The sequence below is a fragment of the Diplotaxodon limnothrissa genome, linkage group LG23 (assembly GCF_057381915.1).
Source record: "Diplotaxodon limnothrissa isolate DT_005_m linkage group LG23, D_limnothrissa_male_GT1.1, whole genome shotgun sequence".
NCBI classification, from domain to species: Eukaryota; Metazoa; Chordata; class Actinopteri; order Cichliformes; family Cichlidae; genus Diplotaxodon; species Diplotaxodon limnothrissa.
In genome coordinates, this window is record NC_140617.1 from 31,195,221 (window position 1) to 31,265,806 (window position 70,586).

General features: G+C 42.6%; 5 protein-coding genes across 5 annotated transcripts; 4 read left to right on the top strand and 1 right to left on the bottom strand.

The window, feature by feature from the left end:
* The first annotated feature begins 23,010 nt into the window (after positions 1-23,010).
* Positions 23,011-28,083, top strand: LOC146608507 (uncharacterized). The gene is made up of 5 exons (XM_085348379.1): positions 23,011-23,067; positions 23,259-23,545; positions 27,000-27,266; positions 27,348-27,500; positions 27,675-28,083. The coding sequence occupies exons 2-5, from the start codon at positions 23,272-23,274 to the stop codon at positions 27,851-27,853; spliced, it is 873 nt and encodes a 290-aa protein (XP_085204505.1). The 5' UTR covers positions 23,011-23,067; positions 23,259-23,271; the 3' UTR covers positions 27,854-28,083.
* Positions 28,084-31,209: 3,126 nt separating this feature from the next.
* gart (phosphoribosylglycinamide formyltransferase) lies at positions 31,210-42,567 on the top strand. The gene is made up of 23 exons (XM_085349050.1): positions 31,210-31,265; positions 31,432-31,525; positions 32,973-33,122; positions 33,715-33,810; positions 33,889-34,063; positions 34,701-34,812; positions 37,118-37,186; positions 37,326-37,451; positions 37,549-37,636; positions 37,716-37,801; positions 37,889-38,057; positions 38,411-38,642; positions 38,920-39,014; positions 39,355-39,464; positions 39,558-39,756; positions 39,850-40,101; positions 40,183-40,335; positions 40,501-40,704; positions 40,790-40,948; positions 41,355-41,485; positions 41,699-41,840; positions 41,928-42,043; positions 42,146-42,567. Exons 3-23 carry the CDS (start codon positions 32,978-32,980, stop codon positions 42,338-42,340), a joined length of 3,054 nt encoding a protein of 1,017 aa, XP_085205176.1. The 5' UTR covers positions 31,210-31,265; positions 31,432-31,525; positions 32,973-32,977; the 3' UTR covers positions 42,341-42,567.
* A 99-nt stretch (positions 42,568-42,666) lies between these two features.
* hemk2 (HemK methyltransferase 2, ETF1 glutamine and histone H4 lysine) lies at positions 42,667-44,184 on the bottom strand. The gene is made up of 6 exons (XM_085348073.1): positions 43,929-44,184; positions 43,759-43,845; positions 43,569-43,659; positions 43,415-43,498; positions 43,190-43,331; positions 42,667-43,105 (listed from the first exon to the last, which is right to left on the bottom strand). Exons 1-6 carry the CDS (start codon positions 44,063-44,065, stop codon positions 42,990-42,992), a joined length of 657 nt encoding a protein of 218 aa, XP_085204199.1. The 5' UTR covers positions 44,066-44,184; the 3' UTR covers positions 42,667-42,989.
* A 21,736-nt stretch (positions 44,185-65,920) lies between these two features.
* Positions 65,921-66,982, top strand: LOC146608510 (trace amine-associated receptor 13c-like). Its single transcript, XM_085347990.1, has one exon. It carries the CDS (start codon positions 65,921-65,923, stop codon positions 66,980-66,982), a length of 1,062 nt encoding a protein of 353 aa, XP_085204116.1.
* Positions 66,983-69,390: 2,408 nt separating this feature from the next.
* LOC146608511 (trace amine-associated receptor 13c-like) lies at positions 69,391-70,368 on the top strand. The gene has a single exon (XM_085347931.1). It carries the CDS (start codon positions 69,391-69,393, stop codon positions 70,366-70,368), a length of 978 nt encoding a protein of 325 aa, XP_085204057.1.
* The last annotated feature ends 218 nt before the right edge of the window (positions 70,369-70,586 follow it).

Below are 70,586 nucleotides of genomic sequence, written 5' to 3' on the forward strand. Positions count from 1 at the left end.
TCAAAAATATAATGCTGTCCTTTGAGACTTTAACATAAGACTGTGAGTGTAATGGATCTAAAACTGTTTAAATCTCTAGTCTACAGCCTGGTAACATGGAAACTTTAAAAACAGCAGCAGAACGTTTCAGTAGTGTAGTCTAATGTGTTCTTTTCATTTAATAATAATCCATATTATGTATAACAGCTACATTCACCCTGGAGAGAAACTAGTGAGGGAGACCATCAGAACCAAGCTGGGTTTCTGGGTCCAGAGGGTTGGAGAAACTTCTTCCTTTTCTTTCATCACAGCTGTCCTGTGCCAGAAGTTCTGCTGACCCACTGAAAGAGGCTTCATTTAAGAAACACCAGGAACACTGAAGCTCATCGCATTGATCAAGCAGGACTCATGATCTTCGCCAGCAGCTCCCTCACAGGGAAATCTTCAGAGCTCCTCTGTAGGCCCGCCCCAGGAGATGGATAAACCCAGCATTTCATGAACACTGTGATGAGACCTTTGGTTTGTGTAATGTTATAAATACTTGGATACTCCCCAGAGGCTCCGGACTTTTACATAAAGATATTATATTCAGTCCTGTAGAAAGTTATATATTTAAAAATATGTGATCCTCTCTGGTTACTGTCACAGGGTGGAAAGGGACAAGTTATCTAAGTTTTTTTACTATGCATGTTTTGCTGCGTTTTACCTTTTTAATATTTTAATATTGTACATTGGGTTATTTTTATGAGTTTTACTGCATGTTTTAATGGTATTTATTTGGTGACTTGTCCTGGAAAGACTCCGCCCCTACCTGATAATAAACTGATCACACCTGCGAGAGATCCCAGAGAGGCCAATAAGAGGGCCTGGCAGACCGAAGGAAGGAGTTCGATCGAGAGGCTTGAGAGACGGCCAGGAGTAAGTGGTGCCAGGCGGCGGCGCCTGCAAGCCGAAGGGGCTGGTGGAGCTGGGCGTTAGGAGACATGACCAGCGACTGGGGACGCGCCACCACCAGCGACTAGGGACGCGCAGCGGGCAGTCAGACGGCAATAACGACAAGAGCCAGCTTGTGCACTGCGGGAGAGCAGAAGCAGTGAGACAGCTGGTGCCGATTGCAGTTTTAAAGAAGCGGCGGGCGGAGTTGAGAGCTCTGCCCACCCGGGGTAAGTCTTTGACTTATCCCTTTTTTTATAAAGTAAAACTGTCGAAAAGAATAGTGACTGCCGCTCCCTCCCTTCCTTCAGTGCACCGGGACGTGGAATGCGGGGAGGAAGGCGAGGACTCCGCTGGGTTTCCCTCTTTTACTACTACGCTGGATTTCTTAGTTTTTTGTGACTTTTATGCCGTGGTGGATCCCACTGGACTTTTAATGTTGTGTTTTATTGATTTTTATTGTGTTATCCCTTGGCCAAGGTTGTTTTAATTCATTTTACATTTTTAACTATTTAAATATAATAAATTATATTTTTAATCTTACAGTTTAAATTGTGTGCTTTCCCTTGGCGGCTCCACTGCTCTGCCCGTTTTGAGGAAGGTTTCCTTCCTTTTAAAAACACAAAACATCTTGGAAATAAAATCAGCCTTTCCGCTCCGTTACATTACTCTGGTATGAATAACTCTGCATCACTTTATGGTAAATAACACACTATGTGTAAAAAAAACTGTGAAAAAATTCCAGATGACAAGTTTGTAGTTCAACATACAAGTGACGACCTTTGACCTTCATCAGGTTTTATTTAATTGTGTTAGAGAAAATCTCATATGCTCTTCATGCAGCTGAGTACATCAAGTGTTTAAAACAGAAGCTGTGCAGGTCTGAGATACAAACTGAGGTCCTGTTAATGCTGATATATAGTGACACAGTTACATGAGTGATTAATCCTTTTGTTTTTTTGTCTTTAACTTTATCAATAAAACAGCTGCAGCTTTCACTACAGCACGTGTGGTACTTTAACCTTTGCACTGTTTTCATCAGTTCATTTTACAGTTAACATGTGAACATGTTGGATGATCTGTCTGCTGTCACTCAATGGAGCTGAGGTCTGAATCTGAGGGCAGCTCCTGTAATCACAAAGACAACAGAACCATCAAACTCAGATATAAATTTTATCCCTCAATATTGAAATAAAGCTGATTCTTCTGTCCTCACACACTCAGGATCTGAAGTTCTTCTCTTACATTTTTTTCAGTATTACAGTACACTACAGTACTTTAAACCATAGTTCCGGATTAATGAGGAGTTACTGAAGTACAAGCTTTTAAAAAAATGTTACTGTCTTTACAGATGTGGCAAGAGACTGAAAACATGCTGTTGTTTGCACATATTTAATAATCAGCTCTGCACAGGAGCTGAAGCAGGGTGCAGCCTGCTGCTTTTACAGTATAATACTTGTAATAAAAGTACAGTAACAGTAATTAGTGACTGAGCAGCCCGGAGCGTTTCTCTTGATTTCTTTAGTAAATTCATTCCCCTGCACGGATTAGCTAAACGAACCCTGACAGCCGAGTGCTCATTTTAGCTAGCTAGGTCTCAGGAGCTAGCTAAGGACGGTAGTTACGGATTAGCTTACAAACACGTTTAACTTACCGAAAAAGTGCAGCGGGGCCTCGGGTCCTTCTGTCGGGTAGTCCAGTTTACTGAAGAACACCTCAGGCTAAAACACTCGGTCGTGTTTTCGTAACGTAAACGCTGGCCCTCCTCTCAGAGCCTACGCTCTATCTGCTATTTCCGGACAGAGATACGCAAGTTTCTCCGCGACTGCAGCTGCCAGTCAAAGCTGTTATAATGACGTTTCACCCCAATTTAACATCACCGCGGTAGGAATTAGAATCAAACTTATGGGAAAGGAGACCTCTCGGACATCAATCAGCATGATGAGAACTATTGATAACAAAAGAAAGAATCTTTGGAAAAAAATTATCTAAGGAGCCAGGAGGAGAATTTATTTTAGTCAGACCCAAGTCCCATCCGCCAACATGGAGGAGGCGGGGTTTATGACCTATACTGCAGCCAGACACCAGGGGGCGATAGAGACGTTTTGGCTTCATTTTTGGGGAGCTGTCGCGTCGTCCATGTTTTCTACAGTCAATGGTTTTCACGAACGTCGCACTTGCTTACGTCACTGTTATGAGACATTCTCGCAAAAACATCACGGTTTTAGTAACACAGTAACGCAGCATTCCTACGGGAAAGTAACGGTAATCTAATTACCGTTTTTGCAATAGTAATCCCTTACTTTACTCGTTACTTGAAAAAAGTAATCAGATTACAGTAACGCGTGTTGTTGGTATATGTCGGGCTGTGAGCTGAAAACCTACAGCCGGCTGTGTGCGTAAAGCAGCCGTGTGTGAAAAGTGGTCAATAAAGAGATGCTGAAAAGCATGTTCATGGAAACATCGTCGGGTCTGCCGTGGTATGTTTACAATGGGACTGCTGCTCCTGAACCTCTGCGCACAGCGTCTGCAAATCGGGGCTGTACGAAGTCACTTTCATCTTTACGCAGGACTGTAAGCTGTCATCTGTGAGACGTGAGCGGTGTTTGTTTTTAACATAGTTCATGGTGGAGAACAGCTGCTGACATAATGTGGATCCGAAGATCCATAAATGGCCTACCTGGGGTTGAAAGTCTCGATAAATGCACGGCATTTAGGCGGGTATACCGGCTTCCGTAAGTGTGATGCTTATTTTGAGCAATGAAAAATAGTAGAATATAATTTTATTTTTACATTTCATCCATCCATCCATCCATTCACTTCCGCTTATCCTTTTCAGGGTCGCGGGGGGCGCTGGAGCCTATCCCAGCTGTCATAGGGCGAGAGGCGGGGTACACCCTTATAGCCAGTCTGTCGCAAGGCTATAATTTTATTTTTATATTTCAATATTACAATAATCTTCCAATTTAGAACTACAAGTTAAAAAAGAACTAACATAAATAAAATACACTTCAGCTAAATACTTCTAATTTATTTTCCCAAACCACGCGGAGCCGCACTATAAGGACTAAAGAGCCGCAGGTTGCCGACCCCTGTGCTAGGGTCTTGACTCCACTGCAATTTGACCTCAACTTTGTTACATGGTGCCATTTGTGAGATATAATGGGGTGCTAATGGTTTGCTAAGGACAGTTAGCTCTAGTCTGTTAGCCCTAACCCTAACTACACACGTACCCCAGACAGTGGATGCTATATCAGTATAACAGGATCGACTACTGGGCCATTGAGTCTCCACTCTCCAGGTATCCATATTCACAACGGAGTACAACTGAAGCCTAGGGATCTCAGTATAACCACCACATTTGTCCCTTCACACACCACCAGTGACATCATTATACACCCATTTCTGCTCCAGGTATCTGCTGCAATATTTTCTTGAACGATAGGTATCACCACTCCTGGTATCTCCTGGTACAGGAGGAGAAGAAGTCAAAATCTGGAGTAAAGAAAGAGTTTTTTCTTTTTAAACTGTTGCAAAAGCTTCCTCGGTTTAATCTGTGATAATCTGTGTTTAATTTCTGAGCATCTGTATTGATATATCATTTAAATGGTGAAGTGTCCAGCAGAAACAGTAGCTTGCGACTGCAGAGTTTATGTTAATTTAACGTCAGCTTTGTAATTTGCAAGTCATAATGGGGTCCTAAGTTGCTACCATCACTCTTGACTCCAGTACTCTACAGAAAAAGGACGGTTAGCTCTACGTATTATCATTAGCATAAAAGGACACCTTGTATTTATCTCAAATTGAGAGAATCTGATGTCCTGATATGTCTTGTACATCTGGCTTTTACCTGCTCATTTCCAGCACTGGCTTAAAGGAAGACCACACAACAAGCGAATTGCAGTAATGTTGTGCCAAGAGTCCAGAGAAAGTCGACACTCACTGAACCCAACGATGGGCAAAATAACTGGTGGCTTGTGAAGTGAGCGGGTACCAAGATAAGCTTTTTTTACCTTGAAGGCAAGCAACTTTAGAAACTACCAGTGAGAGTGAAGGATGGTGTTGATCGGTGATACGTGATTGGTCAGGTTAGAGAATTGCCCAGACAACTGGAGCAGGGAACGACTGCTAGCGCCAAACAATGTGAGATAAGCTAATCACTTCCTGTGTGAAAACTCCTTAAATGTTGGAATTGGATAGGAATTCAGAGCAGCATTTTTGGGGGGAAACAACCAGAGGAGTCCCCTCCTGCTGGCCATCAAAAAGCACTTTTCAGGACACAGACAGACAGTTGGATATGTTAGGCTTAGCAAACTTTGCTAAAGATATCCCACTGTAGCAAAACTGTCAGAGTTGCACATACAAAAAAATGTTTTTTCATATTTTGTCATTAACAGTAATTATAATTAGAGTGGTATAATTCAGTCTGCAAAGAATTACTCTACTTCGAATTTGCACCTGTCAGTATAGACACATGGTGAAATGTCCTGAACTATAGCGTGTCATTAAAAATAGTGGGCTTTTTTAGCCGTACCACACAACGTTCGCCCTACTCGCCAGACAGAACTCCCTGCAATTTCATCCTCTTACACAAAATACAATTCAGAATGAAAGGATGGTGTTCTGACGTAGTAAAGGAGGATCCAGTCCACACCGTAGAGGCACAAATGGTCATAACAGAACTCCCAGTGAGGAATCTAAAAGTAGCTGCAGTGCTGAAATTGGTGCCCCGTGGGAGGGCTTTGAAGTTTCTGATTTTTACGAGCAAACTTGTGAAACTTAATGATCGTATCACCTTGCCTTGGATTCCTGTCATCATCGAGCACAAAATGAAGCCTGCAAATATTAAAAAAAGAAGCTCACATCTCCTGTACCCCATGTATTTTTAAAGACATTTTAACCAAAGATGTGAGCTGCACATGCATGCTATGCATGGTGATTAATCATATCTTTTATCCTAGCTACCTTAGGTGCAGGTGCTAATTATTTAGAAACTCCCTGATGCAATATCTATATCTAGATAGAGGCCAATAAAAGTCAGTCTATTAATTAGATTTTTATTTAAATGTCTTCCCTGTGTGGTATGATGACAGATCTACAAGTAGAGAGAGAGGTTTAAAAATGACCGTCGGTGGCTATTCCAACAGATTCTACCCTACCTGGTGCTGCACCACTGTAATGAGACACCCAGCGAGAAAGGGAGGCAGCTGGGAGAAAGAGAGCGTAGAGCAATCTTCCACTGAGCCAAAGATCTCAGCAGCACCCTGAGAGGCTTTGCTTCTTCTGATGCTTATTAATCCCGAGAATGAAACGAGGTTAACAGCTCTGAGTGGTTCAGAAACAGCCATCAGCGGTGCGGCGTGATTTTGATTCGCCAATACTGGAGACTCTTGAGTTTTTACAGTTTCTGAGAGACTTGAAAGGCAAGATGGCGATGATTTTAGAGGAAAATGTGCAATTTCTTTTAAATTGACTGACAGAAGCAGATTGCATTAAAAAAAAATACAAGTTCTTGGTGGGCAAAATCGCCGCAGTGCAAAAAGTCTCATTGAAAAGAAACAAAACGATCAAGAGAGGATTTTCTTTCTTCTTCCACAGGTGTGTTTGGAACCTGATTGTGCTAATTTAGTTCTTTTTTTGTGCTTTGCATGTCTTCTTTGGTGTATTTTCAGCTGTTAAAATGTCATTTTTCTTTCTTTTTAACTTGAGCTTTAAAGTTCATGTACCACCTTGGATAAAACAAAGCACTCCCAGTTTTGAAGTGTATTTCTACATCTGCACAATCATTAGAGAAAAGCTGGGTTTTTTTTAAAGCCACATCAAAGAGAAGTCTTCCAAAATAATAAAAGATTTTGCTCATCATCTGCTCTCATCGTCTTGGCAATGAGAGAGGTTTTGTGGTATGCTCTGCTTGGCAATGATGAAGACTGATGGTGTTTTGTTTTCTCAGCAGAGTAAACATCAAACTGTACGAAAAACAAGGGCACAGATAATTAAACTTAAAATGAATCCCAATTCCTGTTTTAGGAAGTGAAGTAATTAGTGCAAAGGTTCAAAATGCATGTCTGCATTAAAATAAAGTTGATGTATTTAGAATATTGAATCAGTATTATGTGCGGTTTGCTGAATGTGTCATCACTTCTTATCCTCCTCTCTTTAATTGTGCCCGTTAATCCAATCTACTTGTCATGGTCAACTCTGGGTTTATGTGTAAAAAAATTATATTCAGGGTGTCAGAGTATGTTTCATGCTTTATTTTTATGCTCCAGTACGTCTTTGGTTATTTGTTTTGTTTCTTAATGCATGACATTAAGGGGAATTTCGCTCATCCAGGCGTGTCACTAACACGGCACACATTTACTGCTTCGGTAATTTGCATTTCATCCCTCTTAGATTTCTATCTGCATGACGGAAATGAAGGCCCATAATTTTATGGCTCATACATATCACTTTCTGGCCTAATCAGATTGTACAGTATGAAACATATTGAGATGTATTTTTCTGTTTTGGTTTGGTGGAGGCAGAGCTGTAGTGATTCTGCAATCAAAGCATTGTTCACTCGAGCATGTGTTCTTGGGGTCCTTCCAAACTGGCTGTTTAGTTTCAGTCATACAAGCCACAAGACCGGTATTCCCTGCTGGCGAGAGGATTGTTGAACCAATAAACCCACTTGACGGACAATGCAAATATAAAATGAAGATGGGTTTCCTTCAGAGTAAAAGAGTAAAACTTTGAGGGTAAAAACGATCTGATTTGTAATGTAGTTGCAAACTGCAAGCAATTTTGGCAATCTGCTAGTTTTCAGGTTTTCAGGTAGAAGGTTTTCAGTGCAGTTCTGTATACCTCCTTGCAACCGCCCACCAACTAGTCAAATAACTTACTGACTAGCACCACCAGTTTGTTGACAGAGACTTTAGCAATCAGTTTAATGCAGCATAATGCAAAGACTGATCAGCCCGTCAGATAATGAACCTTTTTCCTAAGCAGGGTTGCCAACCAGTCTGAAAGTGAGCTGAGGCCTGTTTGAGACCTTAAATCTGTTTTATTCAGGATATTTGGCTTTATTTATGACATGGACTTGAAATGAAAAAAGAGATATAAACACCGAGTCTGAAAAGTGCTTTATAATAACCAGGAATAATTCTAAGAGGTGACTCTAGTGGCTGTTAAATAACCCAATAAACACTTTCCTAATTAACTTGGAGACTCAATTCACTATTTTGTAGTCTTAGTTTATTGGATGTGTAACTTACAGTTGTGTAAAATATTCTTCAGTGTGGCCTACCTTGACATTGACAAGTCACTATAGTATGAGTACTATAGGCACCCAGCAAACATGCCCACTTGGGGCTCCATGTGGGGCCACAGTCAGCAAGCCCACCCACTGGGCACGAGTACTGAAGTCAAATGTAAGTTGCACAGTGCATGGCCCAACTGGTGGCACTGGACACCAGTTGGTGGCATACAGAGATTTGACGGGTCTTTACACCAGAAGCCCCAAGCTTAAACCAGGGCCTTTAAATTGCTAGGCAAATGTATACATGGCACTTTGAAACAATTAGCTAAAAAAAATCAAGTTATTCTGTTGCAGTAACTTGAATATCATCTGATAAATTTGACCTCTGTAGTTCTTTTGACGTATTACAAGATCCAGTAAGACTTTGATTTTACTCTGGGATGGAATCAATCGCCTGCTTCATACTTCTGACGGTCTATTAAAACATGTTCATATATAATATTATGTATAACAAGGTGTTTCCTTATTGTACATATTGTGCCAGGAAGAATGCCATTAGACTGTGTGTGTGTGGGGGGGGGGGGGGGGGGGGGGTGTCAGCAGGCCAAACATTTCTCCCACAGGGACTCCAAGTGGGTGCACCCACACAGGCAGTTGTGCCCTTTGGGGCCCCTGTATGAGTTTTCTATGGGGAAGCCCACAGAAAACCCTGCCCGATCACTTACCCATTCTTCTCATTTTTAAATTGCTGCCATTTCTTTCTGTAAACATTCAGCTCATCACTTTCCCAGGAAATCTTTCCAAGTAATGACTTGAGAGCACTTAGAAGAGCTAATTGAATTAGCTTCATCGTGCAATCAGCAGTGAAGTGTAGAAAAACAGAAATTTGTTAAAATAATGATGCAACGGATTATTACTTGAAGACTGGCCCTCTTTAGGGAGAACTGCTTCCAGAAAGGTAATGAAATCACTGGAACTGCAGATGAAGTTATCAGACATTAATTATAGATCCTGCCGTCTTCATGGACGTAGGAGGTGGTTCAGCAGCCCAAGATGGGCTTGTTTCATCCTGGAAAATGTTCAAGGACCTCTTAGAAGTCTTTTATAGGCTGCAAGTGGCCCCCAAGCGGGACTTTGAGTACCACTGATCTACAGTACCATGTGTCAGCGAGACCATCTGAGCACATAATTAACTCGAGGAGTTGGCCCTGCTCGCTTGCCCGTGATGGCAAGACTACAAAACTTTTCTTCAGTGCATGTTTGCATAGCGATAAGGAAGATTTTATTGAAGGTGTGATGCAGCCTTGCCCACAGAATACACAGGTAGTTTCTGCTCACACCAGAATCACACATAACAAATGCAGAGCAGCGGATTACTGGAGCTGAAGGCAATATTGCATACGCTCTCCTCCCACCCACCCTACGTCCGAATCCAGGAACACGTAAGTGAAATGGGGGTCACTGCACTTCTCTCTACTCACACAAAGTTCCCTTCTGTAAGCGTGCATAAGTGGGCGTGTGTGTGTGGGATGGAGATGAATGAAAATGCGAGGCGGGAAAATCTCTTTGCTGTCTATTTATATTTTCTTTTCAAAATCTTGGAGCAGCTTTCTCTTCCACTTTCAAGGTTGGTACAGCCTGGAAACACGGCGCCTGTTGCATTTGTGCTCATTCAGCTGCTCTATACTATTTTTTATGGACAACAACAACAGCTAACCATCATGGCAAACAACCACTAACTGCAGTGTGCACACTGTCCCCCTGTAGCATTTGATGGAAGGCGCAGGGCCCAGGCTGCTTTTTTGAGAAACACCGCAACAGGCAGATGGTGATATTTGTTACGTGAATGATGCTTGGGGGCGGGGGGTGATATAGTGGCCAAGAAATATGAGCGCTCAGGTTTCTGCCCCATTGGCTGAGAGGAACATTTCCCCACAGACTCACAATTAGTTTGCTGGCCTCTTCCACCAGTTAGGTGTGATTCTCCCCCTGCAGCTGTTTGTCACCACCGCGTAAAGTATTGCCTTCCAGTTGCTAGCTGCTGCACCGAAATGCATCACACGCCAAGTTTGTCAGTTGGGGAAAATATGAGCACACTCGCTGCCCGTGCACACACGGCTCCTGAGCGTTGCGACACCTTAAGCCGGCCTCGCCTGCCCACGCAAGACAAAGGCAGCTTCTTCCACAACGAGTCGTCAAATTTGCATAGAAATTGAATCTAGATCGGTAGATGGGGCCCTCACAAATGCTCCTCCTCCCTCATCCACCCTGCTTTCTGTGTCAAACACAAATAAACTCATATACAGAGTCTGCTCCTTTAAGGTCCAATCACTTCAGAACAATGAGCCCTCCTCGAGGAAGTCAGAGGCGAGGACATGATGAGAAAAATGAGGACATGAGGACGACTCGACGTGTTTACCAAAAAAAAAGGTGAGTGGCAACAAGAGAGGATTTGCAATGCAGAAGTCTTCTGTATGGCATTTTAATATTCCCTTTAATATATCTGTCATTTACATGCCTTTGGAGCTCCAGCAATCTCCAGTTGTTTTATATTCATTTATTGATTATATAACTGGTTGTTTACAGTTTACGAGCCCTTAACAACACATATTCTTTCTGCATTGTGGAGACCGAACAGAGGAGCACATCAGCAAGTCAATATTGTTTGTCATTGCTGTTCAAAATGGCTACTAGTGACATGGAAATTCATATTGACTGCTTTCAACCAAGCTTAAAGTTTGTTTAAGCCACGCTGTAAAAAACAGTTGTTTAATGTTGTATAGGAGCGTGCGGTTTTCTATGGAACATTAGATAAAGGGCTGTGTGCTCAGCCTGGCCATATTCACTCTGACACAGTCATGAAGTTTGCGGATGATACCACAGTGGTGTCTCTCGTATCGGATAATGATGAGAGAGGATGTACCAACACTTGACAAAGTGGTGCTTAGACAACAAGCTCGTCCTGAACACCTGCAATCCACAATGACCTCTTTGGTCATGCTGGAGGTCCAGAAAGACAGAACACGCTCCTCTCCTCATACACGGGGAGGCAATAGAGGGTGTGGACCGAGCTAAGATCCTGTCGTACTTCCAGATACATACGGAGAAAGAGTTAATGCCTAAAATAATTTAATATAAAAAAAGAAGTGGAATTTATTCAAACATCTCTTTTTTTAATATATGATAACAAATGCTGCTGTACTAAATGAAATCTGTCTTTGGGCTGTGAAACCACTTTAAGAAGCATACATTTTAAAGCAGATAGTGAAAAAAATGTATTTTTCTGTCATTTAATTGTTTGTTTATTTATTAATTGTTGCATTACTTTTTTACTTTGGTGACATGTGGGGGGGAGCTCTTTATGGTAAAAATGGCCTGTATTTGTATAGCGCTTTATCAGTAGAAGAAGCTGCAAAACCTGTAAAAATACACTTGCAAGCACAAAATGTATGCTCTGCTTCACATTTGCACAGATTGGAGCCTTTGGCAGCCCAATTCTGGCCCCTGGGCTTTATGTTTGACACTGCTGCTCTACTGCATTTTGCTGTCATTTATGGTCACGCTAGTTCCTTTGTCTTTTCTCCCCACTGCTGCCTCCATCTTTGTGTAAGTAGGCGTGGAGCACAGTAGGGATAACAGAAGAGAGCATTGTGTGACAACTTAGCTTGTAATTCATCTAAAAAAAGGTGGACCAAACCCAAAACATCTGTGTAGCAGAAGACCCCATTACCCCTGTGGTGGAGACTGAGCCGGACAGCAAGCAAACAAACACAAAACTGTGTGCTCCAGTGGTGCTTGACCAGTGTTACCAGAGTGCACTCAACTTGGATAACAACTCAAGTGTTTTCAACTGAGCATACAGTAGATGAGGCGGCATTAATTGCGACGTTTCTTTAGGTGTGTGTGTGTGTGTGTGTGTGTGTGTGTGTGTGTGTGTTTTCTCAGGCCCCAGCGCACCAAGTTGATTAGAAAACACACAGTTGGTGCACCAATTAATCCACCTGGCACGGCTCTCTGAACTACTCTGCCCCACCTGACTTCCTGCAGCTGAGCTAAAACCACACCTGCTACCTAATCTAGAAGTCTGATAGCAGGGAAGCTAGTCCTGGGCCCTGTATTATGAAATGTATTAAAATACGCAGTGTATCCTTCTGTTATCTGGCTTAACACTGGCAATCAGGATAAGTGGTCACACAAAGCTGATTATTAGCACACTAAGCTAACCCGGGGTTTCCCCTGCACGTTTGCAAGGGGTGATTGGGGTGGTGCTGGCAGCATCGGACCGATCACAGTTATGAATAAGTGTACTGTCAGCAGAGCAGATGATTTCACAAAAGAAGAAAAATGGGGAAAAAATGAAGAGGTTAACCACATTATAGACTGAATGTAACACAGATGCTGCAGACGAAGCAGTGGTGTGAGTGTGTCTGAGAAGAAAAGGCAGTGTACTGCATGAACGTGTGAGCACTGTACATGCGTTGGTCAGTAAGATTAAATATTAATAAAGTCTGAGCTATTTGGAGCCAGGAAGGAAAGACAGCAAAACAAAAACAAACAAAAAATGCAGACTGTAAGTTAATGGACTTATGAATATCACAACTCTATGATTAAGACACGGGAGAATCTGATAGTGTTTCTATTCTTTCAGCCCCAGCCCTGGTGGTGTTTAAGGGTCTGAGTAATGAAGGCTGAGTCTATGTGCAAATTTGGTTACAAAGTACAAACGGGTACTCTATTTTACGAATGTATATTAATACTTTACAACTATTTTATTGCTGGTTAAGTTATATTGAAGCATCTATATTTCTCAGTGATGCTAATCAGGGGGGAAAGGTTTTAAATGACACACTCCTGCAAAAAATAAAGGAATTTAGAACACATATCAGATCTCAATGGAGGAAAAAGTCATGCTGGAGAGCTATACTCATATGGGCTGTATAATGTGTAAGGAACAAATGGATCACCTACACAGGACTGAATGTAAAGATACCGCAAAAATCTAAGTGAAAAATCATCACTGACCCACCATGAAACCAGTCATGCTGAATGATACAGGCAGAATAACATTTTCCACAGCTTCTCACAGGACACCAGTGGCAGACCTGCTTATTCTGTTATTCTATGGCAAATGCCAATTGGGCTCCACGGTGCCAGCCAGTGAGCAGTGGGCCCACTAGAGGACATCGGGCCCTCTGGCCACCCTCATGAAGTTTGTTTCTGGTTGCTTGGTCAGAGACATTCAGACCAGTGTCCTGCTGGAGATAATTTTTTAGCTCTCCTGTGGCTCTCCTCATCCTTTTGCCCAAAAGAAGCTGATATCGGTCCTACTGATGGAGTAAGGACTTTCTATGGCCTTGTTCCGTGGCAGCACCATAGAAGCGCCATCCTACAGCATTCCCATTGTGTCAATATACAGTTTGGGTCAATGAAAGGAAAAACATACTATGGGCTAGATCGGTCAGTAAGCTAACCAGCTCAGTATGCAGCCTTTCATTTCCCTCACATCAATATTCCTGTCCTTGTTTTGTATTCCAGTACTTTCAGATAAAGTTCATGGAGGACTGAGTAGTTGCTTAGTGTGTGTGTGTGTGTGTGTGTGTGTGGGGGGGGGGGGGGGGGGGGGGGGGTGTTTCAACTTTTGAAACTACTACATTCGTCACACAGAACTGACAAGATTCTCCCAGCTAATGCAGGAAAAAAAGCACGACACAAAGTGTTTCATCCTCCTGTAAGCCTGTCTGAAGCCACCCTGAACATTTAATACTTCTTCCTCTGTAGTGAAAAGGGTGTTTTGGAGGGAAGCTGACAAATGTCAGAGGTTGATAGCTAAACGGTGGGCCGAGTAGCGGGGGGTCTGGAGAAACAAAGCAAGAGAAAATGGCATTCTGTTGTGGAGACACTCAGCTATAGTGACAGCTACCACAGTGCGCATCATACGCTAATGGCAGGCTGCCTTGATGCAGGTGTCTGAACCTAAAGAGCACCTTTCAGTCACATCGGCGTGTGAGAGATCGGTCCGTTAAGAGTTGGGGGGGGGAGCAGATGGAAAGTTTTCCTCTCGCCTCGTGAATGTCGTGTGTGTGATTAGGAATGTCAGCACGGCTATTTTAGGCTGACATCTTCAGAAAAGAACTCATCAGCCTTTTGCGCCGTGATGTACGAGCGAGGAGCAGAAATTGTCCCGGTGTCAGGGAAACCTGACAAATGTCTCGCAGAGAGGAAAATCAGCCGGCTCGAGAAACTTTATGGAACATTATCTGCCAAGGACAGTTTGTTTTTGCAGTAAGGTGATGATGTACAGCTTTTGCACATCAAGCTTAGGCGTGCGTTCCTCTGGTCGTCAGGCTAAGCTGAATCTGATCCTGGTTAGATGTGATAATGGGCTGTAAAGCCCTTTCTTTCTTTTTTCTCTCTTTTTTTTTTGCAACACTATGCACAAATGCCCAAACAACAACTTTTAGGCGCATCAGACAGTCATAAATAATGACTCCACGTTGTTTTCCTGCATGTACCGCATGTGAAACATGACGCAGTGATGAAACATGTCACATCTTCTCCTTTGTGAATTGTTTCCCACAAGTACCCCTCGAAGGCCTAATTGAAAGTGGCACACGGTTTGATTTGTATTCATGAACGAGCCGTGCAGCTGTTGCCGCTCTCTTGTCAAGCTGTTGCCGTTGCTGTTCATGCAAACTTCACATCGGCTGTTTGGACGGACAACAGGAAGTGCCTTCCGTTTCCTCGGGAAACACTTTACATTGCTGTTTAATTGCTAAACTGTGTCGACATCATTCAGGAAGTATCGAGAGTATTCTCTACAACCGGTTGAGTTAATTGTGCATGGGTGTATGTAATTTAACTGTTCTAAATATGTGAAAGTATGACTTAGCCTGAGCGATTAAATTTCACTAAGGAGGGGCTGACACGCAGCATGGCGACTGCAGTTGCTCCGAGTGGCTGAACACGCTGTAATAGGCTCCTAAATAAAAGAACAGTAATAAAAAAAAGGAAACCTTTTATTTGCCACTGAAAGAACAACCTGTGCTATACAGTATCCACTCCAGAGCACAGGCTTTTGAATAAACCATTAAAAAAAAAATCACAGGTTTGTGACAGCTGAGCTTGGCAGTTATAGGACCGTGTGTGTCTCCGATTCAGCTGTTTCCCTCTATCGTTTTAATTAGTGGTAGACTGTGATTTTGCTCTTATGTGACTTGGACTCTGAATACAATCCCGTAGAGCTGCCACTTAAGTGTTTCCTGGAGTGCAAAATCCACATTATGCGTTTGACAAAAGACAAGGAATGCTGTCTTTGTGGAGACTAAATGCCCTGTCTCATTATTTATGCACTTGCCTTATTGAAATCCGGAGAACTTTTACTGCAGGAGACGAGGGGGACATGCCGGAGAGGGCAGGCACTCGCCTGCCATAATGGCCTATATAAAGGTAAGTTAACAGCGGGAGATGTTTTACAGCCAGTTGAAGTGAAGAATATAAGGAGCAAATCTCATAGACCTCATGGCTTTGTGCGAACCCTTAAAATTTTACAGCCTATGAGTAGAAGTGCCATGGATGTAGCCCATAGTACGAAGCAGGGTTGATGTGAATTCTCTCCAAAAAATGGATGGCTTCCAGCGCTTTGAGCAAATTCATCCCGTGCTCCTCTGCAAACGAGCCGCCATGTTAACACTATTGACATTAGCGATGTAGGCATACTGGGCTGTGGAGAGGACAGCTGAGTGTGTGCCGTCGTCCCCGCGGCAGTATTCAGCGTTTGTCTCCGTGACCCAGAACTACCTACTGACAAAAGTGCCACCTCATTTCAATGCTAATGTGCCGTTATGGGTATTTTCAAAGCGTTGCTGCTGTTTATTATGATTCAGCTTACCTCAGAGGCGCTGGTTAATCCTGTAGATCCCTGCAGAGCTGCTCTGTACCAAGGGGTCATAGAGATAGTGTTTAAATAGACTCTGTTTAACGTATTATTCCAAGGGGACGACCACAGGTCTGTAAACAGCTGACAGTTTTGCAGTTTCTTCCATTTTTCCTGCACATTTAGTGTTCACAAAAGAGGCAAAGATTACAGAACTGAATGTTTCTTTATTTCTGGTGTAGCACAAAGCATCTCTGAGCTCTGCACCTCGTTTGCAGTCATAACCTGGAGGCTCACACTGAGCTGTCGCCGACATTGGCTCTTTGTGGATTTGAATCAGCAAAATCAAATGTGGTCACTGTGTAATAGAGGAGAAAACAATTTCAAGTGCTCTCCAGCTGTTCACTTTAATAGACAGCTACTAGAAAATGTATGTAGCTGTTTACATACCAACAACTGTCTTGAGAATCAGAAAGAGATGCAACATTGAAATGGTAGCAACTGATTCTCAGCAGTGACTTTTACAGTGTCAGCCACCAGGAGGAGAGTTATAGACCCTGTGACATCTAAGCACGCTAGTCAAGTACCCCAACCCAATTCTATGTTCCATTTAATTCAGTTTTATTTTGTTTACATAGCAACAATTAACAACAACAATTGACTCAAGGTGCTTTATGCCCGACAATATTGGAGAAAAGGATATATTTCTAATATGCAAGGACTTGGTGAATGTGGGAAAAATGGACTACTACATAGAGAGAGAAGGTAAAATTCAATGATATGCAGTAGTGGCAAGACTAGGACGAAGTGTTCAGTGCATCATGAAAAGTTCCCCACACCCTAAGGGAGGGTTCAGGGTCACCTGATCCACGGAAAGTTTTGTATCTAATCCTAAAGGTAGAGAGGGTGTCTTTCTTCTGAATCCAAACTGGGAGAGGTTTCCACAGAAAAGAGGCCTGAAAGCCAAACCCTCTGCCTCCCATTCTACTTTTAAAAACTCGAGGAACCACACAAGCCTGCGATTAGAGAGCAAAGTGGTCTATTACGATGATATGAAATAGGGTCCTTGAAAATATTGGAGGGCATAAACCGGTCCGTGGCGCAAAAAAGGTTGGAGACCGCTGATTAAGAGGACCCGAGGGAAGCTCGGAAAGCTAAGCAGAAGTTATTTGGAGAGGAGAGTGACTGCCGTTGGTTGAAAAGAGAGGTAAAAAAAAACTTCAGTGGTGTTGCACACTATTTTATATTATTTTTTAAAGTCATTGTTAACCCTTTAAAGCCGGTCAGAGCAGCACGCTCCGTTTTGTGTAACTATTTTTAAATCCCTGTAGAACACGAACCCTGTAAGCTAACGCAATAAACCAGAGGAGTTGTACTCACATCTCATGCCATCAGCTTGTCCTCGGTCACAGTTTCCTTCCACACAAAGCTTTGCAAAAATTGCATAAAAAGCGCTTGCAGGAACAAAAACATAATATTCCAGAAACAGCTTTGCCGGTCCGATCAGCTGTTCATAACACTTCCCACAGTGAAACAGAGGTCAGTGCGAACTATCGCATGTCCGCCATTTCCTGGCCGAAACCGGAAGTGACGTCATTTTCGCGGAAATTGTAGTTTTTTACTTGTAGCCTTAAAAGCCTATACTGGTCATGTTTGACCTTTCTGAATAGTTTCTGGGATGCTTGGAACTCAAATTGCACTGCTGGAAATAGTTTATTTTGATGCACCTGCGGTTTTCTTTGCAAATTTGCATCATAGGATTGTTTTTTTTGTTTTTCCTGCAGTATATAAAAATTGGTGTATCTCCAAAATAAAACTATGAAGACACTCAAAATAAATTTCCTGTTGTTGTAAACTATTTTTTGCAACTTTTTTGTATTCACAGTTTTGCGGGATAAACCTCTTAAATTTCTCCAAGTAGAAATATATGTAAAAAAAAACCAAAAACGATTTTCAATTTTTTGTAGTTTATTGCACTTTTTTGCAATTAATGTAATTACTATGGACTTAGTGCATACATATTATTAAAATATGGGCTATAAAAGTTGTATAGCAACTTGAAATGCTCCCACAAATGGCACTACAACATGTAAAAAAATAATATAAGCTCTGGCGGACTTGGTTCTATAGTAGGTCTTAAAGGGTTAAATAAATATCGTCAAATAATCGAGATCTCAATTTCAGTGAAAATAATCGTGATTATCATTTTTGCCATAATCGAGCAGCCCTAATATGAAATCTTCAAGCTGTGATGCAGTCTGATTAATTAAGACTTTGTATGTGAGGAGAAGGGTTTTAAATTCAGCTTTAGTTTTAACAGGATGAACTGTAGAATTCAACACAGTTGTACCATCCAAACTCAGACAGCTGGGCATCAGCACTCTGCAACTGGACTACACCCAACACACTCCAGCCTGTTAGAGTAGACAGCCGCATCGTCTCTACTCTGACGCTAACCACAGTGTCCCACAAGGCTGCATACTCAATCCACTCGTCTACTCACTGCTAATCTATCACTGCATTCCTGTGTGTGTATAAAACACCACTGTGAAGTTTGCAAATGACATTGCAACGGTGGGGTTGATCAGTGTGAACAACAAGGAGGCTTACAGGAAGGAGGTGGAACATCTGGCTCACTGGTGTGGAGTTAACAATCTTACCCTTAACACCATGAAGAACAAGGAGCTTATTGTGGACTTATGATGATACAGTGACACATCACACGCTCCACTTAACATCTAAGGGAGTGAGGTGGCAGTGTGTCTCTTTGAGCTTCTGGGAGTCCACATCGGCGATGACCTCACTTGGCACACCAATACAATTAGCCTGATAAAGAAAACCCTCAAATGTCTCCTGAACTTTTACAGATGCACCTCTGAGAGCATCCTGATTAGCTGCATTGTACTGTGGTTTAACAGCAGCTCTACAGTGAGTTGAGAAAACTGCCCAAAACATCATTGGGACTCAGCTCCCCTCCTTTGCTAACATAGTCTGGAATCACAGTCTGAAGACTGCTCACAACATCATAAAGACTCCTCACATCCAAACCACAAACTGTTCACTCTGCGTCGCTCTGGAAGGAGTGCAGGATCCTCTGCTCCCAAACCAGCAGACTGAAGAGCACTTTCTTCCACACTGCTGTCAGCCTGCTAAACTCTGATCACTGATAGCAACGCATGTATATATTGTTTGCACTTTGAACTGGATGCCAAACTTCCTTTCATTGTTTGAGTAATATACTTTTAAAATGACAGCAAATAAAATACAGTAGAATCAAATCTAATCCAGTCATTAAGTCATTAAAGACATATGTTGTACAATCATTCAACCCTGCAAAAAGAATTCAAAGAAATTATTAAAAGGCCCGAATTACTGTTACATTCATGCTCTTGATGAGTGGATGTAATTGTCTGACCACAATTATCTGCTCAGCAGTGAAAATGAAGGCTGTGTGTTTCTTCATATAGTTAGGAAATCATCAACAATGCCATATAAATAAAGTTGAATTGAATTGAATTTAGACAAGCTTTCTCTTTGTCGTTTTCTGTAATTTTACAATCTTATTTCTTATAATTTAAGTCATACTGATACGTTTCTTTTCTATTAATTAAAGCAGCGATTCGTGATCCTACAGAATAACTAAGAACTGCCTTTAAAATGACATCTTCTTTTATATTAAGATGTCTCAGCTAAAAGTGCCCTTAAACTTCTTTGTTTGGACAGAAAAGTGAGTTTTAAGATTAAATTGAGCTGTGTGTGTCCTTGCCTTAAAGCATTTGTTGTTGGGCACTGTGGTCTGACATTTTGGGGAAAACTTTTGCATTATAACAAGCAATTAACAAGGTTCCGTCCTGATTTCTTATTTTCCCACCATCATTTGTAATGGTTCACTCTTAACAAATGTGAAGCCAAAGATGTGGCATTTTTACTTTTTTAACCTGCACCTCTATTTCAGTAGATGCATGAATCTGCATTAGCCTGCCTCACAGCAGTCACTGTTAATTTGTGATCAGTGCATTCGTTTATTTTATTTACTATTTATTTATGAGACGGGCACACAGCTGCATCTTCAGCTTGTATGTGTCTCTTTATTAATGGTCTGTATTCACAGAGGAAAAAACTACCTATTCATCCTCCAGCCTCAGTGATTTGCAGTTTACTCATGAAAGGCAAAGTCAACAACAACAGAAATGCATCATTAAATATGAATGACGTGTCAGTAGGTATAGGCTTTGGTGCTGTTTATATTCACAAATGTATTTCATACTTCAGAAATCTGGAAAATAAAATAAAAAAATCAAAAATAAGTGAGTGGATGGTGGAGCACCCAAAAGGTCATCCAGAGGACAGGAAAGTTCAGGGAAACGGCAGACCTCTAAAAGAAAGCGTTTCCATCCAGCTGTTTGCTAAATCAAACCGCTTTGGTGTTTCAATGAAAGACTGGGCCCGTGAAGCACGGTTTCTAAATCCTTCTCATTTAATCTCTTTAATGGTTTCAACTGAAAGTGCATGAAGGATCTACTTTTGATGGTCTCTGCATTGGGAGCGGTTATGTAACAAGTAAAGCAGGATTCAGATAAAGAGTGCGTGAGCCACTTGAGAACTAGTGTAAACAGCCGCATTAGTCCCAATACTGGAGTTCGGCTGAATGTGCCTGTGATGGCACTTGGTCACCCGTTTGGATTCACGGCTGCACAACATTACAGTCTGCTGGTAGCACAGCATTATCATATTACAGCTGCTGCATATCCACACTGTTTAATGCTTTCACAGGAAAAAGCTATTGATTCTGTACAGTCGCCGCAGCTTCCGAATTATCTGCTAAAATGACTAGCACATCCCACATTTTACCCCCACAGTATTCATATTATTCATAGCCCACTTCAGGAAAATATTGATCTGCATATCTGTTGGCAAGCTTGATAACGAAGAGCTAAAGCTTAGACGGCTTAGAAGGAAACTCCCTTTAAGCTTCTGCTACATCTGCAAGTGAAAAAAAATGGTGACGCCAAGGTTGCTTCTGTCTTTCATCCCATCCCATCTACCTCATCTCCTGGCTGGCTTATTGGCAGCCGGGTCACGTTCGTCGAGCCCGTCAGTTTTAATCACACTTTGCTTGTAGTGTTTCCAGCAGCCAGTTGCTGCAACTGAGAGAAAACCTGGCGAAAGTAAGGGTGAGGCGAATACCAACAAGGATTTTGGTGTTCGTGATTACACATGCTGATGGGTGATCCTGGATCAGTACAGATAAAGTTACTGTAGGAGAGATCAAAGCAAGGTGTGCAAGGGGAATAAAAATTAGGCTTTCTTAATCAAATACAAATCTTAAAGTCTGGGGTTTTTTCTTTTTTTCCAGCGCAGGTCACTTTCGGTTGCAAACTCTGATTCTCTTTTCCAGCCACCAGATGGCATTGAGCAGAGAGCTGGCTTACTTTATTTCCATGTGCTTCTCATGTGTTTTTGAGGCAGAGCCAGCGTTGGCTGTTTGTAGAATTTAAGTCAGAAATAATTGGGAGAACAGTGACGTCCCGTGGGACTTCCTGTTTGGATGATTCTGAGCTGACTATCCTGAACTGTTCTGTTATGCTTTTCATTTGTGCGGCGTGCAACCAGGTTGGCTCAAAATTTAGCTCAACGAGAAAAATTATTTAGCACATTAAAAGAGAAAAAGACCATCTTGATTACAGTGGCCTTGTTACACTATTTCCTTTAATGCCTCAGATTGTCTGCTCTCTGTACACTTCACCCCGATGCCCCCCCTTCCTCCTGTGATAACCGTGCACGGCAAAAAGAAGACGCGGCCATCGGCGACGTGCTGCACGCCTCAGGCTCTTTCACAAAGCATCAAACATTGTGACACCACGTACATATCTTCTGTTACCACACATGCTGCGCTTCTGCATGCTGCAGTTGCATGTAGCCACAGTGACATCTTTTGGCTTGATGGAAAACTGTCCGGGCTTTGTGGTCATGCAGTCAGCTCCATAACTTGTTAGACAAAGGCTTCAATTTTTTGTAGTTTTGCATCTGTACGCCATCGCAGTGGATTTCAAATCAAACAATCAAGATGTGACTGAAGTGCAGGCTTTCAGCTTTAATTCAAGTGTTTAACAAAAGTATTTTGCTGAGTGTTTAGGAATTACTGCCATTTTTATGCACAAACCCCCAGAAATAATTGGACAATTGACTGACAAGTAGTTTCATGGCCAGGTGAGGCCTGCTCTCCTGTTGTTTCATACTCTACACTGTAAAGTACAAAGAGATGTTGGTGCAAGTGAGGGAGGCCATCATTCAGTGAAACCAAAGATCAACCAAAGAAACCAAAGAAAAACCTGTCAGAGAGACAGCAACAACTTTATGAGTGGCTAGATCAATAATCTTGTGCATTATTAAAAGAATGATGGCCAGCTACAAACAAAGGCCTGAAAGAGCACAGAAGACAAATAAAGTGGATGATGACAAAATTATTATTCAGTGGTTAAACAGAACAACTTCACAGCATCAAACCAAGTCAAATACACTTTCAGAAAGGTAGGAGAATCATTATTAAAATCTATAAGCGATGCCTTAATGGATGTACATACAGAGACTTTACTCCGAGCTACAAACATCTGGTTACACTCAAGTACAATAAGACCAGATTAGACTTTACCAATAAATAAATGAATTTAAAAAAAATCTAAAGAGCATGCACAGTTGAAAAACAAAAAACAATTGTTTGGATACGCCAAAATGATTTAATACAAGTCTGTTGCAGATCTCCAAATACATTAAAATGCAGCAGTACTACTTTATAAACACGGTTTGTAGACAGATATGCAAACTGAATTGTTTTCGGTGTAAAAATGCCTTCAGCCTGCAGAGATGCACTTGTAGTGGTCGTGGGTCATAGCTGAAAGCGGCCAGTGGGGGCGCCAGTCGCCTCATTCCTCCTCTCCCCTGCTGGTAAAGAAAGCGGTGAGGAGCAGAACACGCGCAGTACGGGCATGCGCACACTGTTGTTGTAGCTGCAGCTGTCGGTTTGTGTCTGACAGCGTGAGAAATGGTGAGGACATGTAAAATAAACGTAAATAAATCCGTTGTTTAGACTGGCAAACACCCGAGTGGACTATGAGGAGTAATTTCGGTGCACATATGTGTTGGATCTCGTTAAGCTCTCCCCTCCGTATTCATGGGCTACATGGTTAATGGCTGCAGGTGTTTTACTTTGACTTTGTACCTTTACTTATATTCCAGGTGAGGCTCTCAGATGGAGGCGGCTGTGTGTGAGGAGGTGCGGGGAGGTCGTGAGGATGATGAGGAGGCAGGGGCCGATGAAGCCATGCTGTGGTCCGTCCAGGAGGCTCTGGAGATGCAGACCCTGCAGATCGGAGCGTCCGCCTGCGGGGCCACGGCTGTGGTGGACGTGCTGAAGGCGCTCGGAGTAGACGTGACCCCGGAGGAAGCTGACCGCTGCGTCCAAACCCGTTTGCGGAGGAACGAGTCACCGTTGCCGGACTACCTGCTGTCCCGCAGTGAAGCTGGTGAGAACACTAAACATGGCTAAAGAGAGGGAGAGGGGTGTGCTTGTTTTACGCAAAAAGTGCACATAAATGTGCAGAAAATGCCGTGTGCACTATCATATCCTGATCATTGAGCTACGTTTAAGTATTAAGTCTAAATCGGGGGGGTCATACATAAGGCCTGGGGGCCAGAATCGACCCGCAGAGACTCCAGTCTGACCCATTGGATGGCTTTGGAAAATATGAAATGTATTATAAGCTTTTCTTTGTGATAAAGACCGACCCCACGCCCATTCAGATTACACCAAAATAATTTAGTAATAGATGCAGTGAAATAACAGAAAAACAACAGTTTTTCCACTGTTGACTATAGAAATCTTTTATTTTATTTTTTTGCAATGCGTCCACATGAAATAACAGAAACTACAGGAGTCTGGGCAATGAGCTATCAAATTTATTTCTGTAATTTTACACATTCATTTTTTCAAAGTTTAAACCCAAACCATGGTGCTGACAGGTTTCTTTCATTTCCTCCATTACTGTTTCTTTATCACGTGGAAAAACTGAGACGTACTGTTGAAATTGTATTTGTCTTTCTTATATCCAACTTTCCACTATTTTTTTTCCAGACAGAGAACAATTGGATTAGTCCATTCTTCTCTGTCTGTGCATAATATATATTTTTATTGCCAGGTAACTTTCATTCTCATGAATTTTTGACTACTGCAACAGTTATAGGGTGTAGGTCCTGTTTCACTGTGGATTCCCTAAGGGGAGGGAGAGGGAAAGTAGACACACATGTTCTATAAGCACACCATAACTGCTTTTTTAAGTAAAAAGCTTACATTTGAAGGTCTGCAAATGCTCCTTTGCCGTGAGGATTTGGACAGATTTTAGATGCTTCAACTTTCCATAAAAATGAAACCAAGCTCAGCAGACTGTCATTAACTTGATTAAGCATATACAAGCTGATGAAACAGAAAGCCAAATGACAAGTAAATGAATTATTTCAGCACAAGCAGGCGACAGTGGCTTTAGATCGATTCTCTTGGAGTTCCTGTTTAACCTTCAAGGGCCGGGGCTCTCCAAGTGAAAGCTGCAGGCCAGTGACAGCCCTCTGGAACACTTTATGCACCCTGTAAGTGCAAAAGTGTGTGGAGAAAAAAAGGCATTTGTATGCACTTAATCCAGCCGTAGATATTGCTATGCTCTAACACTGCAAAAAAAGTTTGAAAGTGAGCGTCTTTTCCAGCCAGTGTAACAGACTAAACCTTCCCGGCGACAAGTTAGCATGGCTTCCAGACCCCTAAATAATGATTAAAATTACTAAGTTACAAGTTCAGCAAAACTAAGTTCAGCACTTAGTGCTAAAGAGGATACAAATAATATATACAAAATAAATGAAAACTATGCTTAAATAGTTGTGGGGAAGTAACATTGTCCTTGATTTTATTGTACTGCATTGTCTGGGTGTGATGAGTCAGACAAAATGTTTTTGGGATTTCCTGAGACAGCGAGTGTTGTTGAGTTCCTCTAAAGACGACTTTTTGCCACTGTGCAGCTGCACCACACACAAAAGAAACAAGTTGTTGTCTCTGCACCTCACCGTCATCTGCACCACCTCGTCCCTGCAGGCCGATTCATCTCACACAGACATGAACCCCATCACCGTGGTGTCATCTGTGGATGGTGTTGCTGTGGTGGATGGGGTGCAATCATGGAGTAGAACAAGGGACATGGCATACAACCTGTTAGGAGCCCATACTGAGGCTTAGGGTGGTGGAGATGTGGGGAGCACTCTAACTGTCTGAGTGCCATCTTACAGGAAGTCTTTACCGTTAGCTGAATGTGTCTGATGTGTGCGCACTTAAACTGGTCAGAATCCCTCTTTCCATACTGGAATATGTTTTTGTGTAAACCCTAATGAGTCTTGATTCCTCTTTAATAAGAATGTAGCAACGAGTAGTTGATGCAAAACATGAGGGTCTATTTTCTTATTGTGCTTGCTTCTTCCAAGATAAGAGGATTTTTTTTTTCTTTGCTACGCCTTACTAAACAAATCTCAGTCCTGACTGCTGACAAGTTGATGTAATAACAATGCACGTGGTCCTCTGAGTTCTTGCAGAAGCGACATAGACAATTAAGAAATCTGAACAAAAGCTGTCAGGTGGACAGCTTGGAGAGATGGAATTAAACTGTGATTTGTCTTGATTGCAGATCGGCTGAGCTCAGTGTTGGCCTACGTTATACATCTCACATCCCATTGAAAAATCTCTTGTAGTGCCCCTCAGTATAGTGGTGAAAACATTTGCCAAAAGGAGAAACAAACCCAGCCTGAAGAGGTCACATGCTACTGAATTCTGAGTTCCAGTCGGGGATGGTTGCATCAGGATGGGCATCTGATGTCAAATCTGTGGATCCATTCGCTGTGGTGACCCCTTGCCAAATAAGTGAGCAGCCTATTTAAGCTGCCCCTGCAAGCCTTTTTGCAACCCAGCTCTTCCTTTCATGTTGTTTTTTTTAACTAATACTATTTAATATCTGTTTTTAGTGATGCCTGCTCTATTCTGCATGGCGTTGGTGCTGGCAGTAGGGGGTCTTGCAGTTCTATATCCATCTCACATTCAAATGAAAGCGGTGATGAGGTACCAACACAGAGCAATGTTGCTAAATAAAAATTACCGCAGATGTTAAAAAAATGTCTTTTGGCTATACCTGTGCATACAGTACTGCTTTCTTTCCTTTTTCTGCTCCACGGGCTGCATAAAATGATCCCAAGGGCTGCTTTTGGCCATTTGCTTCAAGAACCCAGGGGACCGAGAAGGTTACACAGCTCAAACAGAATTGATCTAGACTATAAACCTCTGCCTGAACGGGCGAGCGTGGCTTCTGGTGTTAAAGCACTTTGAGTGGCCATTAAGACTAGAAAAGCCACATAAATGCAGTCTCTTTAGCATTTACAATTCCCTAAAAATGTGTGTTTTTGTGCAATTTAAAAGCTTCCCCCTAAATTGGCAGGTATTACACTGTAAGCCGTTGGCTCAAGCTCAAAATTTCTCACTCTCTCGGCAAGCTGTTCCATGACATTTCAGGTAATGAAATGTTAATACATAAAGTGTGGTATAGGTGCATATCTTAATTTAGCTCCACAGACAGTAATATCTGGGGTGTCACAGATGCTAACAGGGACTATAACTGCCCCGTTCTGTAATGTCTTGAACCCATAAGTGCTGCTTCCCACAAGTGTGACAGCTGGCTGCATTGCCAACCAGGCGAATTCAAAAGTACCCTATTGAATTAGACAAAGAGTTTGATGTCTCTCGCAGGAGAGGCTGTAATTGACTTTCTCGGCTCTGCTACACAGTTTTTACACCGACATTTCAGCTTCTGAGCGGACGTGACACGTACTTTTTGTTCAACTGTTATGATTCAGATGCGATAAATGTCGGCGTCCCGTTTCATCCCGCTCTTTCAGGTGCGACTCACATCCAGCTCATCCAGGGAGCGCAGGAGGCCAGCGGAGGCCAGGTGACGGGCCGATTCTTCCACCTCCACCCTCGCAGGCGAGTCAGACTGGTCCCCTGGCTCGCCCGCTGGATCCGAAAAGGCGCTGTTCCCGTGGCGACCATGAACATGCAGCTGGCTGTACCCGAGGGTGAGGAGGTGCCCGACGCCTGGCACCACCAGCTCATATTCGGAGTCACATCCAACGCTGTCTTTATGACCAATCCTTTAGATGTAGGTGAGTAAGGGAAAGGAAATAGCTGCTTATAGGGAAGAGGAATCAGCTCCTCATGCTGGTGTTGGTTATTGTGCGTTGTAGTAAGCGAGGGAGAGGTGCACCAGCGACTCTGCAGTGAATCCATGTTGCTGATTCGTCGAGAAGACGTGCTGCAGCGACTGACGCCCGACTGCTCCCTGTCGGGCCTCTCGGAGAGCCAGTCCGACCCACGGTGGAAGGCCCTGGATGTCGAGGGTAAAGCAGCAGCTCCTTTTCACTGAATTGGTATTGAAGAAGACGAACGTCTATTGTTTCTTCTCGGGTTGGACAGTGCAGCATTTGTTACTCACGACATGGTCATCATGGTGTTCTACATTTACATTTTGTGCCCGATGTGATATTTGACACTGTTTTTCCTGTTTTCCTCAGGTCAGGTGAGGCAGATGGCCACGGAGGAGGAAGGAGAAGAAGAAGAAGAAAATAATCAGCCCAAGATGACTCACATCAGGATCCCTGCAGCATACAGCTCAGGCGTCACATTGTTTGCCATAAGAGAGTCAGAATTGGGACAAGAACTCCTCGATGCTCCTGAACTCCCTCTGTTGTGACCGCACTGCCACATGTGGATGGACTTAAAGCTTGAAGATCTATTTATACTATCAATAACACTTTGTATTGATCCAAATGTTTAAGATCAGCAGATTTAAATCAAAGCTCAAAGTGAACTCTGACTTTCTGTCCATTTTTCTGTGGCAACATTGATTAGAAATCACATTTTAAGAGATGTACATGTTTGTATCTTTGTTTTAAAGACAACATCATTAAAAGCCCCCACCCTGCTCTCAGCCCTTATTTGCTAACTTTACACATCTCCATGTTAACTTCAAGATTGACTTTCAGAATTTATTGATCGCTTGCAAAAAGCAATAAATGGCACAGCTCCAGCATGTATTTCAGAGCTGTTATGTGCTTTTGTGAAGAAGCTTCTATCAGCAGGTTAATCTCCTGTGATTGCTTCCAAAGCCACATTAAAAGTGATGGAGTCGCTGCAGTTAGGGCGCTACAAATCGCTACAGTTGAGAAGGAAAAAACTGTCACACTTGCATGAAAAGTGGATTCTTTTTGTATAACTTATTGTTGGGTCTGTGTTTCCACAAACCCCGCTAATTCTAGAGACGTATTCATCATGAAGAAAACAAGACAGTCGATCGATCGATTACTTGTGCAAGGGAGGCCTCTCATCTGTGTCCAGCACGACAATGACCCCAATGGTGGCCTCCTCTCGCTGCCTTTTATTGACAAACTTCAAACAATAGTTTACTAAACACCTCCCCTTGCAACCCCCTTTGGTTACAAAGACAAGGACTGTATGTAAATGTGTATGTGTGAACTTCTGTAAGAGTGTGTGTGTGTGTGTGTGTGTGTGTGTGTGTGTGTGTGTGTGTGTGTGTGTGTGTGTGTGTGTGTGTGTGTGTGTGTGTGTGTCAGTGTCAGACCTCCTGCTGACCAAAGGGTCGTAAACGCAGGAAGCTTACATCAAACGAAGCAGATCTTCCAGATAGGATATATCTGCAATAAAACATTACAGCCCCCACCAGAACCTCGAGAATCTGGGGGGAAGGACAGTGGAATTTCTTTCATCAGAGTTAAAACACTGTACAAATGGTAAACATAAAAATGACAAACATTTAACAATTCAACTCTAACACTTATTATGTTGCGTTTGTTATCCCAGCTTGATATGGCTGTGATCGTTCCTAAAGTTTGTCAGTGTTTCCTGAATCGTTTTTTAGAAGCTATGATCAAAATTAAAGAATTTGTGGATAAAAAGATATTTTTTAAAAAGCCTGCATTAGGTTAACATTATAGGGATGCCAATAGCATTATGTGATGGTTTGAATGTAAAGTTCAGAAGTTTGCATAAACTATCCATGAGGATGAATATCATGGTAATTTGGGGCTTTTAAGTAAACTGTTCTTTTTCCAGGGTGGAATGATTGTACAGTATACATCTTTAGTAACTTGTACAAGTTTCTCTAATCCGCACGGGCTAACAACATGCATATACATCCGCTAATATTTGGTTAAATGTCCCTAAGCAAGTTGCACCTCAGCCAGATGCTTCTGGTAGCCATCAACAATCTTCTGACATAATTCTGGGCAAATATTTCACCACTCTGGCAGAATTGGTATTGAATTGAGTTCAGTTAAAGTGGTTTGCTTCTTGGCAAAACACAGGTTTTAACCCTTGTCCACAAATTTTAAGCAGGTCTTTGGGAAGATTTTCAGAAGCTTAATGGTAGTCTGCGTTCTCTATTCAAAATGCACGTTTCATGTATTTAACATCATTTACTTGTTGGAACGCCCAGATTTCAGCCTTCTAGCAGGTCTAGAAGGAATTGAGCATAATTAATAGATGTACAGAATTCAATTTCAGGTATTTGGCAACTCCAATGGCCCAGCATAGCAGAACGTAACCCCATCTGTGAAAGAGACTAGAGCAGGACACCCCTGAAGTCTAGACGCTGGTGGTAGAAATAGATGGAGGCTTGAATGATGAGTGAGAGGCGGTGATAGGGAGGAGGTGGGTTGCAAATAGGTGTCTGCAAAGAAGAATGACAGATGTGCAGTGAGATTTGAAGTACACGGAGTGAAGGTTGATTGGCCTAAAGAAGGCCGGCAGAAAGATGATTGGACTAGACCGGTGATCTCACAAAAGTGGAAAAGTGGAAGTGATGTAAAGCTCAAGCTTTAGTCACCAAAAACACCTGGGAAGCAGACAGACATGTGAAGTTAAAGAATTTGGAAGTAGCCCTTTATCATTCCATCCACTTTGTGCAATGTACAACTGGCAGCAAAACAGCCCCACAGCACGATGCTACCATCGCTATGCTCGACAGTTGGTACAGTGTTTTTAGGTTTGAAAGCTTCACCTTTACTACTCTAAACATACCACTTGTCATTGTGGCTGAAAAGCTCAATCTTTGTCTCATCTGACCATAAAACTTTTCTTGAGAAAGCATATAACTAGTCCAGGTGGGCAGCTGCAAATTTCAGTCAAGCTTGAAGGTGTCAATTTTGGAGCAGATGTAAAGCTCTGGCAGCATCATTCTACACTGTGTGGAGTGACGCTGTTGCACCAGAAACCAATTTCCTCTCGTGAGGGTAATACTTTAGGTTTTCTTCCAGATCTTGGCAAAGTAGTGACACATGTGAATAATGTACATTTACATACAAGTGATGATACTGTTGTCTTGCAGTTGTCGTTCTCTTTAATCTTCACTGAGTTCCAGGACTTGCACATTGTTCTGAGTACTGGTTAATTGTGTTTGTTGGTTCTTGTTTCTTTTGCATCTCATTTACTGAGTTGTTTTATGTTTAATATATATTGATTTATGGGTTTATTTTGCTTTAGTGGAGGGTTGCTCCACTATGCTTGTGAGGGCTAGGCACGTGTGGTGGAATTCCCTCTGATGCATGTGAGCATACACACCGGGAAATGGGTATTACGCACCATTTAAGTTGCAGTGAGGATTGTAGACAGACTACACAGGATCATTTTACTGAACCTTGTTATTTTAAGTAATGTTTGTAAATAACGTGTCTTAATTAACGGTTCGGTATTCCCAGCCCTGCTACTTAAGAAGTTCTTTTTTTCAGCTCTACAATTTTAGTGATTTTGTCCAATAAACTTTGTTTGATGAACTTGACCTGCCTCGTCTCTGCCCGATAATAACGAGCCTGTGTGCCTTTTATAACTGTTACAACGTTTGCGCCGGCAATCTCTCCTGGGGTGTTACACCAGGTGTTGCTGTCATCACCATCTAGTTAGTTGCCTTTACCGGTTTTCCTAATTCGAGTCGCCACCATTGACTGTGTTTTCTACAGTCAATGGTCGCCACACTAGCACGAGATGGCGAACAAACTACAATTCCCATGATGCACTTGCCAGTTACACCCCGAGGAAGTTGTAGAATTCCCCAAAAAAGTGTCCCAGATTAGTTTGTACAACACATAAAGGTAAGCAGCGAACACAAACGCCGATACACTTTGTTATGCTTCGTAGCACTTTAAGCTAACTTTTCGTAGCGTTTGCTAACGTATAGTGAATATGTATTTGTTACATTGGATCCACGTGGTGTGTTGTATGTGTGTGTGATGACATACTTTGCATCCCCTCGGTCAGTCAGCGGGCTGGGAGCAGAGGCTACACGTCTGACTGTTGTCCTGGTCTGGGCTCCGGCTAATTCCTGCTTCACACATACACTTAACACGCGCAGGTAAGTGTTAAAATGGCACGCGACATGCTCACTTTACCCAGTTTAACGCGGTAATGTCGCTGAATGTACTCTTAGTGGAAAAGAATGGGATTGAATGCATTGCACAGACGATCCAAGAAAGTTTATTAGAAATGCAGTGGATGTTTTTTTTTGTTATTCTAGAATAAATGCATGGATTTCTGTGTACATGCTGCCACCTTTTCACTGTTTTCCCAGAGTATAGCAGTGAAATTCATTCATATACATTCTGGCACATGCCAGTGCAGTAATACCAGTTTCAAATGCATCATTTTGCGCAGCATGTTGTGTAACAGCGTATAAACAGCTTTGTCAGTGAAGGTTCTCAAGAAAAAAAAAAGCTTTCTTAAACCCTTATTGGACTCGTGCATCTTAAAAGCGAGTCACATGAGCGGAGTGATTTCAATCAAACCCGATGATTTGGTTAATTGTTGAGCATGCGCAACCACTGTGCAACACACACGCCTTTGTGTTGTCTTATCCCTGAAGTCACTGCACTGATGCAGTGTATCTGCAAAAACTGGCCTTTACTGTAGCAAACCATGCAGTTGCACAACCTCCCAGGGTTCAAGGAATGGGTTTCAGGTCAGCGCACATGGGGATGGTTTAAACTCTGACCCCAGTTTGTTTGATTTCAAGGGCCAACAAACAACTTTGTAGTCCCTTTCAGCTGTTTTATATCCGTATCCTGCTTTCTAATAGATTCCCAATAGTTTGAAGTAAAAGGGATATGTTGGACTTTTTTTACGTATTGGTCACATATTGTCTTAGTAACAGTACTTTGACTTTATCACCCCAGACTGCTCTTGTAAAGGATTGTAAACTCTTTCCTTGGGGAAGCAGTTGTAAGGAGCAGCTGTTTAAGGCCTTCGTTTGTTCTGTTGACTGTATTAAAAAGAGGCCAGTACTGTTCATTTTCAAAGACGGCTCTCAGTGCCCCCTGACTGATGTCTGTCCTCATGCATGCGATAGAAGAATTAAAGGTGTTTTTACTGCTACTACAGTGTCTGCTAGCTTTGTTAATTAAATTTCCATGACAGGGATTTTTTAAAAAAAAATGCGTTGGATGAATACTCCAAAAATGGAGGGACTGCCGAATAACTGCCCAGCCACACTGTGGCTGTTATGGTTTTATTTTTCTATGCAAATTGAGCCTGTGTTTCCACTTGTTGGTGATTTAGCCTTGCCTGGTGACCATTCTGTGTAATTGTTGACTTGTGTTTATGTTCTGCTTGATTGGATCCTTGTTACTGCGGCGATACAAGATAATATGAGAGCAGCAGGCTGACTGAAAAGGTCACCGCTTCCTCGCAGCTGTGCAGTTATAGGTCACCGTTTGCATGCAATTAAATTGGCACGAGTGCTGTCAATTAAAGGTGGATGACAAGATGAGTTTTGGTGGTGGTGTTGTTCTTCTTTTGCCGCTCAGGTGTCATGGCAGGGCGGGTGCTGGTGGTTGGTGGCGGCGGGCGGGAGCACGCGCTGGCGTGGAAGCTGGCCCAGTCGCCACAGGTTCAGCAGGTTCTGGTAGCGCCGGGTAACGCGGGCACGGCCGGCTGTGGAAAAATCAGCAATTCTGGTAAGTGGGAAGTGTTTTCTATATTAATACTTGAGTGACAGCTTTGTGAAGATCAGGTGTCCCTCTGAGACACAAGCGTTCAGACAATTTTCGAAGGTCTTGCTGTGGCGTAAATCACTGCACCTTTTACACATTTTCCTAACAAAATGAAAAGAAATGAAGGATGACTCAAGACTTATGCACATCACATTAAACCAGAAGCTGCAAAGCATCAAACCTGTAAATCGGAGGAATTGGCTTGCCTGCTTTATGCAAGGGTAGCTGCACAGATTCCACACTAAAGCTGCGATATGACACGTTTTTGCACTTTGCCAACATTCTAAGTTTCTTATCTTACAGATGAACTTCTTTGCGTTTCATATCCTTCTTCATTAGCGTTACTCATTAAGAGCTTTAATAAATATAGCACAAACTTTTACAGCACCTCTGTTTAAGGTGACGATGAGGACGCTCGCACAGATATGTATTAATTAATGCACTGATTGAGTTAATTACATAATTAGCCTAATGGGATATGCTCGGTATGCCATGCTGATTACACCGTCAAGCAGCTGAAGACTGAATGATGTCTAAGTGCTCATACTCTGTGCAGAGGTATCAGTGAGCAACCACACCATCCTGGCTCAGTTCTGCAAGGATCACCATGTGGGGCTGGTTGTGGTCGGACCTGAAGTTCCGTTGGCAGCAGGTAAGTGCCGGCCGTCTGTTTAAACTTGTATGATGGGTATGATTTTTATATTAAATGCACCTGTTGCTTCTCTTTCAGGTATTGTGGATGACCTGACGGCCGCAGGAGTTCCATGTTTTGGTCCTTCAGCCAAAGCAGCTCAGCTGGAGGCCAGTAAGAGCTTTTCCAAGGCCTTCATGGAACGTCACGGCATCCCCACAGCTCGCTACGGGTCCTTCACCGACCCCCAGCAGGCCTGTCACTACATCCGCACGTCAGTACTATAGAAGGATATGTGAGGCAATACACTTCATTAAAGTTACAGTTCTGGTTTTGGACTGTTGAAAACTCGTCTTGGTCCAGCTTAATTGAAGAAGTAGTTGGGATTGGAGATGGGGTTTTCTGTTTACGGTAAAAGACTGTCTATGGCTGCGAAGTTTTGTTTTTAGAGCCGTGAAACGCATAAAAAGCGACACCGTGAAAGAAGATGGAAGTTTCCTTCCTCAGATGGTTTCATGAGTTAATGATCTAAGATGTAATGACCGCCTTTCTGATGAGCGAAGCCGCACGGAGCAATCCGGCATAAACAGATTTGTTACTTTTATCGACAAAGGGGAGGGTAAAAGGGGAAAAAAAATGTCTTGCGCTCAATGAGAGCCGTTTCTCTGGTCATGTAAAGCATCTTGGGCAGAACAACAGCTGCCATATTCTGACAGCCTTCATCCATACGGATCGCAAACCCATTCCCCAACAGCAGCGCGCACTGCAAATGTTAAATGGTGCACAAAAAAAAACATTTTATGCTCAGTATCAGCATCTGTTCAGTGTATGTCTGTGGCGGCAGCGGGGAGGCAGAGAAAAGATTCCTGTTGCACATTATCCAGGTTTATTTCATCTCTTTGATTCTCCAGGGCCGACTTTCCAGCTCTGGTGGTGAAGGCAAGCGGTCTGGCTGCAGGGAAGGGAGTGATCGTGGCGCGAGATCAGGACGAGGCCTGTCAGGCCGTGATGGACATTATGAAGGTGTGAGGCTATTAAGCAATACTGCAGCTCTTCATTAATCCCTGGCCTTATGTTATAGCAAGGAGGGGAAAGAGGGGGAAATGGGCAGCAGTATTTGGCTAAAATTTTTAATTGAAAATAGATGAATGAGTGTTGTAAAAGCTTCCTTTTTGAATATTCAGTCACAGCTGCCCACAGAGCAGTCCTCCTAGATCAGTGATGTATGTAATGTTCTCAATGCTCATTTCCCAGCACATTTCTGGGCTACTTAAAGCTGCTGTAATCATTATTTTTATATGAATGTTGGACCAAACTGCTTTGTGTATATGAAAAGGGTGGGAATTAGTGCCAACTCTGCTCTTCCTCTTAATTTCACCTTTATGTTGTAGCTGTGCTGTTATGGCGCACTCCTCAGTCTTTTTAATGTCTTCAGATGCAGATTTTACACCATTTGCAGACAATGGACCTTGTTTTATTTATTTTTGAGAAGGACATGGTTCAGGGGCCCGTTCTTCGTACGTCGCTCACTACATCCAAGACCAAACCATCGCGCTAACCGTGAGCTCGCTAATCCGGTTCCCCGAACACACCTGCTGTTGACGATTAGTACAGCTGGACGCAGTAATGTGACATCACTGGGTGTCGTAAAAGGGGCTACGCATCGATAGTAGAAACATTGATCGGCAACCCTCTGATTGGTCGGCGAAAATGTCGACGGAGCGCGCTCGGCTCGGTATTTTTCGGCAGCAGAGCAAGAACTCTTGAGTGAGGGATTTCAGGAGTTTCAGAGTTTAATCAGAACGCAAGGGAACACTGCAAAGGCTGCAAAAGCAAGGAGAGAGAGCTGGCAGAAAGTTGCTGACAAATTAAACTCGTAAGTAATTTAATAATAACAATAATAATGGAGTGGATTGATATAGCGCTTTTCAAGGCACCCAAAGCGCTTTACAATGCCACTATTCAGTCACTCTCACATTCACATTTCAAAAGTTTTGAAACGGCTAAGGAACAAAACTGACTTGGCACCAACAATGTCTCTGTCTCAAACAGAAAGCTAACGTGTATTTCCTGATGAAGTATAACGTTAAACGTTGCTACTGTGAGCTGAAACTTTCTGCCACTTAAGGAAAAAAAAGAAAATAATTTGCCATCTGTAATTCAAAATTTCATGTTACTTCATTTAAATTTTAATGTAATAATTCAAAATCACAGTTTGAGTTTACCAACTTGACAAAAAAAACATGTTTTTGTCAGTTTTGAGCTATGTTGAAGTTTCAGTTGCCAAAAAACAGGGGGAGGAGAAATGTGGCAGAAACAAGCTTCCATGTTTTCAGGTGTTTTTCTTTTTTGGAAGTATTGGGAAGTAATTTTTAAACAGGAATGCAAAACAGAGTATGTTACTATATTATTGAGAGTTATTTACTATTAGCATGAGGAATGTTGGAGGAATTTTTCAAACCATTCCTGCAATAAAACACAGAAAATACCTCAGTAAACATTAAAATGGGATTTCACAAACTAACAGTTTTAAGTCTGGAGTTTGGCATTGGGGTGGTGACCAGGGTTGGACGAGAGGGTAAAGTGCTATTCTAGTTAGTATTGAGCATCAGTAGAGTGTAGCAGTGCAGGCACAGATGACTGCTCATTAATGTTAACATAATTTAGAATATTTACTCATCAAAAAAAACCCTGCAATTCCAGCTGGAAACTCTGGAATTCCGACCTACTCAGGAAAGCACGATTAAGGTCTGCTTCACTGAGTATTCAAACACGTTTCTTCCAGGTCAAAGTCATCTGCTTTGATCTGCTGCATCGTGTTTCCTGTTGTGAGCATCCAGAAGTGCTGCAGTGAAGTGAATTATAACGTGCTACTTTTTTCTTTCTTCTTTCAAAGTGATGGCAGAAACATGCTACACAGCTGTCGTAATCTGTTACCATTATTTTGTGTGCTAAACAAATCCTGCAGTGGATTATATTTCTGTAGGCAGCTCCTCATTTTTCTAGACTTTGGTGTGCCTTGTTTATGCAAAGCTGCTTCTCTGCCCTGTATCCTCCCAAAAGAAATTGAACTGCAGAAGCCTTTAAACGCCTTTCTTCTTCTCTCTCAGACTGTTTCCCTTTAAAGCTGCACAGCAGCCTCAGGTGCAGAGTCGCCTGGTTAGTCAGTAGAATAATCGCTGGTGGAGTCTCAGAAGTTTGTTGGGGTTTTTTGTTTTGTTTTTTTGGGGGTTTTTTTTACCCGATATATTGAGCTGTTGAAGAATTTTGGGGGAGGTAATTGGATCTTCCAGTGTCAACAGTTTGCTGTGTTTACTGTGCGCTCAAGGACGGAGCCTTTGGATCTGCAGGGGAGACGGTGGTGGTGGAGGAGCTTCTGGAGGGAGAGGAAGTATCTGTGAGTGCAATAGTTTAAGTTAAAGTCTGAGAAAACTTAAACAAACTTAAGAATTTTTTTTATATACATGTGCGTGTATATATTTTTTTCTTCCATCAAAATTGGCAAACTGCTTATCCCGCATGCTCTGGTTTTGTAGTGCCTGTGTTTCAGCGACGGCCACTCGGTGTCACAGATGCCCCCTGCACAGGATCACAAGCGGCTGCAGGACAGTGACCTGGGCCCAAACACAGGCGGCATGGGAGCTTACTGCCCCACCCCTCAGGTAACGTTAACTGTAGTCGTGCTGCACCACCCTGTTTGTGCTCTACTTTAGTTTTTGCTGGCTAATGGTTAAGCTGCTTTCTGTCACTGTGGTACAGGTGAGTCAGGACCTGCTGCAGCAAATCACAGAGACTGTTCTGCAGAAGACTGTGGATGGGATGCGTGAGGAGGGAACACCCTATGTGGGTGAGTACCATCTGTAGTCAATGTTTGCTGCAGCAGCCTTCATTTATTTTCACTTATCGTTTATGCCCTTGTCTTTCAGGCGTGCTGTACGCAGGCCTGATGCTGACAGAGCGGGGCCCGAAGGTGCTAGAGTTTAACTGCCGCTTCGGAGACCCCGAGTGTCAGGTGTGTGTTTCACAGGCAGACGTCCACCTTTGCATCTCCTCTCTTTAAAACTAAGCGTTTCTCTCCGCTCTTGCCATTTTCCTCCAGGTGCTGCTGCCGCTGTTGCAGAGCGACCTATATGAAGTGATCATGAACACCATGAATGGCAAACTGGCCTCCAACGCCCCCGTGTGGCACCAGGACAGCTCTGCAGTCACTGTGGTCATGGCCAGTGGCGGTTACCCCGGCTCCTACAAGAAAGGAGTCGAAATCACAGGTACAGGAAATCCGCGATTTCAGCAGGAGTCTTGTTTAAAATCGTCTGTGAGTGAAGATGGAGTGTGGCTTCACTTTTTCTGTGAGCCTCTCAGTCTGTACATGTGCAAAACTCTAGTTCCTTTTTCCTTCATGTTAATGTTTCAGTCTGTGGTTCTGTGGATGTAATAATTCTGCAATCGAAAAAAAAAAACATGCACATTTTATTGCAAAAAATGATCAAGTTAATGTAATGCATTAATTTCTGCAAGTGCTTTACTGAAAACACTACATCTAGATTTTTGGGACATATACTGTGTTTGCGCACGTTATAGTGCTTGGAACTATTAGTGTAACACCTTGGCTCCTCCTCAGGGTTGTCCCTGATTCAGGACATGGGGCTGCAGATTTTCCATGCCGGTACAGCCTTGAAAGAAGGAAGCGTGGTCTCCAGCGGCGGGCGGGTCTTGTCTGTCACTGCAGTGAAGTCGTCTCTGGAGCTGGCCCTGCAGGCGGCCAATCAGGGTGTGGCGGCAGTTGGCTTCCCGGACGCGGTGTACAGGCGCGACATCGGTCACCGAGCCATCGCTCACTTGAAACAGCACAGGTGTGTGTGTGGCTAAAAATTCTGTTGTGCTTTTGTTCATTCCTTTGCTGGATATCATGTATTTGAATAATAAACTGCGTCCTTGTTCTTCTTTCCGCGGGTATTAATTTTCATCTTCAGCTAATTAAGTTGTCATGTAGCTGATCTAATTCACAGTGAGGAATTCCCGACTGATTTTTAGCCTCTTTCATTAGCTTCACTGTGATAGCAGCTGCAGACCAACACGATATTACCGACTGTCACAGTTCAGTGAGTGCTGATCAGTTGTCTCTGACAGAGGTCTGACCTATAAGGACAGCGGTGTGGACATTGCTGCCGGAAACAGGCTGGTGGACGTGATCAAACCCCTGGCCAAGGCAACTTCCCGTTCTGGTAATTTTGTTCTTATCTGCAGAAATTGAACACAAAAGGAAGAAAGGGTTTGTATTGTGTTTACACACAGCTTATGCGCTTGTATCTGTGATCGAATGTCAAACCCACAACATTGGGGGGAAATTGTTTAAATGCCACTCTGTAAACCTCATTTTATTTTCTTCCTCTTCTGCTGATGGAAACCTTTTTTCTAATTAGAAAACGCATTTTCCTGCCTTTTCAGTAATTGTAGTCATTAAATGCTGTGATTTTTATTACATCTGTTTTATTCAGATAAAGCAGCCGTAGTCTAAACAACAAACTAGAACGAATGAGTCACTTGTTTTTCTGTCTTTGCCAGGATGTAATGCAGAGCTCGGAGGCTTCGCTGGGCTCTTTGACCTGAAGGCGGCTGGATTTGTGGACCCGATCCTTGTATCTGGAACAGACGGAGTTGGGACTAAGCTCAAGGTGGGATTTCAGTCCTTTAAGGAGAATAGAGCCTGTAAACCTAGCAGTGTTTGGATTTTCTTTTAATTTTTTTTTTCTTTTTTAAATCATCAGATCGCCCAGGCGTGCGGGCAGCACGGCATTCTGGGTCAGGACCTGGTGGCCATGTGTGTAAACGATGTGCTGGCACAGGGTGCTGAGCCGCTCTTCTTCCTCGACTACTTCTCCTGTGGTAGCCTGGATGTGGACGTGGCCGCCTCGGTGGTCAGGGGCATCGCAAAGGCCTGCGAAATGGCCGGCTGCGCGCTGCTGGGTGAGAAACAAGACATACCATTTGAGGCTTATGAGGTAAGGTAGATCCGGTCTTGACGTTATGTTGAGTTCATGCCATCTGCTTCTGTTGCAGGTGGTGAGACGGCTGAAATGCCGAGCGTCTATCCTCCGGGAGAGTACGACCTGGCCGGGTTCTGCGTCGGCGCAGTGGAACGAGGAGCTCTGCTGCCCAGACTGGGGGATATCTCTGAGGGGCACATGCTGATTGGAGTGGCCTCCTCTGGGGTTCATAGCAACGGCTTCAGTCTTGTCCGTAAAATCCTGGAGAAGGCAAAGCTCAGCTACAGCTCCCCTGCTCCCTTTGGCAAGTCAGGACAGACTGTTGGTGAGTCAAAGAGATGAAGTGTGCCTTTCCTCCAGGTTACCCTTAACAGTTGAACTCAATTGTTTGTAATTCTGATTCCAGGGGAGGTTCTGCTGACTCCAACGAAGATCTACAGCCCCCTGCTCCTGCCGATCCTGCGCAGCGGTGCTGTCAAAGCCTACGCTCACATCACAGGTGGGGGACTCCTGGAGAACATCCCACGGGTGCTGCCACAGGAGCTGGCTGTGGATTTAGGTGAGACGAAAGCACAAACGCAAACTATAGCATAGAGACAACGACCTGAACAATGTGGAGAGGAAGAATAAGAATGTATAAAAACACTTAACAGAAGTGTTTTTATATTCAGCACAGTTGCAGCACCTCCTGATTGATTATTTACACGGTTTATGCACGGTACAGATGCCTCTCAGTGGAGCATCCCCCCAGTGTTCTCCTGGCTCCACAAGGAAGGAGGTCTGAGTGAAGAGGAGATGGCCCGCACCTTCAACTGCGGCCTGGGAGCGGTGCTGGTGGTCGCCCCCGTGGACGCTCAGAGGGTCCTGAGCCAGCTTCAAGCCCACGAGGAGGCCTGGATTGTCGGTTCGCTGGCCCACAAGGAACCTGGTGAGACTGTGAAATGCTGATGCTTAAAAACAGGCTGGCGGGACAGAAACAAAAGAGACTAAAAATGAACTTTGTGTTCACGCAGGGGCCGAACCTGTGGTGGTCCGCAACCTGAAAAACAGCCTGCTCAATGCGGGACAGGCCTCCAGCAAAGAGGTGGCAGTCGAGGCGAATGGGGGTTGTCACGACAACAGCATGGTACCACGCAAGAGGACAAAAGTAGGCGTTCTCATCTCTGGCACAGGTGTGTTTCTAATAATGGTGAAATGAGTTCATGCAAGTACCATTTGAAAAGTGGTTTAGGAAATCTGTGTGTGTCACATAAAAGCAACAGAAGAGTTTATAAGTCTAACATTGCCACTATCAGGCGCAATGTTTCAGTGACAAAATATCATCTAGACAAGGTATTTGCAATTTGAAAGTCATTTTGTTTTCCAAAATATTGAAGTACAGTGTCAGGTGAGGACGTCTTCCTTCTGACTAATTGTTTTAAATGTATGCGGCTGGAGAGAGGTCACATGTAGTGTGCAAAAAAGCGAAGGAGAAGAGAAGTTGTATCCTTGTATGTCTGCTCCTTCAGAGTCAAGATAATGAAGGACCATATTTTTTAAACTGGTGTCTAAAAATAAATGACTATTCTGTTCTCCTAGGCACAAACCTGCAGGCCCTCATAGAGCAGGCCAAGCGTCCGTGCAGCTCAGCTGAGATTGTGGTGGTGATTTCCAACAAACCAGGAGTTCAAGGCCTGAAAAGAGCATCACTGGCTGGCATCCAGACCCGGGTAACAACCAGAAGTAGCTTTTCACTTAACTTGGGGGGGAAAAAAATGCATTTATGATAACTTTGAGTGGGGTTTTGGAGATTTAAAAAGTCTGGATGAGCTCACTGATGTGAGTTTGGAATTAAATGAATAAATAAATACACCCTAAGCAGTGGTCTGATCCATGTGTGCACACTTTCTGGGGGAAAAACCTGTCTGTCTGGCTCTGAATAGGTGGTAGACCACAAACTATATGGCAGCCGCGCAGAGTTCGATGGCACCATTGATCGCGTGCTGGAAGAATTTGGGGTGGAGTTGGTGTGTCTGGCTGGGTTCATGAGGATCCTCACTGGAACCTTTGTCAAGAAATGGAATGGTAGGCTCCCTGAAGCGCATCTTTTCTTCTGTGAAATATCAGAGAGATTTAAGTTTTCTTACAGTTTCAGTGCGTTTGTTGTCACAGGTAAGCTGCTGAACATCCATCCGTCTCTGCTACCCTCGTTCAAGGGTGTGAACGCTCAGAAACAGGCTCTGCAGGCTGGTGTGAGGGTCACCGGCTGCACGGTCCACTTTGTAGCAGTAAGTAGGAGCTTGTGTTTAGTTCAGATGTGAAAACCAAGAAGCAGAGTCGTGGGAGGCAGGAAAGTTTAACATTTTGCTGTGGCTTCTGTACTCGATCAGGAGGAGGTGGACGCAGGAGCCATCATCGTGCAGGAGGCGGTGCCCGTGCTGGGTAGCGACACAGAGGAGAGTCTCTCCGACAGAATCAGAGAGGCCGAGCACCGAGCCTTCCCTGCAGCTCTGGAGCTGGTGGCGAGCGGCGCTGTGAGCCTTGGAGAGGATGGACGCATAAGCTGGAAATCTCACTCAAGTTAAAATAAAAAATAAAAAAAATTAAAAAATTAATAATAATAATGTGCTGTTTACAGCAATTCCAGTTTACTTCCGTTACACAAAACTGGTTTTAGAGAAATTGAGGCACTAACAGAGTGATGAGTAGAAAAAGTTTACTCTTTAAAAAGTCTTCAGCTGACTTTTGTACACATGTGCTGTAGGGTCACTTAAAGCTTTTGAAAAAACCCAGATAAATGACTGCATTAACTACATTCCACATATATCTTGTAGATTTGCATTGGACTCACTAAATAACAGATTTAGCATGATGAGCCTTCTTGTTACAGTATCTGAATGCTTGATTATGAGGTTTTGAATGTTATCATTGGTGACTTGATAATAAAAACTGTGGTTGAATGCAAACAGTCAATTATAAGGATTTCAATCATTTATTTTTATAGTGGCTGTTTTTTGTCCATGGCTACATGGAAGGACATTTAGGACTAAATGTCCTTCCATGGAGCCAGCTTGGATTAAAAATATCCTTTGACTGATCCAATTCCTTGCAGTTTTCCCATGCTGTTCGTCCTCTGGAGATTCAACAGCTGTCCAGTTGTCCATGATTTGCTCTTGTTGAATTCTACCTCAGGGGCTAAAAGAAATGCATCCTGGACAAACATGTCCAAGGAGGTCATGTTTGTTGGTTCCTGTGGAAACGCAGGACGGACAGCCTCTCGTTTCTCGCTCTTGTAGACAAACAGGACTCTCCCTTCAAGCCACTTTGGCTCAGTAGGTGGATGATCTCCTCTGGTTAAGAAAAAGGGGGGGAAACAACTATTCAAGCTTCAATTCCTTACAATGAATAATTTGCAATGAATAAAGTCAACCAACCTGGATCATTCTCAGCAATTGTGATGAGGTAAAACAGCCCTTTATCGGACAGCAGCTGCACCACAGCTGGCAGAAATCTGTCTGTCACCTCTCGCCCTCTCTCCCCTCCAGCCCAGGCGGCTTCGATGCCTGTGCTGCCCACCTGAAAAAGAAAACCCACTGAGTAACTGGAGGTTAATGCACCATGCCTGAACTTCATTAACCCTGCTGAGCTATGTGATGCACCTCTTCTGAAGGCGTAACCACGTAGGGAGGGTTAAAGAGGAGTATGTCCACTTTCCCACACAGCTGGGGGAGAAGAGAGTCAGCCTGCAGGAGGAACAACATTCAGATATGCAGGTTGTGAAAACCCCAAACCATAAGAGCAGCTGAAGATTACCAGGTCTGTGATCACCGGCTGCAGGGACACCCTGTTACAAGAAGCAGTCTCTGCTGTGCATTGTGCTGCTGCAGGATTCACATCAGTGCAACTGAAACATAAATGCATGCGTACATGAAACTGGATGCTATGTTCTACATCAGTAAGTCCCATTGGCTGGACATTGCTGCTAGGTACCAGAATGGCTCACATATATAAAGCCGAAGGTCCCACCACCGACGCCAGGAATGCAGACACCACTCCTGAGCCACTGCCCACCTCCAAACATATACACGGGCTGAAAACGGTGAAGAGGCAGTTAAGACTCTGATAAAAATGTGTGTGTGTGTCTACTGGAAATAATACTCGATCTATGGCTACCTCATCCGCTGTAGCCGGTCTGCGTCTTTCTCCAGAGCATCAATCAGGAGGAAGGAGTCCTCCGCCGGCTCGTAAACCTCTCGGAAGTCTCCTCGTCCAGCGTGGGAATAAAGCGGCGTGGGGTAGCTCGTACTCATGCTCACTCTACAGCTCACTAAATATCCGCTCCTCCATCTGCTGGCCCACACTAAGGAATCAAGCTCGGCAGAGCCACTGTTTAATGTTTGATGACAATATGCCTAAACTCATGCTAAAAATAAAGGTAGCTCAGCCCCGGAGACGTTCTCGCTGTACTTCCTTATAGGGCTTTGGAGTTGACGTCACGCCGCAGTGTATTGTGGGATCGCGGCGCCATGTCAGAAGGCAACAAATCAAAACAAACACATTGGCCCTTTCTCAATTCTAAGTACGCGAGTGTGATGCATTTGTTAAATGATTGAGGTAAAATTTTATTAGAAGATTTCACCACCAATTATAATCTGCAAATAAATAACAAAGAATTTCAAAAAATTACTAAGGCTATCCCTCAAAACATTCTATGTACAGCATATAATCTTTTTCAAAACCCTGACTAGATCCCCTGACCTCCCTGAACTCTTGGTAAATGGGCATAACATTACAGCTAACAGTCTAAAAAACTCCCATATTAGGGAATTATTTACTAATGTTTTTTTCCCTTATAGATCCAATCCAAATTCCATCTCACATCTGTTCTCTAGTGATCAAAAGTAAGAGATCAGAAAAAATTACCTAAAACTTCCCATTCCTCCCAAAGCTAAGGAGGTCCACTACAAAATCCTTTCTGGTATTTACCCTTCCAAAGAATTTCTCAGACGTCGCTTTGCTATTGATAATAATTCTTGCTCTTTTTGTGACGGGGATATTGAATCAACAGAACATTTATTTTATAATTGTATATTCTGTAAAGCCCTGTGTGCACTACTGGCTCTTTCCAAAGATTCCAAACTTACTTGAATTTTCTAAAAATGATATTATCTTGGGTTCTCTAAGAAAAGAAAAGAAGCTTGAAAATGTTCTAAATGTAATAATTATGGGCAAATTCTTCATTCACAAATGTCGTTTTCTGAAAACAAAGCCGTCCTTTTTTACTTTTCACAAAGACCTCTGCCTCTTCCTCTCATCTGTTAAATTTATGGACAAAAAACCAAGCTCTGGTTCTGAATCATATGATTATTGAACTAGATCTGCTAGAAAACCCCTAAGGTATAACGTCTTTTTTGTTGTTGTTGTTGTTTTGTTTGTTTGTTTGTTTGTTTGCTTGCTTTGATTCTGTTTGGGGTTTGTTTTTATTTATTTGTTGTTGTTTGTACTTCCTGTTCATTATCTATCTTCTATATGTTGGAATTCAGCCTGTTCTGATACTATTTCATGTTGGGAAAATAGAATGTTTGTAGAGATTGCCATAATTGTTGTACTGTTCTGTGCAAATTTAAAAAAAAAAAAAAAAGTACGCGAGTACGTACTCACGTTCTCGGCGAGACCGGACTTGGCGAGAACGCGAGCACGGACTTGTACAATTGGAACACCAGCGTACTTGATGATGTCACAGGTCCAGAGTTTTTACTGCCGTCCCCTCTTAATTTAACTGTGAGTAATATGTTATGAAGCTTAACTTTAATCACAGCCAAACCGGTTTACTCAGGAACAAATAAAACACTGAAATAAACCAAACATTAACATTTAGAAGTGATCTAAGTGACTTATATATCATGTTTAACCTCAGTAGTGAAAGCTCTATTAATAAAAATAGTGTACATGTACATACGTGTACATACCTTAATAGAAACAAGCAGGTGAGATGTTAGAACGCCTTTATTTTAGTGGACACTCAATACAATAGACAGCTACTGGGGTTTGGGGTTTGTTTAACCTGAGTAGCGAAAAGACCTCGGGGGGGGGGGTGAAAACGATGTGCCGGGAGTCGCTGTTCTCGCCGGCTCTAATGATCCTCGACCTCGCTGTCTGCTATGGAGCTGGCGGGTCACAGACGTCTCCGAAAACGTCGGAGCGCGTTTGGAAACATATCGTTAGCTTCATAGCATAATTGCCTAAGTCATTGACTTAGTCAAATGACTTAGGCAATTATGCTATGAAGCTAACGATATGATATCTTGATAAATCGAGCCAATATTTGAAGTTTACACAGCTACATTCTCGCTTGAAAATAACTTAAAAGTTTATTTTGTGACCCAGAAAGAGTAATATTTAAAAGTTATTAGCCCCGCTCGTCCGCCATTGCCGCGTTTGAGTTTTGGACGAAATGCATTTTGGGATATTTAGCTGTACCAAGTCCACACAAGTCGTGTCCAAATTCATGGACTGCATCCTCCTGAGGACCCGTATGGGCCCAAAACGTGGTCATAAATATTTTGTACTTGTAAATCAGTTTTATATGTGTAAAAAGAATTTGTGTGTGTGTAAAAAAGATTTGTATGTGTGTAAAAAAGATTTGTATGTGTAAAAAAGATTTGTGTGTTCAAATCAGTTCAAAAAAGCACCCAAATCTTTTTTACACACACAAATTCTTTTTACACATACGAATCTTTTTTACACACATTCTTTTTACACATACGAATCTTTTTTACGCACACGCAAATCTTTTTTACACATACGAATCTTTTTTGTGCACACACAAATTCTTTTTACACATACAAATCTTTTTTACACACACACAAATTCTTTTTACACATACAAATCTTTTTTACACACACAAATTCTTTTTACACATACGAATCTTTTTTACACACACAAATTCTTTTTACACATACGAATCTTTTTTACACACACAAATTCTTTTTACACATACAAATCTTTTTTACACACACACAAATTCTTTTTACACATACAAATCTTTTTTACACACACAAATTCTTTTTACACATACGAATCTTTTTTACACACACACAAATTCTTTTTACACATACAAATCTTTTATACACACACAAATTCTTTTTACACATACGAGACTGATTTACAAGTACAAACTATTTATGACCACATTTTGAGCCCATAGACCCGGCCTTCGCGGTCTATGTGGGCCGGGTCCTCAGAAGGTCGGGTAGGCCGGAAGTAAACGGCCGTGAAATTGGACGGTCTAGCCTTCTGATTAGCGTCACCGCTGTCTCGGTGGAGTTTAATAAACTCAGCCGTCTGCTCCTTGCTATCTAAAATATTACAGGACACTGGCGTAAATTCTCGACTGTCTCATACTTCTGTTTAATCAGTTTTCTGTTTGACGTTTAGTCAGCTGTGTAAAAACCAAGGAGGAACCCACCCAGGGGATTAATAAAGTTTTATTTTATCTAATCTAATCTAATAACTTTAATCTCAGCCAAACCGATTTACTCACGAACAAACAAAACACTGAAAAAAAGCCCAACAATAACATTTTTAGGTTGTCTAAGTGACTTATATATTACGTTTAACCCGAGCAGTCCGCGGTGATCTGAAAATGATGTGCCGGGAGTTGTGCCGTTCTCGGCCGCATCAGTAACCCTCGAGCTCCCGGCTAGCTATCGAGCTGGTGGGTAGCAGACGTCTCCGAAAACGTCGAGGCACTTTTGCAAATATGCGATATCTTGATAAACCGAGCAGATATTTGATGTTTACACAGCTACTTTCTCGCCTGAAAATATGTTAAAAGTTTATTTTGTGACCCAGAAAGATTAGTATGAGTAATTTTAAAACTTAGTAGTTGGAAACATTGTTGGAAACTGGAGTTTGGCTGGGCCGCGCTATGAATTCTGGGATATGGTATGCCACGAAGGACACACCTGACCCATCCTTCAAATTCGGGGAAAAGGAGGACGCATTTGTCGGCTGCATTCGGAGGAGTCTACGAATTTGGACAGCCTTCGGCGTGTCGCTGTGACGTAATCGGTCTACAAATGCGGCCTCAGAAGGATGCAGCCCATGAATTTGGACACGACCACTGGCTGTATCCCAATTCAGGGTCTGCAGCCTTAAAGGCCGCATTTTAAGGCCGATTACGATAATTTTACCGAAAAAAAAACGGCGGATGAGGGGCGCCCGAAGAGTAAACTTTAAGTAAGTACTGAATATTATGTCACTTATTTATGTGCAAATGCTTAATAACGAAGAACATTAAAACATTACTGTTGGCCACATGTCGGCAAAGTTATGTGACATTAGTGACATTTGTACTAACTTGGTTTTAAAGCCTTTACTTTAAAATATACGCCTTCAATAGCTGACCTTCATCTTACAGAGAATGATCAAAGCTCATGTAGAAACAAACAAACAAATGAACAAAAGATTTTCTTCTTCATTTCTGTCAAACAAAGCTGTATGAAACGTTTCCAGCTGTTAGTATCATGGTTGCTAGGCAACCTGGGCAGCGCGACGGAGGCTAGACCGTCCCATTTCACAAGCCTCGCACTTCCGGCCTTAGTGGTCTTTGAGTACGCGGCCCTTGAAGACCGTTGAGGCTGCGTACTTTAAGGCTGCAGACCCTGAATTGGGATACAGCCACTGTCACTACCTGATTCGTACCGGAAACCCGATCGGTACCCCGCATGCGCAAATCTTACGTCACTTCCTCTCTTTGCCAACATTGCGACATTCAATATATTTGAATGACACGGTTAGCGCCCAGTTAGCTCTTAGCATTTCTCAGCAGCTCTGCCTCCTTTTCGACTACCGGGACATTTAAACAATGGATAATCCGTATCCGCAACAAATTTTTGCTTTTCTCCTCAACAGAGAGCGTTCGTCGATTGAACAACAGCGCCGTAAAATAAGAAGAATGGTGCCTAATGACAGAGTTAATAATACAGACTTTATAATATGTCAAGTGAAGATTCAGCAGCCAGATGAAGTGTTTACTGGCAATTGACAGTGATAGCGGACATTATCATCACTTTTCCAACAATCCTCTCCACACAGACAAGCATAAACACACTCGATTATCACTAAATCAAATTTAACACACGTTTATAATGACGCTAATTTAGTTTACAATAGGGTTCATTCGCTCAGTCAGCAGGTGGTGGTGCCCTCGTACACTGGGGAGTACACTGCCATTAAACGAACAGAAGAAGAAGAAAACCCCTGCACATGCACGGTACAGATCGGGTAGACCCGATTTGTACGGTCCGACTTTGCACATGCGCAGTAAGGATCGGGAGTCCCGATCTGTCACTATCTTTTTATTTTTTTGTTTTTGTCTACATTATATTAAATGTTTCATTATCGGAAACATTTTAAGAGATACTTGTTATTCTTAACTCATTCACTGCCAGCCATTGGCAGTGAATGAGTTAAAACCCATTGACTCATTCACTGCCATTGACGTCTATAGCCGTCAATGGCAGTGAATGAGTTAACAGATACTCTGACCTGTAACTATCGTAAAATGCTTCGACCGGAAGTAGACACCTTTCGCGCATGCGGGGTACCGATCGGGTTTCCGGTACAGATCGGGTAGTGACAGTCACCACCGATGCATGCTCGATAAAACGGGCGGAGTGAGAACACATCCGGGACTTTTTCGCGTTCTCGGCTTGATGCGTACTTCGAATTGGAACAGTACTTGGTCTCCGACTGATGACGTATCACGAGAACGCAAGTACACACAAGTACGCATATTGAGAAAGGGCCACGGTGTTGGAAGCGGGACTGCCAGAACCATGCTTAAAATCAGCGCAAAAGGGCTGTATCGTGACTGATTGCGCCCAGAAGCCAAGAGACGGTACTTGGAAAAAATAGCGTGCATCGGTAATGTGGACCTGTATGAAATAAGGCAGTGGAGTGGAAACCCAGACAGCCTACCGCCGTTGTCCTATCCCAATATCTTCGCGTACCTTGCCTGTGGAGTCAGCGCATAGGGGAAATCATTTTCGTAATTATAAATCCCTGGAGGCGCACATCTGATTCACAAACGGTTGGGTACAAGATTTGGCCGTTTTTAAGCCTCCACGTTGTGAGTACGTTGACCATATGACCAAGATGCAGCCAGAGGTTGCACATAACATTGACTTCTCAACACCTGCCCCAAAATTTGCTCTAGATGAACGGTTCACGATTGATGCCAGCTGTGCGTTGCCATGTAAATAGTTTGCATTTCATGTGTATGTACTTGCTAAGTACATGTGAACGGATCTTGAATAAAAAAATAAACATACTTTTTTCTGTTTTATTGAAACCACTTTACAGAAAGTACAATTATTTACAATGAACTGTACATGCAATACGAGCAAAGAGCAAATTTCATTTGGCCCTGGTTTGACAACCACACTGGGGCACATATTCACCAAAACACAGCACACCTTAGCAATCTTATCAAGCAGTGTTGTGTCTTCACCCTCACATGATGTGAGTAATCGGATTGGCATTGTAGTGGTAGCATTTTGAACTTGTTACGCAAACTACCTATTACTCGCTCAACATGAATTCTCAGGTGGGCAATTGCTCTCGTTTGGGGATGGCAGAGAACTTGATATCCACTCGTCTGACTGCTGCAATCCAAGCCTGACGTCTTCGTTTAGTATTATCGGATACATGAGATCCCTCCCGTTGCCTCCAGGAGGGGAAACGATGAAAAGAGATCCCATTTTCCAGCTTCTTTCCTTTCCCTATTGTGTGATCTACCGTTGCAACCGACAACACAGTACATACGAACCATAGCTGACGCTTCCATGTGCTTTGTCTGGCCTACTGTCATGGCGGGAGGGGGGCGTGCCCCCCTCCGTCCATGACATCATGCGGCAAAGCCCTATATACAACAACGTCACGGTGACGTCACTCCTAACCAAAATAAACATAAAACAAAAGGTGGTTTTAATAATTTATACAACAAACAACATTAAAACAATGTATTGGGTGTTTTACTTATTTGAAACATTTGTAGTCCCAAAACAGGATCATTTGCATTTTGGAATTATTTACAGGCATGTTACATTTTTTTTTAATCTACTAAAATTCATCTATTTATTGACAAGCCAGTGTAATATTTTGCCAGCAATACATCATTGTTTTCTTTTAGTCTGAAAAAGTTAAACAAATAAATAAATACATAAAATGAATTAATAAAATGAAAATTTCGTTTTGTTAAAATGGCCACCCTTCCCTTTGTACAAAAAACTAATTTTGTACAGAGTTATAGTCTTGGTTTTTTCTTATTAGCATTTTTTTGTATTTATTATTTTATTTTGGTTTTTGGTTTCAATTCAGTTTAGTTCCAGTTAGTTTCCAGAGCTGATTTTTTTTATTTCAGTTTATTCTTTTATTATGTTTAGTTCAGAGTTTTTATTAGTTTCAGTGTTAGTTTTAGTCTTTATAATTATGTTACGGAGGGCATATGTCAGAGACAAGGAAGCAGGAAAATTAGTACAGGTATTAAAATAAAATTTTGAAAGCAGCTGACTCAATCAGCTCAGTAAATGGCCTGTATTTGTATAGCACTTTACACTTCATTCAGTCATCCACCCACTGGTGATGGCAAGCCACATTGTAGCCACAGCTGCCCACCACCACTAGACAACAGGTGAAGTGTCTTGCCCAAGGACACAACGACCGAGACCGTCGGAGCTGGGGCTGAAACTGGCAACCTTCTGATTAGAAGACGAACTGCTATCTCTTGAGCCACGATCGCCCCAGAGATAGATATCAGTCTCAATAAACACTCATCCCAAATCAGGTAAATTGTTTTTTAGCTTTGCTTTTACCAAACTAACAAATACTAAAACTAAAGATATTTACTCAATATTTTTGTTTTATTTTAGCTAGTTTTTCCAGGTTCACAAAATCATTTAGTTTGTTGCCTGAAGGCCAAAAATTGTGATCTACAAGCATACAGTACTGATCTTTGGCTTCATCCCTTGCGCAGAGATTTCTCCAAATTTTCTCAATCTTTTGATTAAATTATGGCCTGTAGGAAATAAATTATTCAAAGTCCTCACAATTTCACATATTAGAAACATTTACTGCAGCTTGACGAACCCCAAAGGTCTGAGAAATTCTGCCTCTCTAAGATGCTCCTTTTATACCCAATCATGTCACTGATCAGTTGCCTATGAATCAATCTGGTTAGAAAATGTTCATCCATCTGTTTGCTTTTAGTAATATTTACTTTCCCAACCTTTTGTTGCCCCACCCCCCTAATCTCAATGTTTTGCAGTATGTTGCTGCCACAGAATTCAAAATTTTATGTTTTCTATGTTCTATTAGGGAAATATGAGTGTTTTTCAGAATTGGGTTTGTAATTTTTAACAGACTACAACAGTAGCTTCACTTGGCCCCCAGACCCCTCCATCACCTAATCCCCCAAAACATTCAGCAAACTCATTAAACTAATACACACAAATAATAATACCTTTGAGATCAAATTATAGCTTCTCACCCATCAGCAAAACAACTGCCTTCCGTGGTTAATACCAGTGAGGTGCCTCTCATTAGCAAGCTTCCTTGTTTCATCATGACTCTGTTAGGTAGCACTTCTTTGCCACCGAGGCACTGGGCCAATCTGAGGTGTTAAAACAAATATACTGTAATGATGCAACACAACACATAAGGACAGGTAAACATTTTTTTATGATCGCCTGTTTAAACAGTCAAAGTTTGGATGGTCTGTGCAGACTTTACATGTAATACCCGCTTCTAATCATACTGTGGAGAAAAACGTGCTTAAAATGCCTCACCAACCATAATCCTGCACAGTTGGTGTTTTTTTTTTCAGCACTGCAATAAATGTCATTGTTAGATTACAGTAAAACCTTAGCAGCTAGACTTGCCATCTGTTTACAGTGTGCCTACTGACATTTACAACAGTTTATTTTACTGCTCTGAATCGAATAAAAGCTTTCCAGTATAATACTATGACCTGTTTGGTTGCCATAATTTGTTGTTTTAGTGTTCCTGTTACACATCTTCACTGCGCCTCGCCTTTAGCTTCATGTCTTCCTTGAAACATGACAAGGTAAAAGCACTTTCAATGTTCCCCTTCCCTATGCACCATGTGGATATGGGATAATTCCTGTATGAAACCATTTCAAAATCATCCTGAAGGTGAATGCTAAATCCAATGTCATCCATTTCTACAGAAGTGGCAGTCATGGTGCTAACTACTGTGATAAATCTGTTGAAACTCAGTCTCTCAACATTTATTAGCCAGTATTAGATCATCAAACTTATTTTAATTATACACAAAGATAATCCAAGTAAATAAAAAAATGCAGTTTTTAAATGACAGTTTCATTTATTAAGGGAAGACAGTTATCCAAATCTCCATGGCCGTGTGTGAAAAGTAATTGTCCTCTAAACCTAAAAATAGTTTGGGCCAACCTGGGCAGCAAGAACTGTAATCAAGTGTGATAACTGGCAATGAGTCTTTCACATAGCTGTGGAACGAATTTTGGTCCACTCTTCTTTGCAGAATTGTTGTAACTCAAACACATTGCAGGGTTTTCCAGCATGAACTGTCTATTTAAAGTCATGCCTCAGCATCTCAATCTGATTTTAGTTTTATGTCACATGCAACGGGACTCAAACACTCCAAAAATTGATGAGACTAAGTGTCATCAGTCTACAGAATATTTTCCCAAAAGTCCTGGGGATCATCAAAATTTTTTTGTTTGTTTTTTTGTTTGTTTTTTGTCAGCAGTGTTTTTTTCCTTGAACTCCTTAATGGATGTCATTTTTGTCCAGTCTCTTTCTAAACTCTGACCTTAAGTGAGAGGCAACTGAGGCCTGTGGTTCTGTAGATTTTGTTCTGGGGTTTTTTTGTGGCCTCAGGGATGAGTCGTTTATGCACTATTGGAGTAATTTTCATGGGCCAGTCACTCCTGGGAAGCTCCACCACTGTTCCAAGTTTTCTACATTTCTGTATAATTACTCTCACTGTAGTTCACCAGAGTCCCAAAGCTTTAGAAATGGCTTTGTAAACATTTCCAGAATTATAGATGTCAATGACTTAGTTTCTCAGCAGTATATTTAGATTGTGCCATGATGTGTTGCTTTTTGAGATCTGTTAGCCTAATTCACTTTGTCAGACAGGCTCTATTTAAGTGATTTCTTGATTAAGCAAGTTTGGCAGTTACCAGGCCTGAATGGGACTAGTGAAATTGAAAAAAGTGATCAGTAATAATTAGGGCTGTCAACGTTAACGTGTCATCACGATTAACATGATTAAAATTTTTAATTGCGCTCCAGGCCAAAACCTGGAGCGCAGAATGGACAAACTTTGGACAAACCGCCCAAAATGCATTGAAAGAAACATTTCAGGGATTTTGAGTTCCAGATATATTAATTGCATTAAAAAAAATGTAATTGCATTAATCGAGATGACTGATTAATCCGCGTTAATGCATTAACGTTGACAGCCCTGGTTATAATCATTTGTGTGTATTTAGTAGCTGCCAAAATTGCTGAACTTGTATTAATTCTGGATTATCTTTGTTTAATATTAAAAAAATTTAATATAAAATAATATAAATTTGTATGATGATCTGAAACTTCTAAGTCTGACAAATACACAAAACAACTAAAAAATCAAAAGAGGGCCAATCACAGATGTTAGTTTTTTTATGCATAAATAGAAGACAAATATGGGGTTGTATTAAAGTCCCTGGCAATACTTGTTCTGCTGTACTTTATACAGTTTAGGCCAAAATTATTAGCCCTTGTGAAATTAGACAACACTCTTGATTTCAATATAGAAATGACCACTAACAACAAGTATTTGTTTTTATAGTGTATCTGTTTCCAAGATAACAATGTCCACTAAGTTTAATTAGGATATTTTATTGATACACCGAATTGAAACAAGAAAGGGCAAAAATGAGACATCCAAAATTATTATCCCTATGGCCAATAGTAGACAATACTGTACCCTTTCTGAACCACAACCAACAACAATCTCTGAGAGTAGGTCTTTACTAGGTTGGCACAGGTCTACTGAGGGATTTTGGTCTATTCCTCCATTGCAAATCTTTCTAGCTGGTCTAAATTGCATGGTTTCCAATCATGGACATTCACTTTGAGCACTTGCCACAAATTCTCAATAGGAGTGAGGTCTGGGCTCTGTGCGGGCCACTCCAGGATCTTGGTTTTGGTATCCTTGAGGAACTGTTGGACTAATTTCAATGTATGCTTTGGGTCATTGTCTTGTTGGAAGACCCAGCAATGACCTAAGCCTAGACTACGAGAAGATTTTTACATATCCCCCCTCAAAATGTCAACATAATTTTCTTTTTTCATGATGGCATCCACCCGAACAAGTCTCCCTGTGCCTGAGGCTTCAAAATAGCCCCAAACCATGTTTAACTGTGGGAACTGTGTTCCTAGGGTTGAAGGCCTGTCCCTTTATTCGCCAAACATAAGCAACATCCATGTGCCCAAACAGTTCCAGTTTAGTCTTATCAGACCAAAACACAGACTTCCAAAACTCGTCTTTACCTTTCAAATGTTCACGAGCAAACCTCAGTCGGGCTGTGATGTGCTGCTATTTGAGTAAAGGGGTTCTTCTGGGACGATGGACCTGAAGTCCACCATGATGACGAGCCCTCACAACTGGGTTCCTTGAAACATCAACTCCAGAAGAGGCCAGGTCAGCAACAATTGTCTTGACAGATGTCCAGGGTTCCTTGCTGGCATGTCTGACTATTTTCCTCTCCAGAGCACTTATGGCCACGGTCAGGTATGTTGCTTACAGAATTTGTCTCCTTGTACTTGGCAATGATGCAACGTACAGCGGTTCTAGACACTGTGAATCGCTTGGAAATGGCAGTCTTCCCCCTTATCATGAGCCTGTACTATCTTCTTTCTGAGCTCAAGACCGATTTCGTTTGTCTTTGGCATGGTTTGTGACAGTAGTCCCTCTCATGTGTTCAAGTGCCCTCTTCCTTGGAGTCTTTTTATGCTTATTGAATGGTGTTAGGAAGCAAAGTGACTGCAGAGGTGTGGTTTCAAAGCAGACTGGTTAATTACTGTAGGTGTGTTTTGAAAGCAAACATTCACATGGGGCTAAACCACACCATGTTTTACTGTATTTAATATAAGGCAAACCGAAAAATGTATTTTCCACTGCAAAATGTACAAAAAGCTACTAAATAGCACTGGTGAATGTTTGATTATATCAAGTTTCATCAATGCTGCAAACATTGAGAAGAAGTTTAGGAAAATGTTCCATAATTCCTGGAGAGCTAATAATTCTGGCCTCAACTGTAAATGTTGCTTTAGTCTGTTGTTAAGTAGGTAACGTGATATATATATAGACATACAAGTACAAAGGTGTTATAAGTGCTTAAGAGTGACAAATGGATCATTTTGGTCAGTAGGTGGTTGCTTGGCAATATGTGATATAGATAAGAACCACCAGAGGCCTAAGATGTAACTGTGTGCCAGTTTTGGCTGCTGCGCTCTTGATTGTGTAGGAGGAGGTCTCAGACGGAAATTGTTTTCAGTCAATGCATGATTGTTGGAATAATATAGGATCTAAGCGTGCAGTCTCACACTGTTCTTCAGTGAGTAGTAACTTCACATTACTAAAAACACCATCTGACATATAGCTGGATGAAAAGCCTGAGCCCACTCTGCCATCTTTACAGTAAATGAGAAGCTAGCCACTGGTCGGATAATAAAATTCCGTTGAAGTCACCAATTAACACTCATTAGTTCAATCTGCTCAAAAAGACGTAGTAATAGTGGCTTCAGAAGCAATGATATCAATATTTGCTTTTATGTCCTGGCAAGCATGATAACAAGGGTACTTTGAAGTGCTTCTTATATCCTGTTCATAGCTATGTCTTTTCAGATGGTTATGTGAAACACTAAAGGGCTTTAATGACCTCTTGGTGTTTAAAACTAAACTTCTAAGACAATGATGAAGGTCCCTGTTAAACTTTTAGAGCATTTTTGCCTGGGGTACTTATAATGGCCTGTTAACCTACAGCTCATAACCAATTTAACTTTTAAAGCCTTTGTAAAGTACAGTTTATTTGAAAGTGTACTCAAAAGCTGAAAACTGTAACGACAAGAGAGAAAACAGTGGGGAAGAAAAATGAGGTTGAAGATGATGATGCTCAGTCAGGGGAGTTACATCACTCTTCTTGGGTCCCAGTAAAAACTAATGTTCACCACATTAGTGTCTGTTGGGGAAATAATACACATGCAAATACTAAGCTACAAAACATTCAAATGACTATAAGCTATAGAAGTCCATCTTGATGAAGATGACTTTTTCTGCATTTTGTCACTACCAGAATAATCACATTTTTAAAAAAGTGCATATTTTACTGCAAACAAGTTGTACAAAAATATCACATAAATGAAGTCACATGCTGTATATGCAATAATAATAAATGCTAGATTACTGTGATGCAATATAATAAATGCATGCATGATTAAACAGGCTTATCAGCGGACCTTTACTATGTGTGTTTTACCCTCTGCCTTTGCTAATGCTGATTAATTATTGTCACTGTCATTCAGCATTTCACTGGAGCTTTTATGTACTTGTCCTTCCAGCTGTGTTTTTAAACAATAACTGATTTGCAGTGGTCGTTGTCTCTGCCACGTTTCATTTAAATAACGGTGAAAACAAACTGTGAAATACACCGTCCCCTCAAGAAATGGAAGGAAAAAGCGACACTATAGTTCGTTTATACAACATCACACATTCAAATTGCTACCTGCAGACTTGCAACAAAGGAAACCACTCCCTGGTGTCTGCGTGAAGCAGGTCTGTGAAACTCAGCAGCTCGACAGTGGCTCAAAAATACAGACAAATCTAAACTGAAGTAATAGAGAATTCCCATCTGTGTGCCTAACTAATACGAGGCACTCTATCCCCCGTGAAAGAGAAGATAAGAATTTAATACAACAATGTTTGGTGTATGAATCAGGGGAGAGAAAAAATTCAAATGTTGGATTTAATGGATAAATCAAGGCAAATACCATTTCAGCAAATATCAGTCCAGACCTGTGACTGAGTTATTTTTTTCATCTGTAGGCACAAAAATCCTCAAGGTGAGGTGCTGCTTATTTTTACAAGAGCAAAGAAAAAATGACTTCTCTACATAACAGATAATACAGATACAATTCCTAAATAATAAACAAAAGCCCCAGTTTGTGTTTTACTGTATGTAGTATGTGCTGTTGCATATGAATTAGTGCTGTCAAAATTAACGCAAATTAATCTGCCATCGCGGTCAACACGATTCAAATTTTTAACGCAATTAATGCATCTCGAGTGCAAAATGACTCAAAATCACTGCAATGTTTTTTCAACGCATTTCGGGCAGTTTGTCCAAGTACAGTTACATGCGCAAATGGGCAGTTGATCTGGTAGTGATGGGCAGCTGATCCACTCAACTCAATATGGAAAATGATAAACGGGGCGACCATGGCTCAGGGGGTTGGGAAGCGCATCTGTAACCGGAAGGTTGCCGGTTCGATCCCCGCCCTCTCTGTCCTGGTCGTTGTGTCCTTGGGCAAGACACTTTACCCTACTGCCTACTGGTGTTGGCCAGAGGGGCCGATGGCGCAATATGGCAGCCTCGCTTCTGTCAGTCTGCCCCAGGGCAGCTGTGGCTACAACTGTAGCTTGCCACCAGTGTGTGAGAGTGAATGAATAGTTGCGTTGTAAAGCGCTATATAAATCCAATCCATTATTATTATTAAATGCACATTGGGAAATTTGAGTATTAAAAAAATAACAAGATGGAACAGTCGACCGACATAAAGTATTATGCACAATGTGCAAGAATGAATTTTCTTTTCACCGAGGTACTTCCAGCTTAAAATATCACATTGAGGTGAAGCATATGTTAGTCTGGGATGCTGCTAGGACCTTGGCTAACATGTCACCCAGCTTGCGACAAACCACTCACGGAGCATCAGGGACTCAGTAAGTCTACCTCGGAAACACTGACTTACACAATTGCCAAGTGGATTGTAACAAACTGCAGACTTATTAATATTGTTAAGAACACTTGCTTTACACTGTCGTGGTGGTAATCCTCAAACCAAATGGTGGACACCAGAGGTGTCACTGAGGCAGTTAAACAGCTCCTTGGTGGCAGAGCCCCTGGGGTGGATGAGGTCCGCCCCAAGTTCCTGAAGGCTCTGGATGTTGTAGGGCTGTCTTGGTTGACACGCCTCTACAATGTTGCTTGGAGATCAGGGGTAGTACCCCTGGATTGGCAGACCGGGGTGGTGGTTCCCATCTTTTAGAAAGGGGACAGGAGGTTGTGTTCCAATTACAGGGGAATCACATTCCTCAGCCTCCCTGGGAAAGCCTATGCCAGGGTGCTGGAGAGGAGAGTCCATCCGTTAGCCAAACCTTGGATACAGGAGGAATGATCCGGTTTTTTTCCAGGTCGTGGAACATTGGATCAGCTCTTCATCCTCTCAAGGATACTTGAGGGTGCAAGAGAGTTTGCCCAACCAGTCTACATGTGTGTCGTGGACTTGAAGAAGGCATTCGACCGTGTCCCTCAGGGATCCTGTGGGGGGTGCTCCAGGAGTATGGGGTGTCTGGCCCATTGCTACGGGCCTTCCAGTCCTTATACAACCATTGCAAGAGCTTCGTCCAGATAGCCAGCAATAAGTCGGACTCGTTCCTGGTGGGTGATGGGCTTCACCAGGGCTGCCCTTTGTCACTGATTCTGTTCATAATTTTTATGGACAGAATTTCTGGGCATAGCCAAGTGGCGGAAGGCTTCTACTTGGGTGGTTTCAGGATCTCATCTCTGTTTTTTGCGTATGATGTGATTCTGTTGGCTTCATCGGGTAATAGCCTCCAGCTCGGCTTGGAACTGTTCACAGCTGAGTGTGAAGTGGTGGGAATGAGAATGAGCTTCTCTGAGGACCTGGTTCTGGGTGACCCAGATCCATGTTTGTGTATGTGGGTGATCTATGTGGGCATGTGTGGATGTGTCTGCCTGGAGCCTGGCCACACCTGCAGAGCAGAATTACACACGCCTGACGATTAGGCTCGTCAGGGGAGTTACATAGGAGTGTAGCTGAGAGCTTCTCGAAGCTGGATGGTACATGTGACTACTCGTCAGTTTCCCAGCTACAGTTAGTTTGAGTTTACTGCGACCGTGGGATTGTACTAATGGCTGCCTCTGTTGTTTTCCCCAGGAGGAAAGTGGAGCACAGGAGGGCAGCAGACTCAAGTATAAGGGAGCAGGGACGTCGAGCACAGGGGAATGGACACTGCACGGGAGTCGGGAGCGCACAGGCAATTATTGTTGGATTGTTGTCACTCATTGTGAATAAAATGCACTGCATTCACCTCTAGAGTCCAGCGTTTGGGCCCTCCATCCCCACATTCCCCACGGGTTGCCTTGGCAAACCGTGACAGAACGATCCAGCCAGATGGACCCAGCAGACTCATCGGAGAGGTTCAGGAGGGAGGTGATGGATAAAATTAACGGACTCTGCGACCTGTAGCTGGCGGGGAAAAGTGCGTCGCACAGTGGAAAAGCAGCTGCGGGAAAAACTGGCTTGTTTCCCTTGGGTAATGGACCGTCTCTTTCCAATCGTCGCTGACTTCTTAATTAACACCCTCCACTCTCCAACTCAGGCTGCTCTCCCAGTCTGGCCAGCTGGCGGATCCTCAGCCTGACATGCCGGCCCCGGCATCGTCAAGGAAGCGCCGCTCGGCGCTCCTCACTGCAGCCGGATTCCCGGACTTTCCAACTGTCGGCTGTGGTGAGTAATAAGGACAATTTTTCTCCACCCACTCCGTCTTTTTGTTTGTTAACAGAAGACTGTGAGACTGCAAACACTAAAGTAGCCTGTCCATCGGCTAAGCCATTTGAAGTTCAGCCATCTGCTCCACCTATGGCAGCCTCCACCCTGCTAACCACTCCAGCAGCCCAAGACGCTATGGTGAGTAAAATTGGCTCTGCTAATTTTGCAAATTCCCTCCCTGTGACTGTTAAAATTCAGGAGGAAGAAAGGAAGAAAAGAGATGAGGAGGAAAGGATAAGAGTACAGGCAAAGAAGAAGAGGCTTGCAGAGGTGGAGAGAGGGCTAAGATGGAAAAGAGAAGGCAGGTAAGTACTGGCTGAGGAGAAGAGCCTGGAGGAAAAAGCTCCTGACTTTACTAATGTTAAAGAACTTGAGAACTTGAGAGTTCGTGGCTGCTGATGTGTTGAAGTGCCCGGTATTGGAGAGCCCGATACCTGAGCTTTGTTTAGCTAAGCCTGACAGCCACAAGACATTTCCTCACTCCAGGGCTTCCACAGTGACTGAACTGGAGGCCTCAGCTAGCTCTGGGTTCCTGGAAATTGTTGCGGTTGCTGTGCCATTATTAGTTTCTCCATCAGCACAGCCTGTAGCTGTAACTCGGTCATCTGCCCAGCTTGAAGCTCAGTCAGCTGCCGAGCCTGTAGCTATAGCACAGTAAGCTGCCCAGCCTGTAGCACAGTTAGCTGCACAGCCTGTAGCTCAGCCCATAGCTGTCCAGACTGTAGCTCAGCCCATGGCAGCATGGCCTGTAACTCAGCCGGCAACACTGCCACTTCCATCCTCTGCTGAATGCTCAGAGAAGCTCAGTCTGCCAGCAGAGGACTGCACAGCCCGAGCTGCAGCATCATGAGCCGGCTGTGTGCCCTGTACAGTCACAGTCAGCATTCCCTTGGCCAGAGGTCTCCATACCGGTCACGTGTCTGTCTCCGCTGGAGGGTCTGAGGGGCCACTTCAGCCGTCACCGGCTTCACCGCCTGGCCACACCTGTGGAGGAGAATTACACACACCTGCAGCTGATCAGGCTCGTCAGCGGAGTTACATAGGAGTGTAGCTGAGAGCTCCTCGAAGCTGGATAATACGCGTTACTACCCATCAGTTTTCCAGCTATAGTTAGTGTGACTTTGCCGCGACCGTGGGATTGTACTAATGGCTGCCTCTGTTGTTTTCCCCAGGAGGAAAGTGGAGCACAGGAGGGCAGCAGACTCAAGTATAAGGGAGCAGAGACGTGGAGCACGGAGGAATGGACACTGCACGGGAGTCGGGAGCACAAAGGGGATTATTGTTGGATTGTTGTCACTCACTCTGAATAAAACGCACTGCATTCATCTCTAGAATTCAGCGTTATAAAGCCTATGGTATATCTTTAGATGCCGAAAAGGCATTTGACAGAATCGAGTGGACATATTTATTTAATGTGTTAGAAAGATTTGGCTTAGGTGAGGGTTTTATTGCATGGATTAAAACTATCTACAAACTTCCAGAAGCTTGTGTAATAACTAATGGTGTACAAGCATCAGCGTTTCCACTGCAAAGAGGTACGAGGCAAGGCTGTCCCCTGTCCCCTCTCCTCTTTGCATTAGCACTTGAACCTCTAGCTGAGGCCATTCACCAGCACCAAGATGTGCATCGTATAACAGTGGGTGGAACAAATCATAAGATAGCATTGTATGCTGATGATATTTTGCTGTTCTTATCAAAACCAGAACAATCAACACCAGCTATTATGTCTACTATACATGAGTTCAGCTCATTCTCTGCTTACAGAATTAATTTTGGGAAATCAGAAGTCATGCCGCTGGGTGATCAGATTAACTCTTTGCCAGATATTTCTAATCCCTTTCAATGGTCCCCCAGCGGCTTTACATACCTTGGGCTAAACATTCCACCAGTTCTTAAAGATTTATGGAAACTGAACTTATCACCAGTTATAATAAAAATCAAAAAAGATTTTGATAGATGGCAAAAATTGCCGCTTTCTCTTATGGGGCGTGTGAACTTAATAAAAATGAGTGTTCTCCCGCGTTTATTATATCCCCTACAAATGCTACCTTTACTGATCACCCAGAAAGTTTCTTGTGATATAGAAAAAGCCTTTTCAAAATTTATCTGGCGTGGCAAGAAACCTAGATTAAGGATTGGAACTTTACTACTGCCTATAGATAGGGGAGGCTTAGGCTTACTAAATTAAATTTTTCATACAGGGAGTGCAGAATTATTAGGCAAGTTGTATTTTTGAGGAATAATTATATTATTGAACAACAACCATGTTCTCAATGAACCCAAAAAACTCATTAATATCAAAGCTGAATGTTTTTGGAAGTAGTTTTTAGTTTGTTTTTAGATTTAGCTATTTTAGGGGGATATCTGTGTGTGCAGGTGACTATTACTGTGCATAATTATTAGGCAACTTAACAAAAAACAAATATATACCCATTTCAATTATTTATTTTTACCAGTGAAACCAATATAACACCTCCACATTCACAAATATACATTTCTGACATTCAAAAACAAAACAAAAACAAATCAGCGACCAATATAGCCACCTTTCTTTGCAAGGACACTCAAAAGCCTGCCATCCATGGATTCTGTCAGTGTTTTGATCTGTTCACCATCAACATTGCGTGCAGCAGCAACCACAGCCTCCCAGACACTGTTCAGAGAGGTGTACTGTTTTCCCTCCTTGTAAATCTCACATTTGATGATGGACCACAGTTTCTCAATGGGGTTCAGATCAGGTGAACAAGGTGGCTATGTCATTAGTTTTTCTTCTTTTATACCCTTGCTTGCCAGCCACGCTGTGGAGTACTTGGAAGCGTGTGATGGAGCATTGTCCTGCATGAAAATCATGTTTTTCTTGAAGGATGCAGACTTCTTCCTGTACCACTGCTTGAAGAAGGTGTCTTCCAGAAACTGGCAGTAGGACTGGGAGTTGAGCTTGACTCCATCCTCAACCCGAAAAGGCCCCACAAGCTCATCTTTGATGATACCAGCCCAAACCAGTACTCCACCTCCACCTTGCTGGCGTCTGAGTCGGACTGGAGCTCTCTGCCCTTTACCAATCCAGCCACGGGCCCATCCATCTGGCCCATCAAGACTCACTCTCATTTCATCAGTCCATAAAACCTTAGAAAAATCAGTCTTGAGATATTTCTTGGCCCAGTCTTGACGTTTCAGCTTGTGTGTCTTGTTCAGTGGTGGTTGTCTTTCAGCCTTTCTTACGTTGGCCATGTCTCTGAGTATTGCACACCTTGTGCTTTTGGGCACTCCAGTGATGTTGCAGCTCTGAAATATGGCCAAACTGGTGGCAAGTGGCATCTTGGCAGCTGCACGCTTGACTTTTCTCAGTTCATGGGCAGTTATTTTGCGCCTTGGTTTTTCCACATGCTTCTTGTGACCCTGTTGACTATTTTGAATGAAACGCTTGATTGTTCGATGATCACTCTTCAGAAGCTTTGCAATTTTGAGACTGCTGCATCCCTCTGCAAGATATCTCACTATTTTTGACTTTTCTGAGCCTGTCAAGTCCTTCTTTTGACCCATTTTGCCAAAGGAAAGGACGTTGCCTAATAATTAAGCACACGCACCTGAGGGTGGGTGTTGATGTCATTAGACCACACCCCTTCTCATTACAGAGATGCACATCACCTAATATGCTTAATTGGTAGTAGGCTTTTGAGCCTATACAGCTTGGAGTAAGACAACATGCATGAAGAGGATGATGTGGACAAAATACTCATTTGCCTAATAATTCTGCACTCCCTGTAATTGGGCATGTCATAGCCATGTCTTATGGAAGTGGCTATATGCTTATCTAAATTCTCACTCTCACCTAGACTCTTGGTCCACTTTATCTTATTCCCTTTGGAGCTTAGTTGTCTGTGACAAAAAAACAATATTACAAATGGGGATTAAGAATAACCCAATCAATAAGGGTCTGGGGGGAAATGCGTAAAAGGTTGGGTCGAGAAGATTACACTTCATTCTTGACTCCTTTACTGAGAAACAAAGACTTTGTTACAGGAATGTCTCGCAGTATGTTCGATAAGTGGCACAAAAAGGGATTAAGGGTAATATGCGATTTGTATCAAAACAACACACTGATGAGCAGTCAAATTTTAATATTCCTAGAGACCACTTTTTTTTGGCTTTCTCCAGGTTCGTAACTTTGTTCATTCTAAAATTCCACAGTCTTGAGAAATAGTTATATATGATGATGGTTGCGATTAAGATGTTCTCAGTTAAATAGGAAGTAAGCGTAAAGGATAACAATTCACTCTTGGTGAAGAAAGCCCATCAAGACTTCACTGCATCAGTGGATTGAAAGACTTCAGGAACTTCTACACTTGCTCTATAGAGAGGATTCTTAGTGGGAGTACCGAGCTGCACCTGATCTGACCTCTTAGCTCTTAGGAGGGTGTTCCACTCAGTCAAGAGGTCCTCCTGATCTGCAGCACATTCAGTGCTGTGAAGAAGCTTTTGCCCCCTTGCTGGGTCCCTTTTTTTTGCATATTTGTCACACTTACATGTTTCAGATAATCAAAGATCTATATAAAGTCCATTAGAGCAGATATTTCATTCTCTAGCTTTAAGCCCAGCAGACCCATCTGCATGGCCCAGCATGATAAAAATTAGGTATTTTTTAACCGTCAGCTATGCAGAGCTACTCTGCAATAATCATGCAAAGCTAGTGTAAAATCAACATCACAGCTCCAATTACAGGTTTGGAGCATTCTAGTGTTTTTCATTATAATGCGGTGGCTGGAGCAGGTCAGCCACTAATCAGAAGGTCGGTGGTTTGATCCCAGGCTGCCTCCTGGCTGCATGCTAAATATCCTTGGGCAAGATACTAACCCCATGTTTACCTACTGGTGGTGGTCAGAGGGCCCGGTGGCGCCTGTGTCCGGCAGCCTCGCCTCTGTCAGTGCGCCCCAGGGCAGCTGTGGCTACAATGTAGCTTGCTATCGCCAGTGTGTGAATGTGTGTGTGAATGGGTGAATGACTGAATGTAGTGTAAAGTGCTTTGGGGTCCTTAAGGACTAGAAAAGCGCTATACAAATGCAGGCCATTTACCATTATTATATCAGCATAAACCCAATGGGTCAAAGTCCAAGTTGTGAAAGGCTTCGGGAGTACAACACACTACAGTTGTGAAACTTTTTCAAGGCTCAACTAATATAAATCCCAGCTGAATTTATACAGAGGAAGAAGGAAAGGTGATGAAGTTTAAGACAATAAGTTTCATCATTCATAGGATGTTTAAAAAAAAAGGTGGGGGGTGTTTGAAGAAGATAAATGAAGATTCTCGAGCACAGTTGCAGGTCTTCCCTTTCTCTATGATGGACGGCACTGGGGGTCCTCCCCTCTGCTTCCCTAACCTCAACTCCTCCTGCAGGCGGCTGCTGCGACCCACCTCCCAGGCCACTCTTCTCTACACTCTGCTGGCTTCAGTCTCACTGCTTACTGTGGTGCTCAACCTGCTTGTGGTCGTCTCCATCTCCCACTTCAAGCAGCTCCACACCCCGACCAATGCCCTGCTCCTGTCCCTGGCCGTGTCCGACCTGCTTTTGGGGTTGCTGGTGATGCCCATCGAGGGCCTGCGCTACATCGAGACGTGCTGGCTGCTGGGGAGGCTGATGTGTGCTCTCAGTCCTTATTTGTCTTACTGCCTCCTCTCTTTTTCTCTGGACAGCATGGTGCTCATATCTGTAGATCGCTATATAGCCATCTGTGACCCTCTGCTCTATTCCTCAAAGATCACAGTGAACAGAGTGAAGCTTTCAGTCTGTTTCTGCTGGGCCTGCTCTCTTCTCTACAATGGCTGCATTCTCATGGAGCACATAGGGTGGCCAGACAGGTTCAGCTCCTGTCACGGGGAGTGTGTTGTGTTCATCAGCTACACTACAGGCACAGTAGATCTCTTTTTGTCATGTGTTGCCCCCTTTGCTGTAATGTTTGTTATGTACATGAGGGTCTTTGTGGTTGCTGTTTCTCAGGTGCGTGCCATTCAGTCGCAGGCAGCTGTGAGAGCAGCTCCAGCTGCTAAAAAATCAGAGCTGAAGGCAGCCAGGACACTCGGGATTTTGATAGCTGTGTTTGTAATGTGCTTCTGCCCTTATTATTATCCTTCCTTTACAGGTGTGGACACCTCTACACGCTTGCCTTATTACGCTGTGCTGTTTTGGATCATGCTAATAAATGCTTGTGTAAACCCTGTGATTTATGTTCTGTTTTACCCCTGGTTTAGAAGAGCTATCAAATTCATCTTCACCCTCAGAATACTGCAGCCTCACTCCAGAGATGTCAAAATCATGTAGACAGTACAATACAACTTAAAGGTGAAAATTTACCATGAAAATTAAAAAATTATTAAATGTGGGTGTTCATCTGCCCAGCATCACCTTTTGTTCAGTACATAATGAGCAGCAGCGCAGACCCGCGCAGGTAGTGGCCCTGCATGCAGATCTCCTGTGCACCTGAAAATTGCAGGAATTAAATGCATGCACCAATCTTTAATATAACTCCTCATAAATATGTGCTAAGTTGCAATAAAAGAGGTTAGTCAGTTTGATTCCTGTTAATGGCTTTTTTTTTAATTCATAATCTCTGTGAAGGTATTAAAGTCTGCTTATGTTGTTGTCATTTATTGTCACACAGACTAACTGTAAAGAGCTCTTTCAGACTTTACTTTGCTGAATCAAAAACATTGTCATTGTATGAGAAATACCTGCAGCCGTCTTACTCTTTCAATCTGAAAATCTTCTCAACATGTTCAATATTATGTCTAACAAACCACATTTACAATCCTTGAAATAAAAACAGAAATACCCAAACTCGTATCACCCTGTGCTTTCTCAAGGATCCATACAACCTGCACACAGCAACAAATTAACTCATACCACAATACTTCCAGCACATGTCTGAGTGCTAACTATCAACGTAAGTGAGTATTTAGAGGTTAAAGGTGGACGGCAGCATAGTAAACACATGGAACAGATTTTCTTACCAATGTGATGATTTGTCTTTTTAGTGGAGTTTCTTTGCACTTCTTATTTAGACAATATTATTATTATTATTATTATTATTATTATTATTATTATTATTATTATTATTATTATTATTATTATTATTAGTGGTAGTAGTAGTAGTAGTAGTAGTAGTAGTAGTAGTAGTAGTAGTAATAATAATAATATGTGGATCAATGTTAATATGTGAAATCTATTCTACTAAGGTTTCTGGGTTTTTTGATATAGCTTCTTGAACAAATGAAAAAAGTGATTAATTATAATCATTTGTGTGTATCTATCTATACTGTAGGTAGGTAGAAACACGCACATTAGGCACTTGTGAAAGAGCCCACACGGAATAAATGTTATTATAATTAATCACCCTAGCAAGCTTGGTAACTGTCAAACTTGCTGAATTTGCTGAACTTGTATTAATTCAAGATTATCTTTGTTTAATATAAAAAAATCTTAAAATTTATATGATGACCTGAAACTTCCAAGTCTAACAAATATACATAACAACTAAGAATTCAAAAGAGGGAAAATCACAGATTTTATTTCCTAAATGCATAAATAGAAAACAAATATGGGGTTGATTGTATTACAATCCTATTATTGTGGGTCCCTGGTATTACTTGTCCTGCTGTATTATATAAATCTTGCTTTAGTCTGTTGTTAGGTAGGTAAAGTGATGACATCATACTACATATATATAGGTGTAGTATGACTGCATTTGTGTATATAGACACAAATGCAGAAAAGTGTTTTATAAGGTGTTATAAATGCATGAGTGGTACAAATGGATAATTTTGGTCAGTAGGTGGTTGCTTGGCAATATGTGATATAGATAAGAACCATCAGAGGCCTAAGATGTAACTGTGTGCCAGTTTTGGCTGCTGCGCTCTTGATTGTGTAGGAGGAGGTCTCAGACCGAAATTGTTTTCAGTCAGTGAATGATTGTTGGAATAATATAGGATCTAAGCGTGCAGTCTCACACTGTTCTTCAGTGAGTAGTAACTTCACATTACTAAAAACACCATCTGACATATAGCTGGGAGAATAGCCTGAGCCCACTCTGCCATCTTTACAGTAAATGAGAAGCTAGCCACTGGTCTGGTTAGATTAGGCTCCCCAAAATGTAATAAAATTCTGTTGAAGTCACCAATTAACACTCATTAGTTCAAACTGCTCAAAAAGATGTAGTAATAGTGGCTTCAGAAGCAATGGTGTCAATATTTGCTTTTGAGTCCTGGCTAACCAGGATAACAAGTGTACTTTGAAGTGCTTCTTATATCCTGTTCATAACTGTCTTTTCAGACAGTTAAGTGAAACACTAAAGGGCTTTAATGACCCATTAGTGTTTAAAGCTGCAACTTCTAAGACAGTGATGAAAGTCCCTGTTAAACTTTTAGAGCATTTTTGCCTGGAGTACTTATAATGACTTGTTAACCTACAGCTCATAAACAATTTAACTTTTAAAGTGTTTGTAAAGTACAGTTTATTTGAAAGTGTACTGTAACTGTAACGACAACAGAGAAAACAGAGGGGATGAAGATGAGATTGAAGATGATGATGCTCAGTCAGGGGAGTTACATCACTCTTGTTGGGTCCCTGTAAAAATTACAGGGTGGTGTTAGAAGAGGATAAAGGGACAACCTGGTAAATAGTTCAACCTCTTCCCTTTGACTGCATGCACATGCATGCACCGCTCCTCTCCGATGGATAGCTCTGGAGGTCCTCCCCTCTGCTTCCCCAACCTCAACTCCTCCTGCAGGCGGCTGCTGCGACCCACCTCCCAGACCGTTGTTCTCTACACTCTGCTGGCCTCCATCTCCCTGCTCACTGTGGTGCTCAACCTGCTTGTCGTCATCTCCATCTCCCACTTCAGACAGCTTAACACCTCGACCAACACCCTGCTCCTTTCCCTGGCTGTGTCTGACCTGCTGGTGGGGTTGCTGGTGATGCCCATCGAGGGCCTGTACTACATCGAGACGTGCTGGCTGCTGGGGAGGCTGATGTGTGCTCTCAGTCCTTATTTGTCTTACTGCCTTATCTCTGTCTCTCTGGGCAGCATGGTGCTCATATCTGTAGATCGCTATATAGCCATCTGTGACCCTCTGCTCTATTCCTCAAAGATCACAGTGAACAGAGTGAAGCTTTCAGTCTGTGTCTGCTGGGCCTGCTCTCTTCTCTACAATGGCTGCATTCTCATGGAGCACATAGGGTGGCCAGACAGGTTCAGCTCCTGTCACGGGGAGTGTGTGGTGTTCATCAGCCGCGCTTTGGGTACAATAGATCTCTTTTTCTCATTTCTCGGCCCATGTGCCTTAATGTTTGTTCTGTACATGAGGGTCTTTGTGGTTGCTGTTTCTCAGGTACGTATCATTCGGTCGCAGGCAGCTGTGAGAGCAGCTCCAGCTGCTAAAAAATCAGAGCTGAAGGCAGCCAGGACACTCGGGATTTTGATAGCTGTGTTTGTAATGTGCTTCTGCCCTTATTATTATCCTTCCTTTGCAGGTGACGACACCTCTATGAGCTTACCTTATTACGCTCTATTCTCGTGGATAATGCTGACAAATTCTTGTGTGAACCCTGTGATTTATGCTCTGTTCTACCCCTGGTTTAGAAGAGCTATCAGACTCATTGTCACCCTCAGAATACTGCAGCCTCACTCCAGAGATGTCAAGATCCTGTAGGCAGCAGTAAAACAAACCAGTCATTAGTCTTTTCTTAAAAGAATAATCAAAAACAACTATGCCACTGCTCCACAGAGATCCTTCACAGTGGCCTCACGATCAAACAATGTTCACCACACTTGCGTCTATTGGGGAAATAATACACATGCAAATACTAAGCTACAAATCATTCAAATGACTATAAGCTATATAATCTAAAGTCCATCTTGATGAATTCT

What these genes read in the sequence shown, in the direction of transcription:
- LOC146608510 (XM_085347990.1), top strand. Translation starts at nt 65,921, where the DNA reads ATGTTTAAAAAAAAAGGTGGGGGGTGTTTGAAGAAGATAAATGAAGAT.
- hemk2 (XM_085348073.1), bottom strand. Translation starts at nt 44,065, where the DNA reads ATGAGTACGAGCTACCCCACGCCGCTTTATTCCCACGCTGGACGAGGA. An exon ending in GACCGGCTACAGCGGATGAG is followed by an intron (nt 43,846 to 43,928) that starts GTAGCCATAGAT and finishes CACCGTTTTCAG; the next exon opens with CCCGTGTATATGTTTGGAGG. An exon ending in AGCCGGTGATCACAGACCTG is followed by an intron (nt 43,499 to 43,568) that starts GTAATCTTCAGC and finishes TTCCTCCTGCAG; the next exon opens with GCTGACTCTCTTCTCCCCCA.
- gart (XM_085349050.1), top strand. Translation starts at nt 32,978, where the DNA reads ATGGCAGGGCGGGTGCTGGTGGTTGGTGGCGGCGGGCGGGAGCACGCG. An exon ending in TGGAGGGAGAGGAAGTATCT is followed by an intron (nt 37,187 to 37,325) that starts GTGAGTGCAATA and finishes CTGGTTTTGTAG; the next exon opens with TGCCTGTGTTTCAGCGACGG. An exon ending in CAAGGCAACTTCCCGTTCTG is followed by an intron (nt 39,015 to 39,354) that starts GTAATTTTGTTC and finishes TGTCTTTGCCAG; the next exon opens with GATGTAATGCAGAGCTCGGA.
- LOC146608507 (XM_085348379.1), top strand. Translation starts at nt 23,272, where the DNA reads ATGGAGGCGGCTGTGTGTGAGGAGGTGCGGGGAGGTCGTGAGGATGAT. An exon ending in GCTGTCCCGCAGTGAAGCTG is followed by an intron (nt 23,546 to 26,999) that starts GTGAGAACACTA and finishes CCGCTCTTTCAG; the next exon opens with GTGCGACTCACATCCAGCTC. An exon ending in GAAGGCCCTGGATGTCGAGG is followed by an intron (nt 27,501 to 27,674) that starts GTAAAGCAGCAG and finishes TGTTTTCCTCAG; the next exon opens with GTCAGGTGAGGCAGATGGCC.
- LOC146608511 (XM_085347931.1), top strand. Translation starts at nt 69,391, where the DNA reads ATGGATAGCTCTGGAGGTCCTCCCCTCTGCTTCCCCAACCTCAACTCC.